This window comes from Rhinolophus sinicus, chromosome 5 (genome assembly GCF_057876585.1).
Source record: "Rhinolophus sinicus isolate RSI-liver-muscle chromosome 5, RSI-T2T, whole genome shotgun sequence".
NCBI lineage: Eukaryota > Metazoa > Chordata > Mammalia > Chiroptera > Rhinolophidae > Rhinolophus > Rhinolophus sinicus.
In genome coordinates this window covers 78,816,403-78,887,462 of record NC_142505.1, presented here as the reverse complement: position 1 = coordinate 78,887,462, position 71,060 = coordinate 78,816,403, and the positions used below count along the sequence as shown (strand labels likewise).

The 71,060-nt window shown below is 49.5% G+C and overlaps 1 protein-coding gene across 2 annotated transcripts; it reads right to left on the bottom strand.

Moving 5' to 3' along the window:
• Positions 1 to 11,483: 11,483 nt before the first annotated feature.
• On the bottom strand, positions 11,484 to 43,855 carry TGFBI (transforming growth factor beta induced). 2 transcript variants are annotated; one of them, XM_019740384.3, is made up of 17 exons: positions 43,607 to 43,855; positions 38,384 to 38,482; positions 28,825 to 28,889; positions 27,885 to 28,045; positions 27,387 to 27,551; positions 26,975 to 27,121; positions 24,388 to 24,529; positions 21,621 to 21,833; positions 20,663 to 20,800; positions 19,923 to 20,068; positions 18,980 to 19,116; positions 18,066 to 18,196; positions 15,632 to 15,756; positions 14,251 to 14,353; positions 13,606 to 13,685; positions 12,605 to 12,629; positions 11,484 to 12,130 (listed from the first exon to the last, which is right to left on the bottom strand). In XM_019740384.3, the coding sequence occupies exons 1-17, from the start codon at positions 43,738 to 43,740 to the stop codon at positions 12,090 to 12,092; spliced, it is 2,052 nt and encodes a 683-aa protein (XP_019595943.2). In that variant the 5' UTR covers positions 43,741 to 43,855; the 3' UTR covers positions 11,484 to 12,089. The 2 variants fall into 2 exon arrangements, with proteins under 2 accessions (XP_019595943.2, XP_074169647.1); XM_074313546.2 differs by lacking the exon at positions 12,605 to 12,629 and having other exon boundaries at positions 43,607 to 43,830.
• Between the last annotated feature and the right edge of the window lie 27,205 nt (positions 43,856 to 71,060).

The following is a 71,060-nucleotide window of genomic DNA, read 5'->3' as shown; positions in this document are numbered from 1 at the left end:
TAGTCATCCTACTGCTGGTGGGTTAGACTCCAGGCCCCAAGACCGTCTTTTTGTTTTTGCTCGCAATGGCCTAATAAACCCTTTCTTTCAAAAAGACTTGCAGTCCTGGAAGTTAAAATTTTTTGTTTACCACATACCTATGGTAATTAACATACCATTAACTAACACAATGAATGATGTTACCATTTCTCCCCCCAGTTCTTAGCAGAGTGCTGGGCATACAAAAGGCATTCAATACATATTTATTGAAAAAATGAATGACTGATAAGAATGAATGTTCAGAAGGACAATCCCACCCCCTCCTTTCAGGGAGGTGCTAATGTTCCCTATGGCCCAGGCCAGGGAAAGCCTCACCGCTTTCTAGAAATGGATGTTTAGGCTACAGAAACAGATGCATTAAACTGAGAAAAAAACCCCAACCCAACAAACTTTGTATTGCATCTCCCTGGCAGCTGTTGGTGAACCAATAAATAGACATCTGGAGAGAGAGAGCAGAGCCAGATCTCATTAAAATCACCAAGTCAATGGCTTTCCTTCAAGAAGGTTACTTTTTGCATATTTGCATAATGATACCAAGGTGGCCTCAGTCAGGAAACTGGAGAATTCATGCTGGGTTCCAGATGTGGCTGGCAGGGCCCTGTCTGCTTCCTGCTCAGCCGACCTGGCCTCCTTGGTCTGGAGCCCACAGCAGAGACTGAGAGCCAGACACCCCGTGTCCCTGCTGGCTCTGTCCCAGCGGATGTGGCCCATTCCTCTAAGTGCGGTTCTTAAACTGTCCTCCTGTGTGAGAGTCACCTGAGAGGCTTGTTAAAACTGCTGGCTCCATCCCCACCCCGGAGTTTCTAATCCAGTAGGTCTGGGGCGGAGGGGGTGGGGGAGGGGGGGACAAATTTTCATTTCTAACAAGTTCCCAGGTGATGCTGTTGGACCTGGCTGGGCCGACACTTTGGGAAACATTGGTCCTGGGCAGTTCTTCCAAATCTGCTGGGACACCTGCCCCTCAAGGTGTGGCCCCAAGATCAGAAGCATTAGTGTCACCTGGAAACTTGTGTGAAATACAGAATCTGAGGCGCCATCTCAGAAGCTTCATTTTAACAAGTTTGAAAAGCGTGTGTGTGTGTGTGTGTGTGTGTGTGTGTGTGTGTGTTGGGGGGGTAGATAAATATGAGAATCCCTGGGCTTCCCCCTGGCCCAATTAAAACAACTGCACAGGGTAGGGCCTAGAAATCTGCATATGTAACAAGGTACCTAGGGGTTTCCTAGGCCTGGCAGTGTTAGAGAACCTTTGCTCTGCAGGTTAACATCACCTGGGGAGGTTTTGAAACTACTGAGGTCTAATTCCCTTAAGACCAATTCAAATCAGAATCTCTGTCCCTGAGGTCTAGGCTTCGGGAATTTAAAAAGCCCCAGAGGATTCCAACATGCAGGAGAGAACCACTGCCCACCGTGTGTGCTGTTGCTGAGGGCACACCTTCCCCTTGGTACTAAGGCAGTAGTTAGAAGAGGCTAGAGTCAGAGATGGGTCAGAATCCTGGTTCTATCAATTGTTTAACATGTCTCCTTGCTTCAACTACATGACCTCTCTGAGCCTCAGATTCCCCCTCTGGAAACCAGAACAATGATAATAAATGAGAATGTGAGTGTAGAACACCTAGCATGAGACTTTCAATAAGGGGCTTTGATTATTGTGACTGGCACCAGAAAGTGCGATTGGAAGACCTCCAGGGCCCCTGGGACCCAATCTCTCTCACCAGTCAGGCCTATGGCCGTCCTTGGCTGCTATAGGACAACAGACGGGCAGACTTTTAAATGTGTTAAAATGCAGAGGTGCAAAGGCCCAGTGAGCCTCACAGGCTCACTTTGTGGGGATCATCCTCTGCCAATCAAATATAGTCCCAGTGTGTGCTGCAGAGGCCATGGGCAACAGCTAGCCCACCAGGGAGAATGGGCACGTACCCCTGTGGGGGATGGGTGCCTCCACTCCATGGAGTTCCACACCCCCAGCTCTCAGCAGGTCTCCTGTGGGTCTGGGACAGTTTTAGGGGTGGGAATCTCCCCTTTTCCTAGAGGGCCTTGACCTACACAGCGGGGACCCACAGGGCCTGGCCTTGAAGCCCAGCCCTGGAGACTCCATCTTGGCCCAGAACTCAGGCTTTCTATGGAGCGAGGGCAATTCAGAGGCCTCTGCAGAAGCTGAGTGAAGGAAATAAACTCATAGGATTATTCCCAAATATGATTTGTCTAATGTTGAACATAGAAAGATAACACAAGGACTTTGAAAATTGTTCACTGGTTTAAATGCCTGTACTAGCGTTCCATCTCTGTGTGAAACATTATCACAAACTTAGTGGTTTAGAACAATATCCATTAATCATTTCACAGTTCTGCGAGAACTCTGGGTGGACTCGACTGGGTTCTCTGCTCAGGGTCTCACAGGCTAAACTCACGGCGTCGGGGGGCTCCTACCTGGAGGATCTGGAGAAGAAAGCATTTCCAGGCTCACGTAGGCGTGTGGTTGAATCCACTTCCCTTTGGGTGTAGCGCTGAGGTCCCCATGTCCTTACTGGCTGTTAGGGCGGCTGTTCTCTGCTTCTAGAGGCACCCCCCATTTTCAAACCAGCCATTTTGCATCCAGTTCCTCTCTTTTATGCAGATCTCTCTGACTTCCTCTTCTACCCCCAGCTGGAAAAAAATCTGCTTTCAAAGGGCTGTGTGATTAGATTGGACCCACGGGGATAATCTCCCTTTTGCTATCAAGGGAATAAATTAGGGGGCGAAGGTCATGGAGGCCATGTGAAAATTCAGCCTACCACAGCACCAGCTTTGTTTTTATTTTGAATCTTATTAATAATTTATTTTAGCACAATCAATCAAGGAAGATTTCAATATGTTGTGTAGGCTCACATTTCCCTCAAAAACATCTGGGAGGATCTCCAGTCATTTGACAATGGTTGTCACCGGTTGTTAGAATTATAGGTAAGCTTTATTTTTTCTTTCTGCTTCCCTATATTCTCCAAAGTTTTCGCAAGGAGAAAGTGTTGATTTTGTAAAAAGCAAGACGTTATCTTCAAAGCAAAAGAATCTGACCCGATGAGATGTTAAAAGATACCAAATTAACACCAATTTCAGTGCTGTGGTTCAGGTGGAGCACAGTGTGTAGATCAAAGAAACAGAACATGTGGCCTCAAGACACAAGATGATGTGAATAAGAAGAAAACACATTTCCAAGGACGCAGAACAATGTAATGGGGAAGGAAATAATTGTTGAATTCCTGGTGGTGGGAGAAAAAGCTGGAGGTGCAATTATGCATTAAGACCCCAAATTCCCATTTTAGAGTAAATCAAATTCAAATTGGATTTAAAAGGTAACAAGAAAATGATAGACACATCAGGAAATAAAACTAAATTCACAAATATGATTTTTCTAAAGCTAAAACTGTTAGTAAGATGACAAAATCATTTTTAATTATTTACTGGTATACATTTCCTGATTTCCAAAAAAGGAGGAGGCTATTAATAAATACCTTCAAAGATTTACTTTATTTATGGGTTATTTCTCCTGGTTGAATTCTCCCAAGTATGTAAACTATAAACCACAAATAAAAGTGCTTCCACATTACCCAGGTGCCCAGGGGTTCCCACTGGTGTGGATTATGCCATGTTGAAAATGTTTTGTGTTCTGTGCAAAGGGGGGGGGCACACACCCAATGGCCCCTGGGAATCCCACCAGGGTACCTTTGCTGAGGTAGACGGCTTGAGCTCTGTGTGAAGGCCCTTCCACATCACGCCTGGTTGTGACTTTTCTCTCTGTCTCTCTTGCTGTCAGGCTGCCACTGTGCCACCAAGAAGCAGCCTCTATGCCCTGCTGCAAGCTCTCAGAAACTGCATTGCAGTTTGGTGGCCTACTCATTCTATATTTATTGACAACCTACTGTGTGTCCAAGCTAGGTGCTTTGGGGGCAGAGGACTTGCTTGCTGCACCCAGGAAGTAGGGTGGTGCTGCTGAATTCAGGTGTGTGAAATGTATTTCAAGTAGGGCTCAAGGGGAATGGTCAGTTATCATAACCATGTGTTGTAGATGTCTGTGCATTTTCCTGGGGACAGTGTCCCCAGGCTTTTATCAGGAGTCCCCGCTTTTCTTAAGAACCCCTATTCTAGCCTGGAAGTCAATAGGATCTGAAGGAAGTTGTTGCCTCTCAAAAGAGGGCTGGGTTTTGAGGCTGCTTCTGGGCACTGCAGAGTCTCTTCGTCCTTCATTCTCAGGCATGTTCTGAGGAGCTGCCCTGCACGACGGAGGACAGAGGGGTGCTTACACTCTACCCCGTTTTCACTCCCTTCCCTCCACCACGGTGTGACTAAGACTTCTCCACCAGGCTGCTACCCTCACCCTCCACTTCTGGGACCCCAACTGAGAGCTGTCATCAGGGAAAGGTCCCTGCATGCGGATGGCTTCTTTGAACTCAATTATTTAGGAGCTGTTGCCAAGAAGCCACAGGGACTCATTGGCCCCACTGACAGGGCAGAGTGCTTTTCCATCTGTTCACTCAAAAACTCATTTCCACCCAAATGAAGATATTTAATCGGACGGCTTTCCCCTCTGTCTCTGCTGTTCCCAAATCTCAGACCATCTTCTTTCTAGTAAAACTGGAGGAAGAGGATCCTGAAAATGGGGAAAAACTCTCTAAGCTCGTAACTTCCTCCCCAAAAGCACTAGGGGGTCGAGTCACCTGCCCAAGATGAAGTGACCCCTCTGTGGTGTGATTAAGCAGCCATTTGTCTGTTCTCTGGATCCAGATGTTCTCCGTGACCTGCTGACCCATGGGTGCCCTCTCTCAGTTAGGGCGTCTACTTAGCCAAAGTGGTCAGAAGCAGAACTGGGCAGGCAAGCTGCCCTGGGGATGGTGATACCCGCAGGGCCACCCCCTGCCTTCCTGTAAGAGACCTAAGGAGAGTGCTGGATGCAGGCTTCCCCCAATCCACATGCATGAGAGCCCCAAGGAGGACACCCCAAGTATCTGGTAAGCCTCTTCTTCCTTTTCACAGGGCAACAGGGGCTTGAGCCCCCCTTCTTGAATAAAGGAGCCATTTGTTCTCTGGAAACCAGGCTCTGGGGTAATACTTTTTAAATACTTACTGTGTGCCAGTCCCTGTGCAAAGGTGCTGGGACACAGGAGTGAGACTGAACCCCTACCACAGAGCAGCTCACCCCTGAGCAGGGGAAGCCAAAAAGGAAGTGGGAAACGACTGCACATAAGTTATTAGGGCTGTGATGATGGAGGCGCAGGGGATGGAGGGAGGGGCTGCTAATCCAGGCGTGAAGCGTGAGACTGAACGAGCAGATGGTTTCCAGCTTTCTGTTTACCTGCAGGGTTCTCAGTCCCGGAAAATGGCATCCATTCAAACACTCAAACCAGGAAATGCAGTCTTCTTACCCCTCTTTCCCTCACTCTCCGGAGGCAGCCCTCTTGCCTCCCCTGAGAATCTCTTGTCAAGTTTACTTGATGACATTCATGTGACCACATCCAATGGGCACACCAATAATTAAACACAGTTGACGCTTCCTCCTTCCTGAAAGTTTTTCCTATCTTGGATTCCAGGAGTCCACACATTTCTCAGGCCCTGTTGCAGCTTTCTCTTCCTCTGCCGGGTCTCTAAATGCTGGAGAAGCCCAGGGCTCTGTCCCAGGCACTCTTTACCTACACTCTCTCCCTAGCTGGTCTCACCCAGTCACTGTTTTTGAATAATATCTATATTTGATAACTGCCAAACACCCATCTCAGGCCCAACCTCTTCCCTGAGCAATAGGCTTAAATAGCTCACTGCCTTCTGGACCTCCCACCTGGATGCTAAATTGGCTCCCTCAACTTAAAACAGCCAAAGTAGAACTCTTAGTTTTCTTCTACTGAAAGCTTCTACCCCATTTATCTGCATTTTTTAAAAAATGGCACCACCTTTTAGCCAGCTGTTCAAGGTGAAAGTGCTATCATCATCCTGAACCCTCAGACCACTTCTCCAACCCATCTTCTAGTACTTTCTGTTCTACCTCCCAAAATATCCCAAATCCCTCCATGGCCTTCCACCTCTAGTGCCACCACCTGGTCCTCCATCACCTTTCGCCTGGATGACAGCCTCCTGACTGGTTTCCCAGCTTCCATTTCTATCTTCCACTGCAACCTATCCTCCACAATGAAGCCAAAGCAATCTTTTTAAAACATGTTGAGGAATTAAGAAAAACAATTACATTTTCAATAGCATCAAAAAGAAAAAAATAGGAACTAACGAAGAGTCTATGAAAGACTTGTACACTGAAAAGTACAAAACATTGCCGAGAGACACTAAAGAAGACACAAATGAATGGAAAGACACCCTGTGTTCATGGACTGGAAGACATAATATCATTAAGATGGCAACACTACACAAAGTGCTACACATTGTTCTCTGGAAACCAGGCTCTGGGGTAACACTTTTTAAATACTTACTGTGTGACAGGCCCTATCAAATCCTCAATGATGTAATCCCTATCAAAAGCTCAATGATGTTTTTTGCAGAAATAGAAAAATCCATTCTAAAATTCATATGGAGTTTTAAGGGACCCTGAATAGCCAAAACAATCTTGAAAAAGAAGAGCAAAGTTGAGCAACTCACTCTTCTTGATTTCAAAACTCACTTCAAAGCTACAGTAATCAAAACTGTGTGGTGCAGACATAAAGATTGACATACAGACCCATAGAACAGAGGACCCAGAAATAAACCCTCACATATATGGTCAAATGATTTTTATTGCCAAGATAATTCAGTGGGGAATGGACAATCTTTCCAACAAATAATGCTGGGAAAACTAGATATCCACATGTGAAAGAATGCGGTTGGGCCCTTCCTTACACCACACACACAAATCAACTCAAAATGGACCAAAGACCTAAATGTAAAAGCTAAAACTATAAAACTTTTAAAAGAAAACATAGGGGGATATCTTCCTGTCATTGGATTTGACAATGATTTCTTGCATCTGACAAGCACAGGGAACCAAAGAAAAATAGATAAATTTTAACTTCATCAAAGTTAAAAAATTTTTATGCATCGAAGGACCTATCAACAGAATAAAAAGGGAACCCACAGAATGGGAGAAAATATTTGCAAATCATATATCTTATGAAGGATTACTATCCAGGATATAATAAAGAACTCCTAAGACTCAACAACAAAAAGACAAATAACCCAATTCAGAAATGGGCAAAGGACTTGAACAGATATCTCTCCAAAGAAGACACATAAATGTCTGATAAGAACATGAAAATGTGCTCAACATCACTAGTCATTAGGGAATGAAGATGAAACCAAAACAATGAGACATCGCTTGACACCCATTAGGATAGCTATTATCAAAACCAGAAAATAGCAAGCGTTGATGAGAGTGTAGAGAAATTGGAAGCCTTGTGCACTGCTGTTGAGACTGTGAAATGGGGCAGCCACTGTGGAAAACAGTGTGGCAGTTCCTCAAAAAATTAAAAGTAGAATTACCATATGATCCAGCAATCCCACTTCTGGGTATGTACCCAAAAGAATTGAACGCAGCGACTTGAACAGATATTTGTACACCCATGTTCACAGAGGCATTATTCACAATAGCCTGAAGGTGGAAGCAACCCTCTGTCCATTGGTAGATGAATGGATAAACAAACTGTGGTGAATACACAGTGGAATATTATTCAGCCTTAAAAATAAAGGAACTTATGACATATGCTACAACATGGATGAAACTTGAAGGCATTCTATGTCAAATAAGCCAGTCACAAAAGGACAAATCCTGTATGATTCCATGTATATGATGTTCATACCTAGAATAGTCAAATTCATAGAGACAGAAAGTGGAACAGTGGTTACCAGGGGCTGGGGGAGAGGGAGAATGGAGTTGGTGTTTAAATGGATAAAGCTTCAATTTTGCAAGATGAAAAGAATTAAGTACACTGTGAATGTACTTAATGTCACTGTGCACTTAAAAATTTTTTAAATGATAACCTTCATACTATGCGTATTTTAGCACAATAAAAAAAAAATCTGATCATGGCACACCCGTCCCCACTTCACTCCCCCAACTAAACACCCCCCTCCCCCAGTGGCTTCTCATTGTCCTAAGGATAATATCTAAAATTCTTACCACAGCCTACAAAGCCTGGCATTGTCTGGCTCCCAGACATTTCACCAGAGGAGTTTTCTCTAGTCCCTCCACTGTAGTCACACAAATCTCCCTAAAACCATCACTTGCTTCAACGACTATGCACACTGTTCTTTCAGCCCAAATTCTCTTCCCCAGGCCCCTCATCCTTCAGGTTTCTGTGTCAGTTCCACCGACGGCCGGCAGAGCTGCATGCTGTCAGGGACAAAGCAGCCAGCTGGGTGTAGAGGGTTCTGTGAGGCCTGCCCCCAATTGGCCTGAGGCCAGAGCTGGAAGATTCCTCTGGGGCAAACATACTGCCTCCTTCCACCAGGTCGCAGAATCCTCTCCTCACCCAGGAGGCTCTGTCTTGGGTCTCTTAGACCTATGCAAGTGTGTGTGTGCGCGTGCGCTCTTATGTGTGCATGTGTGTGTAGGGGGTTGCCCCAGACTCCCAGCGCCCCACCACTTATTATCCGGGCTTTGGCCAAAGCACCCCATGGACTGGATGTTTCATTCCTCGCCAGGCAGGGATGGCCAGAGGCGGCCCCATGTAACTTCTCTGGACAGGGCATTGGGCCCATCCTTCATTCCATGGTCCTCTCTCCTGGCTTTGGAAAATTTCTGAGCACAATATTCCGGGCGGCTCCTCTCAGAGCGTGACATTGAATTATGGTTTCAAGCACAGAGGTATTTTCCTCTGCGTGAGCATCGTTTTCCCCCCTCTTCTTACTTGATATCCATGTGGCTGGGTGTCCAAGCCTGTTGTGGGTCCCCCTCCAGCCCCCAGCAGCCTGTAAACAAGTTGCGGTCCAGGCTGTGCAAGGAGGCCAGGAGGCTAGGGCTTCTCAGGACGGATGGGGTTTTCACGCCCTTCCTTGCTGGCCACCCTGGCACCCATGTCCCACTTGCCCAGGGCTGCCTGGGCTCCTCCATGGACCCTGTGTGGGGGGCCCAAAGGGGCAAAGTGGGTGAGAGTGTGGGGTCTGGAGTCACTTGGGCCTGGTTTGTGTTCTAGCCTCTTCCTAGTCTGTGCCCCGGCAAACTGTTCTACCTCTTTAAGCTTCCGTTTCCACAGCAGTAAAATAAAGTCCTGCTCACACTCACCCATGTCACAGGACTACTGTCAGGAACGGAGAAGATCAGGCGTTTAGGTTCCCAGCCCCGTGCAGTGGCTCCTCCTCTGGGCCCCCAGCTGAGCTGGCCTCTCAGTGGGCCAAGAGGCCAGGTCTAGGCAGCCCCTGCCTCCCGTGTGGGAAGGCACACCCCAGCTAGAAGGCCTCTGGGCCCCAATGCTGAGGGCCTGTGCAGTCCTCTCTAGGACTGGGAGCCCTAGCGACCGCAGAGACAGAGGGGCCAAGCACAGCCCCTTCCCTTCTCCTGGTTGGTGCGCAGCAGTCAGGACTCAGACAAGGCCTAGGGGACCTCCTCTGGCGTGGGCTGCCCTCGGGCCTTCTACAGAGTGGGGCCCAGGCAGGCACACACCTCCCTCCAGCAATCACCCACCAGGAAGAGCCAGCGGCTGACACTCAGCGCTGGGAGTCTGGCTCCAGATGGCAGCACCTAACACTTAGCCTGCATCTCCAGGAAAAATGGGGTGGTGGTTTAGGATCCCCCCCCCAAAAAAAAAAAATCCTGGACCCTCTTTGGCTGAAAAGGGAAGGCAGGGCAATGGCACGTACAATGACTCTCCAGGGAAAGCTGAAGGACCAGTGTGGAGCCCCCATTGTTGGGGAGGTTGGGTGAGGGCAGGGCAGCTGGGTCACAGGAACCGATGGAGGGAGTTGCATTTTTAAGGAATCCTGTGGTGGTTTTTATTTTAAAATAAAAGCGTTTTAAAAGTTACACTAGTCACCTCTTTGGATTCTGATGCTGTCTTGTCAAGTCAAGGGTGTGCATTTTGGGTGCTCACAGTGAAGCCGCGCTGCAGCACCCCCAGCCTGAGCAAGGCCGTCCCTGGCAGCCTGCGTGTACGACTCCCAGGACAGGAGAGCAGGGCAGAGCTGTGGCTGCGGGAAAGTGACGGACCAGGCGCACACAGCAGGCTCCATCTCACATCTCCCGAGACCCTTCCCTCCAGCCTGACAGCTTACCAGCTTCGCTCATCTATCTCCTCTCATCTCCCCCCACTCTGGGAGCTCCTGGCTGTCCCGGCCCCAGGCCTCCATGGTCTTAGATTCCTTCTTTATCTGCATAGAACCACAGTGCTATCCTTCAGACTCCACGAGGATACACAGGCGGTAGCACCATTAGCTGATGAAGGATTCCCTTCTATCTGTAGAATGAATGGATGGCTTTATTGGATGACAGGTAATGTCTCTCTTTCCGCAGACTGGAAGGGCTGTAAGGGAGGGGCCATATGCTTGGCCACTGCTGTGTTCCCAGCAGCGGGACGACCAGCAGTAGCGCTGCAGACAGCACCACCTTTAGGTCAGTGGATCCATTAAGTGAAATGAGCTCTGCTTGCTGGAGCGAGTCAGCCTTGGCCGAGGGAAGTGTGGGAGAGCAGGACTATTCTATTCTGCAGGTGAAGGGGGCTGCCTTTGGAAAAGACACAAAAAAGGCTCTCCGCTGCACTGACCCTGAGCTTAGCACGATGGGAATTAGGTTACCTCCTACTGTGCCAAGCACTTTATAAGGATCACCCTTTTCGTTCTTATGATGGACCTATGACGTAGATGTGACAGTTATTCCCATTACGAGGAAGAAACAGGCACTGAGAGGTTAAGTGAGGGACCCAAGGTCACACAGACAGGGAGCAATGATGCATGGCCATACTAGCCTCCCAGTGCCAAGGACATTTTAAGGTGGAGAACACAAAAGGAGCAGGGGAGGGGATTTGAATGTGAGTCAGCACAGAGGGTATGGCCTAGAAAACCTGGATTTGCTCGCTTGACAAATGGTGGTCTCCGGGAGTCAGGCAACCTGGGTTCCAGTCCTAGCAAGGCCAATTTGTGTGTTACCAGTGGTTTTCCCTTTCCTGAGCCTCAGTCTCCTCATTTGTATAATGGGACCCTGTGGGCAACCACTTCGCAGGGTCACAATGCAGGAAAGAAAGATGGATGCTTCAGGCCGACAAGAGAAGTGCTGGGGAAGTGAACACTGAGGATTCCAGGCACCAGGGATGGAAACTGAAATGAACGTTAAGTTCAACAAAGACTGAGCTTCAAACCCCATGTGCTGTGGGGGTATCCGAGGACCAGACCATCCTCAGGGGTCCCTGCTGAGCTGCTCCCAGGTGCATTCTGGGTATGAAGGAGCATGGCAGCCCCGAGGAACAAAAACCTGCCCCCAATGAACACCTAGGCCAGCACACAGACCCCATCCGTACAGGCATATGTTTCTTTGGTTTTATTATTACAAATACACCACGGCTCTGCTGCACCCGGGCAATCCTGGGCTCTGCATGCTCTACTTACCCTCTCTCCTCTACCTGGACCAGGCCATACACAAGTGTCCAAGCCTTATGTCGGCTCGAGAAACTTTTGACAGAGCAGTTCAACTCATAGCTTATAATGACACCATTTCTCCAGCTGTGAAAGAGCTTTACAAAAACTGTGCCAGGACGCCCCATGATGCTGGACTGCTTGATTCATGTTTTGGGAGCTCCACAAACTTCTGCTCCCTTTTCCAGAGCACTTGGCATAGGCAGGAAATTCCGTGTTTGGGAGATGTCCTTTCTGGAAGTGACTGTCAGGCAGTGACACCCAGATCTCTGCATGTAGTGGGTTTACAGCCACGTTTAGGGTGACCCAAAAATTCAAAGTACATCTCTCCCTCCTCCCCCAACCTGCCCAAGGCTCAGATCTCATTATGGTGCAGCCCATGTACAGTGAAGTGTGATATTTGGTTTCAAAAACGTTCAGTCTCTTTGGCAAATGGAGAGAAATTGGCGAGGAGCTGCAGAAGCGCATTCCTCTTGCGGTTCTTCACACTAGTGCTTCATCCTCTCTAGTAACCGCTGGTAGACAGGGGCTGGAAGAGAGAAGGCGGAAAGCTGAAACACAGGCAGACTTCTCCACATCTGTCTAGGACGCTGCCAGGTGCACGAGCTCGGGGGCCACGCCGACTCCTCCTGCCGCACCCTCCTGCACACAGCGGTGCTTTGTGGTTTGTGAAACGCCCTGTCATACTCAGTGAGGTTCTGCACTGAGATTTTCTACAGCTACAAGCTTGGAACCATGTCCTCGCCATGGGCTCCTGCCAAGCCCCTGTGCACTATTCCCAGGCTCCCAAAGCCAAACACTCACATCAACCCTAACAGGTGGTGCTCTCACTGTCTCTACCTTATAGAGAAGGACACTGGGGGTTCTGCATCTGACCCCAAAGGCCAGGCTTGCTTTATTACACCAGGATGTTTTTATCTATATACAGAAGATTGTAGATATGGCCTGTTTGGGGTAAGGTCCAAACAAGTCTATGGGGACTTCAAACCCAGATCAGACTTACCTAGTTTCACAGAGCTCTGGGTAGCCTGAAAAAAAACACAAGGTGTCAGGTTTTTCTAGTGAAAGTTACACCTGCACCTGCTCATGGCAGTGGCTTCTCCCATCGCCACCCCTACTCAGAACAAACGTTGGGGGATGTGAAACTGCAGCCCTAACTGATGTGCAAATCCCTACCAAGTAGAGTTTGAGGTGGACATGCCTGGGAGACCCCAAAGCCTGGGACTGCACAGGGGGTGGCTCTCAAAAGTAGGAGCTCAGGGCCAAGAACCTTGCTGAGGGTCATTAAGGGGACCTCTCTATCTAAACATAAAGTGAAGTATTCCAGCTTCAGGCCTCTGGGTGAAGGAGTACCTCCTGCGGCTTCCTCTCTTGAAATGCAAACCTTGTTAGGGGCCCCATATTCCCAAGGCGCTCCACCTGACCATAAGCAGTAAAGGAACCTGACCTGGGCATGGTGGGAAGCAGGAAAAGAGCATAGAAAGACTCAGATGTTCTGAGAAGAAGGTGGGGCTGAAGCAAGGAAGGGAGTTTCCACACACATAGCTGGTCCTTTAACCACAACCCAAGCCACCGCCCAGAAGCCCAGCATCACTCAGGAGGGGCCGTGATGGAAAACACAAGAGTGACTAAAGACCCAGGCTCAGAGCAGGCCAGGCCACCGTACGGCAAATTCAGGATGGGTTACCCTCCTTGGACAGATGGATTCTGGAACAGCATCTGCTCTCACCAGCAGTGGCTTCCCCACAAGCTGAGGCTCAGAGGCCTCATTTTGAAAAGTCTGGGCTTTTGCCCACAAAGGAAACAGGTGCTGCTGCCTGGGTTTTTTCCCCTGAACCCCACATAGTCCAGGGCTAAGGATGCCCCAATGGGAGTGGGGAGAAATTTCAAGAGAGCCCTGGGAGAGCAGCCAGGGAAGATAGGGGTCTGGAGAGCCCCTTCCTTAGGCCCAAGAAGAGGACCGAAGGCTGCTCAGGCCAGGGGTGAACCTAGCAGGTGTCTTACCCTGGAAAACGCAGATGCCTGCTTGAAGATTTCAAGTGCAGAGTCTGCAAGTTCGTCCCCTCGTTCCTGTGGTCTGTGGGCTGGAGATGAAAGAAAAGGCAGCTTTGATGAACTGCTAGCATGGCATTCAGAAGAGCCATGACTGGGGGGCACTGTTGGGCTCTCTGGCTCACAGTTTCTAATCATTTGTTTTCCTTTATAACTTTCATAAGTCATGGCAGAATTTAGCCCATGGAGAGAGAACGCAAAGAAAGGTGAATGCACAAGGGAGGAGAGAGGCTGGACTCAAGTTCAACTTTGCTGGAGGTAAAGAGAGCTCCTGCGAGGCACGACGCTGCGAGAGGGGAGCTTTGAGCCATGTTCACAGCCTCCACGTGTGACAAACAGCTGGGCTGTGTCTGAGTGGGGCTAAGACGGCCAGGCCATTCAGCTAAGGGAGACCTCGCCTCGTGTTCTTGGTATAGCGCCTCTGAAACCACAGCTCCTAATTCGCTTTCCATCAGCCACCACGACGCCGTCCATGGAGGCTCAGTTCGCATGTCGCACCTCATTCTTCTTTTTGCTTACAAGAGTTTTTCTAAGGAACACCAACTGCTGTGTGTAGAGAGGGGCCAGCTGCAGAGCTGGGATCCTTCTGGGCCTTACCTGGAGGCTGCAGGACACTGGAGATGGCATAAACCACGCCGTTAGTGGCCATGATGTCAGCTTCAGAAACAGGCTCCTTATTGACAGACACTGCATTGTTTTTCTGGGAGAAAAAAAGGGAACAATTGTTGAACGTAGGGCATAGCTACCGCATTCATTCAATAAATGTTTACTGAGCTCTTCTAGGTGCCAGACCCTGTGCTAAGTTGGGGATGCTCTGATGAAAGGAGCAGTCCCTGCCCTGCGGACTTGTGGTCTGCTGGATTCATTCTAATCCCCTGTGTAGACTCAGCACGTTGTAATTCACAAGATGCTCTTTGCTGTTACTCACTTCGTCCTCACAGCAGTGTACGGTGAGAGGGCAGATATTATTGCCCCACTTAATAGAAGAGGAAACTGAGACTCAAGGGAGGCCAAGTGCCTCCTTTAAACTAAGCATGTGGGACAGATAGAGGCAGAAGCCAGGTCTCCAGCTCTGGGGAAAGGGCTCTTTCCACTTGTCCTACTTATGATTTCTCACAGGAAGTGCACCCCGAGTAAATCTATCTCAGGTTCTCCTGAATGACCCACGTATCAGACCCAAGGGGGAAGGAGGAACTGAAGCCTGTGACAGACAGGACCCCACACCCTAATCTAAGAGCTGGGAGATTCTCAGCTAACGTGAGCCAGTCAATCAAGCCATCACATCCCTGCCTCCCGACATGCCTTCCCATGCTCCGGAGAGAAACTGATGAGCACAGGGACGGCTGAAGTTCAGGAGAGAAGAGGGAGCAGAAGCAGAGCCAGCCACGCACTGGAAGAGTGGTCGCTCCACAGGCGGTCAGTGGCCTCGCTGGCACAGCCAGGGCTGGCTGGGCCGGCTGCCTGTGCTCTCTCCTCCAGGTAGGGGCCCTCCGAGCCAGCTCCAATGTGGACTGTGTATCGTCCATGTGTGGAGCAAGGGAAGGCTCGCAGACCAAGCACCGGAAGAAAAGCCTCCTGGGATGGTCTGGTTCATGGTGCAGCTCAGTGAGCCCTGGATTTGCGTGTGTGTGTGTGTGTGTGTGTGCGTGTGCGTGTGTGTGTGTGTGTGTGCGCGGGGAGGGTATTGGGAATTGATGTCTCAAGACATATAAGTAACCGCCCACCATCTCCTTAAGGGAAGGAAGCACCTGACCCAGATGCCAATTAGATACTTTATTCCACTGCAGATCTGTAAATTCTTATGCATGTTTAACCACAATCTCATGTGATTTTCCCAAAGACCATTTTCTATTTTCTTCCTTTCTTTGGACAAAAGGGTACTCAGAGACTCAAGATGTAGCTTAAAGACTGTGTGTGTGGCTAATGCCATCCCAGGGGGCAGGACACAGCCGGCCTTTTCATTTTCAGACGCACTCACCGAGCTGACTTCCAGCTTGTCGCCTTGGAGAGACTTCAGTCTCACCAGGGCCCCGATGCCTCCGCTAACCAGGATTTCGTCACCAATGTGGTATTTCAGGAGGTTTGCAAGCTCCTTGGCATTGCCTGCATATTTGTGGGAAAGAAAGCAGAGTTCATCCCCAGGTTGGTAACTGGCCTCGTCAAGGAAGGCCCAGAGGAGGAGATGCAAGTGGTCATCCCTGAGATGGAGAACTCCTTGCCCGGCTAATAAATACCCACTGAGCACCCACTGTGGGCTCAGCTGTCTGCATAACAATCAGGGGAACGAGACACATGTCCATGGCCACGAATCTCCCCTGTGGTCAGTGGGCGGCTGGGTGAAGGAGTTAATCCATACTCCTCTGTGAGTGTGACTCATGTTTCCATGAACTAAATATTTGCTTGGAAAGCCAGGGACCTTTCCAGCATCGGCATCTGGGACATTTCATTATCAGTGTGGCTCCCGATGGCTATAACACAGTGGTGAAATATTTACACATTCTGCTCTCAAATGCATATTCTGAGACGGCTATTTCCTGAAGGGAGAACTTAAAAGAGTCAACAGCTGTGCTCTGGAGGAGCTATGGAGCCGATGCGGTCAGGGCCGAGGAGGGATTCCCGCCACAGCACCCCCTCATCACGTCTCAGCATTCCTTCCAGCCCACGTCAGCTGCTCCGCCAACTGCGGAAAGCATCCGATTGCTCATAAAGGTGCACAGGCATTTCCCAAATTAAGTGTGGGAGGCATTTCTCCAAGCTGCCAGCTGCCCTCTCCTCTCCATCAAGGCTGCCCCTCATAGTCACATCACCAGCCAAATGGCTGAATTTCCCCAGGGCTTATGGATGGCTATTTCCAGCATCATGAAACTGAGAGCGGAGGAAGTTTTAAAGCATTTTGGAGAGTGCACTTGGTTATTGACAAATCCACATTAATGCCCTGGGATGGAGCTACCAGGTACCACGTGGTTTCCAAATATCCACAAGCTGGAGCTGCCAAGAGTTCCCCTCCCGCATAAATCCTGCCTGGAGGTGCTGAGCCAAGCCCATCTGGGGCCCTGACATGCTGGGGCCTTCTTCTTCAGAGGTCTCTAACACCTGGAATGACCTCTAACACCTGGCTGGCCCTCCTGCCCCCAGGAGTGCTGGGGTCTAATCCTGCCCGGGGGCCTGGGGAAGGGCGAATTTGACCAGGTTTGCCCACTCCCCTCCTCTGATCCCACAGAGCTGAAAATGAAACAGAAGCCGAGCAGGCTCAGGCCACCTGGGGAATATTTCGTTCCTGCTGGACAGAGAGAGGGTGGAAAGTTTATGTTCAGAATGAACTTCTCCCCTCTTCTCAGGAACATACGTCAGCACCGTAGACATAGGCATTTATTTAGCAATACAGAAAATTAAACAGGACACAAGTTCAGCTCACAGCTGCCTGAACTTTCTATTCTGTTCCACAGCGGGAAGGGAAGTATAGTGTACGTGGGCCCCAAGGGTTGGCCCAGGTCCTTCTGTGATGGGTGGAAGTGTCTCTCATGGGCATTCATCAGAACTTAACATCCCAACCCATCCTACCTCCCCACCAGCGTAGTCGGTACTGATGGAGGACGTGTGCCCAGCACTGTGGGAAACACCTCATTTAATCCTCACAACACACTGAGCAAGGTACTGCTATCACCTTCATTTGTCTAATGGGAAAACTGAAGCTCAGAGAGGTTAAGCAACTTGCTAGAGATCACTCAGCTCGTAAATGCCAGAACCAGGATTTGAACCTGCTGACAGAGAATCCAGGAGCCCAAGTTCTTGGCTACTAGATTTCCTCTCCAACATCCTCAGCTATGTTTCTCAGGGCCATGACTAACTTCTTGGGAAAGCTTTTATCCTAAGGGACACTGGATGCAGCTAAATGGCTTCATCATCACTGTTCTCACAGGTCCTGAGTGGAAGCCATGTCTCAGTGAGGGGGCTGGTTGTCATCTACCTTGAACTCCTATCTGCTCTTCTCTGCCCTGTTTGGTACCTGGGAAGGCTGACCGTTGTGACATGTGCCTTCCAGGACCCCTCACCCACCCTCCTGTAACCAGCTGACAGGAGGCCTGGGAGGCAGGGGGCTGAGGTAGGTGGTGGCGATGGTTCTGACAGCACGTACACAGGGATGTGGTCCTGGCTGTCCTGTGCCCCTCGTCCAGCTCTCCCTCATCCTGTCCCTTTGCCCCCATGGCCTCAGCTGGTAAAGGCTTCCCATGGTTGTTAGTCCCTGGGTGCCATCACCCTTTGCTAGTTCTTTAATTCTGCTCGCACCTCTGCCAATAGTCTCGCCATTAAATTTCTTTCAGTCAAACCTTTTGTAACACGCCAACTGTTTCCTGCTGGAACCCTAACTGTTACTTTAGAAAAGTTGAAAATGTATTTAAGTTGGTCTTTACCCAAGAGTTTGTTCAGTTCTCCCGGTGGCATGGCTTGGAAGGCTTCATCTGTGGGAGCAAAGACTGTGTAGACCCCTTCCCGGTTGAGTGTCTCCGTCAGCCCTGCAGACTGGATGGCGGCGACCAGCATGCTGTGGGTACACACAGAAAATGTCACCTGCCTGTGGGGGCTGCCACTTTCCCACGTACACCTCACCACTGCAGGCAGGTAGAGCCCAGACCACTAGCATTACCCGCGCCCCCTCCCATGCACAAAACGGCATGATTCCAGTCTGTCTCTTTTCTCGATAAATGCTAAGCTCAGTTAAATGGCCAGAAGTCAGAGGCCAGAGGGTGGAGGAGGAAGGGACAGGCCAGTGGCATGGCTGACCCAGAGACTGGCTGAGTCACTCTGCGCGGGGGATGTAATTCCAGGGAGGGCAGAGGCTCTCATGCAGGTAGTTGAACTCAGTGAGGGGAAATACTCAACAACACAGCAACCCGTGGTGGGCTGTGAAAAAGTCAGGAATGGAGAGAGTGGGCAAGAAAAGGGACCCAGGGAGCCAAAAAGGAGTGGTAAGGAATCTTCAGGTGCAGTGAGTAGAGATACTGCACAGAGCCACGGTCACAGACACTCAAAACCAGGTGTCCTCAGCTCACTTGGGACTTTAAAATGAGAGCGTGGGGTCTTCTGGTCTTCGTATTAAAAGTGCAGTCCCTCCCTGTTCCCCGGGGGAGAGGATGGCACTCCCAGAAGTAACCCTCCCTCTCAGCTTAGGCTTCCCAGGACCCTCACCCTTTCCACATCCCAAGCCGGGAAGGTGAGCCCTGCATGCCACTGACCCCCCGAGAGAGGGGAACTGGACAAATAGCTGAGTCCTGAGTCCCAGCATGACCACTTGGCAGAAGCCCCGCCCTGGGATGGGGCAAGTTACCTGAAGCGATTGTCCCCCTTCAGGACGTCCATGACAGTCCCCATCGGGGGGGTCAGCACCCGGTCCATGGTGAACAGGGTCCCGTACCTGCCCCTCTTGTCATGGGCAGCAATACAGCTGTTCTCAATACATAGGCTCTGTGCAAAAGGGGGGCAGAGAGAGGCCAGGTTACCCTCCTGGTTTGGGCTGATGGCTTCATCCACAAACAGCAGTGAATACATACTGGGGTGGGTTTTCAAGACTAGGATAAAATGATGCGTTTTCTCCAGGAAAGAAAAAAAAAAAGGTGTTCCTGAAGGAAAGAAGGGCCATAGGGGACCCAGTAAAGTTACACAGAGGCCCCGTAATGAAAATATCATGTTACATGTGAGGTCCATTGACAAAGATCAAATAAACAGACCGGGCCTATTGACTGAGTGACTGAACAGATGGCAGCCATCTTTGGTCACATGGTGCTGGCTGGTCTCAAGCGAGGGCTATGCCACGCTGTGTTTCCCGCCTGCTTCTCCAGGGTTTGGGTTTGAAGAGAGAAGACACAGGGTAATAGAGGAGAGAACCCTTCGACCAAGGAGGGCTTTGCTTCAGTTTGGTGGTGGGGGGGGGGCTTCTCCTCACATAAGCGAAGAAGGATTCAGATCTCCGGCCCTCTGCCCGTTGTTCATTGCTCTGAGTCCAAGGTGGACGGCTGCCTACCCAGCCAGGTCAGACAGGTGAGTGGTTCATTCCCGAAGGCCTCCAGAAAAGGAGATTCTAATCCTTCTGCAGGATCCCCTTTGGATCCTGGCACATCAGATATACTTCCTAGAAAGTCCTTCCTTGTTAGAAACTAGCTCTCAGACAAACTCCTAATTATTGGGGACTTTTTTTTTTTTTTGACACTAATACAGCTTTCAGTTTTAGAGCTGAGACAAAGAAGGAGCATGTTTTAGGGCCCAGAACTTACATTACGATAAACAAAAACTCTCAGCTTTTTGCCGCCCAGAGTGTCCAGGGTCTGTCCATGGTACAGATACTTGGAGGCCAGCTGGTCTTTAACCATGTGATTCATAAGCAAATTCTTCATCCGGGCGTCAATGCGAGGGGTTCCATCTGCAAGAGAAGGTGCGGTCGGTCCAGAGGCGTGCTCTGGAAATGAAGAGAAGGAAACACAAACGCGGCGAGAAGCCCAGCCCTCCTTGGCTTTGGAAACAGAGATTGAGAAATCAAGTGAGGTTGCAATATTCCTTAACATCTGGCATCTTCTGCGAATTAAAAAAAATCACAAAACATCAAGATAATCGAGGGGGTTTGGAGTTTTGCCCTAAGAGGGAAGGGAAGGCACAGACACAACTTGGCCCCCTTCTCCACCTTCCTGTGACCACGGCTCAGCTGGATCCTCACTGATCGGCTATGACCCTGGCGACTGACCCTGCAGATAAAAAGGCAGGAGACTGCTGTGCTCTCCAGACAGCGCAGCCTCTTAAATTCTGAGGAACAGAGCCCCAAATGCTCTCTCTGCTCTGCCAAACGAAAGAGCAGTGCCTCTGAAGTTCCTGGTGAAATCACATCTGCTTTCGCTTGAGCTGGGTGGGAGCACTAACATCCCGCAGGGTGCTATAAATCAGGAGAGGTGCTGTGGAGGTGACAGCGGTGGGGCAGCTGCCCCCCCGGGACAAGCTCACAGGGATGCCTCCCCCATCTTACCTTTGAAGACGGAATTCAGGGGGGCCAGGAGAGTTAATTTCTCGTTTCCAGAGAGATGAGTGCTGAGGCCTGCTTGTTTGAAAAGGTCAATGGCGGTGGAAACATCGGACTCTGCAGCCAACTCAAATAGCGTCTTGGCTACAAGGAAGGAGAAAGTGGGTTCAAAAGTTAGTAGCGCTGTTTTCATTTATCCTTTGTCCTCCCTAGAGCATGACATCCACCAGCAGGAATGTCACCTTGTGAGCCAACAACCCCTCTAAACATGGCCAGGGCACTGTGGGTCCGTGTCATCAGGGGACGGTCGCCCAGAAAATTCTCACTGGTTAGGGAAGGGAGGTGAAGCTCAGCTGGGCAGAGGTCAGCCTCTGCCCCAGCCCCCGGTCAGGGCATCTAATGCTGGGGAGGAAGGCAGCACTGTGGGTCCTGGCTTCTGAGCAGCAGATAACACCAGTGGCCACACCCATGGAAAGTGCTTTCTTATGGTTTGGTTTTTACTAGGGAATTTCTTCACTCATGGGCAGTAGACTTCCCGAGAATTCCAGAATGGGGTTAGGATACAAGCCCAAAACTGTTCAGTCATTTCTCCGAGGGTCACTGACCCTGGGATGCTTGGGGACTAGAGAAAACAACAGCTCTCAGGTCAGCAAATGGTCCTCTGTGCCTAACCAGAGCAGGCAGGTCTTCTGAAAGGCTTCTGTGATTGAGTCGTTCCCTCCCCAGTCACCTTCAATGGCTCTCCACTGCCTCTAAGATGATGTCTGGACTCCCATGCCAGCATCTCAAGATTCTTCAGTCTGGCCGCAACCCACCGACTGCCCAGGCCTCTCCTGAGAGGCGGTAAGCTGGGTGCAGGAAGGGCAGTGGCCCCGAAGATCTCTGAATTCCTCCGGCCCTGCCACCATGGACAGCAGCGGGGGCAGTGGGCCTGGCAGACCAAGGCCCCCTGAGGCTGGCCTACCTGAGTCTGGGATGAGCAGCTCGTCGATGAAATGCATCACGCCGTTGGTGGCCAGGATGTCTTTATTGGAGATGATGGGCTTCCCGTTGATGGTGAGCATGTCCCCACTGCAGCCCACCTCCAGCGTAGTGCCCTGCAGGGTCTCCACAGACAGCCCCCCGACAATGGCCTCGGCACACATGGCCGACTTCAGGATGTGGTTGTTCAGCAGGTCTGGGGGCCGAACAGAACACAGGGCAGTCAGTGCCGCTCGGGCTGACCTCAGGGGCTGGCTGGCACCCTGACCAAGGCTGTGAGGACTCTGTTCTCGCCAGTATTGACCTTTAGACGAGGCTGGGGCACCACACAGCCCAGACCCTCTTCTCCTACTGTCTGCTGTTTCTCTAAAGCGAGCCAGGGCTCTGCAGTCAGACTGCCTGAGTTCGAATCCCAGCACAGCCACTTATCAGCTGTGGTACCTCGGGCAAGTCTCAACTTCCTCATCAGGCAAGTGGAAATAAGCACAGCATTCAGCTTCTAGGGCTGGTGTCAGGATGGCATGAAACTCGGAATGTGAACCACCGAGCACAATGCCTGACAACAGGGTAAATGCCCGACAACGTTAGCGGTTACCGTAACACCTGAACTTCAGGGGGAGTTCTCTTATTAGTCCCTGAACTTTAGGGATAGGGGAAAAACTCAAACGATTTTACCCTGGGACTTTTTATCCACTGACTTTTATAAAAATGTGAAATGTAGGTGGAAAAGATGGAAATGGGAGTGAATGAGGTTTTGAATTATTTGTGTACTTGGTTTTTGTTCGTTTTACCCAAAGGTCTCTGAGTCATCATGACCTGTCGCAGGGGTTGAGGATACAGAGCAGTAAGACATGGTTTTGCTGCCCCTTCCACCACACCCCGAAATCATAAATATAATCATTTATGTACTTGTCCTGCTTTGAGGACCAGACAGGCTGGAGGCCCCGAGGGAGCTGCGCGGAGCAGACAGGGGACCGCGCCCCAGCCCCAGCCAGGCAAAGCAGATTCCGACCACTGCTCACCAAGGTCACCAAGGCCTTTCTGCCTTACATTCTCACCGCAGAGGCGAGTTTCAATTTGTCCTGAGTGTGGGAACCAAAACCACAGTCTCACGGACAGCAGGAAGCTCTGAGGCCCTGCAGAGGCACCTGTTCCTGCAGGAGCGTCCAGCGCCTGGAACGCCTAGCGGGGAGGGGGGGTGGGGTGGGGGGGGAGAAAGAACAGCACGGCAGCAAAGGGAGTGAGGCCTTGGAGCTGTCACTTCTCTGGAATGGAAACTGAAGGCAAGGGTGAGGTAAGGGTGGCCGGCTGGGCCACCGGTAGGGTCAGCAGGGACAGGGCTGGAAGCCACTCTTCAGACAGGGCACGCCAGCCCGGGGCTGCTTCTCGCCTGTCTGCCAACCCTCATGTAACAACACGAGACTGTGGGGTGGACTCATGGCCTGCTGCCTTCCAGCTGCCAGCCAGGCCTCACACAGAGGCCTCTTGCTTTGAGCAAATGCGTTACTGAGTAGAAAAAGGCAGATGTTCAAAAGCGATAAATTAGGGTGGTTTTTTCCTTCCACTTTGTAATAAGGAGGTCTGATCTACATGATGAAAATGTGCTCTGTACAAAACATGTTTTGGGGGGAACAGAGTTCTAAATGAGAAGCTAAATATGCTGCAATGTGCCCAGGTCTCACCTTCTCCAGAAAGCCTTCCGGACCCCTCAGGCTGCAGGTGCCCCACTCCTGGCCTCACCCCGTGGTGCTGGGACTATCTCTGTCATCATGCTCACACATCTAGGCCCAAAGACCTGTTTTTAAATCTGTTGTCCCCACTAGGCTTAAACATCCTTGAAGGCAAAGGCTGTACCGTGTTCACTTCTGTGGCCTGGTTCCCGGCACAGGCCAGACACTTAGAGGGCCCACAACACCTGGACACAGCAGCGCCCCACCTGTGCTCTCAGAAATGTACCCTTCCCTGTCCCTGCATTGCTGCAAGGAAAAGCCTTTACATTTGTAGGTGTTGGAAATGCATCAGGCATCTTATATAGTACATTTCAAAGGTGAGTTTACATAGATTCAAAAGAAATGAAGTCATTCCTGGATTACTTTTGGGAGGAATCAGTGTAGTTGGGGTACCCAGCGGACCTGGGGCCTACTCCCCCTTGCAGGGGACTCAGGGGTTACAGGGCAGCAACTCAGTGGTCCTGGAGCTGAAGGGGGCGGGGTGGGGGGAGTATAGAGCCCAGCCTCCCCTCCTAATCTCTTCCTTCTCTTGCAGCAATAACCAATGCACCCCCTAACTTAGCAGCTCACTGAGGACGTGAGGAAGGACCAGCAATGAAGGGTCAAGAGTTGACTATTAGCAGTTTTTAACTGTTATTCTGAATTATCCACGAAGCCCCTGGCCAGACATAGGAAGTGTGATGATTCCATTTCAAGGACGCCAGGACCTACCATCCCCTCCCCACACTGCCAAGCTGCTGCCCACCTGGCAGCCTTGTTCTGGCTTTGGTCATTTGGACCTTTAACTCTCGTTGAGTCTGGCCAGGGCCTGCTTTGGACTTGCAGCTCTGCCTCCCGCCTCAGCCAAAGCGCATCCCCAAAGGCTTCTAAATTCCATACACGCCCCTCTGACTAGGATGGCAGGCCTGTGTCTATCCTGAGACAAGATGGCAGGTGGCGTGTCTACCTTGGATGGGAGCAGGGCTTGGGCTCAGTGTGGCTGCTCCAATGAGGTGGCGGCAGGAGCAGAGGGGTGCTCACCTCTCAGGGCCACTGGGTCACCCAGGATCCGGTTCAAGGTCTCAGCAGGGATCTTTTCAAAGGCCTCATTGGTGGGGGCCAAGAGTGTGAACTGGCCATCCCCTTCAAGCAGGGTGTTGAGCCCTGATGCAGCTACGGCAGCCTGTGGGGGAAGGGACGGACAGCATGAGTGTTCCCTGAAGGCTCTGGGATTCTCCAGAGGCAAGAGGCAACGGCCTCGCCAATCCTCCCTCAGAGGGCGCCAGGCTTTTGTAGAAGCCCAAGGTGAAAAGACAAGCCTTGGGGCCGGCCCGCTGGCTCAGGTGGTTAGAGTTCCATGTTCCTAACTCCGAAGGCTGCTGGTTCGATTCCCACATGGGCCAGTGGGCTCTCAACCACAAGGTTGCCAGTTCAGTTCCTCGAGTCTCGCAAGGGATGGTGGGCATCATCCCCTGCAACTAAGATTGAACACAGCACCCTGAGCTGAGCTGCCTCCCGGATGGCTCAGTTGGTTGGAGTGCGTCCTCTCAACCACAAGGTTGCCAGTTCGACTCTCGCAAGGGATGGTGGGCTGTGCCCCCTGCAACTAGAAAAGTGGCAACTGGACCTGGAGCTGAGCTGCGGCCTCCACAACTAAGACTGAAAGGACACAACTTGAAGCTGAACGGTACCCTGCATGACTAAGATTGAAAGGACAATACCTTGACTTGGAAAAAAAGTCCTGGAAGTACACACTGTTCCCCAATAAAGTCCTGTTCCCCTTCCCCAATACAATCTTTAAAAAGAAAGACAAGCCTCACCAAAGCTCACCTCTCACCATGGCCTCCGCGAGTTTGCCCAGCCTGAGTAAGTTCCAACCACTCTGGCCACCTCTCAGTTACTTCCTACGCCTCCTTCCTTCACACCTCCAGGCCTGGGCCTGTCATCCCCTCTGCCCGTCTCCTTTCTTCACTTTTCTGACTCCTAGTCCTTCTTTGGGCCCTGACTAAAATGTCATTTCTCTAAGTAGTCAACGTGGCATTGTCCCCACCCCACCCCCACCACTGCCCCTGCAATGAAAATGAGTCTGTCTGTTACACATACTTGTACAACTTGCTGTCCTTCTCATGTCGTAATTAGTTATAGGTCATAATTCCTTGTGTGAGCCCTGTGAGTATAAGGACCATATAATCCATTCTCTACAGAGCAGCCAGAACACTCTGAAAGCATCGATGGCTTCCTTCCCGCTGCTCTCAGGATGAAGACACACTCCTTGGCCAGGTCGCATGGCCCTGCAGGATCTGGCTCCTCGTTGTCGTCACTCTGGCCTCACTGGCCTCCTGCTTGCTGCTCCTGCCTCCGAGCCTTTCCTCTTATTTACGCCTGCTCTCCCCTCTGCCTGCCATGCTCCTCATCCTTCAGGCCTCAGCTCAATGTCACCTCTTCCAGAGAGACCTTCCCTGACCCCCTGGTCCCTACTGGCTTCCTCTGAGCACCACTCACTGACTTCACAACGCTTAGCACACTCTGTGGCTACCATTTTGTTTCTTGTCTGTCTCCCCAGAAAGAATATACGTGCCACTGGGAACAGAAATCTGTGTGTCTTGCTCACCCCTCTAATCGCGGCACGTACAACAATGCCTGGGAAGTAGCAGGTGCTTAATAATTATGTGTTCATGGAAGGAAAGAGGGTGTCAAGGAGGCCCAAAGGGGAAGAAGCCAGCAAGGAATATTTGCCAACCTAGACAGTAAGAGGTGGTCACTGAGTGGGGATCAACTGTCCATCGAAAGATGTGCCCCCAACCCCGTGGGAACAGCATTCCCTTGCAAACTCCTGACATGTGAGGGACCCATACGAAAGCAGGGGAAGAGCTTCGAGAGCAGGGTTTCCAGGGCCCTCCAGAGCTACTTCCCGAGGTCACCTCAGTGCCAGCCTGGCCTGGGGGAGTGTTGTCCCTGTGTGTTGGAGATCTCCAGGGGAGGAACCACCCACTCCCACTTGGTATCCTTTGTGGTCAGGAAGTTCTGCTTGAATCAGGGCAAAAAACCTGACTGGGTAGCCTGTGTTTACTTCCTCTGAGCAGCCGGTGCCAAGAGGAACACCCACTCGCCGCTCCAGTTGTAAGATAGCGTCTGCTGGGCGGTGGGGGAGGAAGAGCATTCTGTGGGCCCAGAGCGGTCAGAAGCCAGGCCAGAAGTCAAACCCCAGCTCCCGTGTCCACATGGCTGGACTTTCGGCTGTCCTGGGTTCCCAGGAAACGTGGGGATGGGTGGAGCAGGGGTCCCATAGTGGGGACATGTGGTCAAGAAGATCATGCAACCTGACAGGCCATTTATTCTAGTCCCACATGTGGGAATCACCACCTGGAAGGAAGGCCCTCCCATTTCTGGAACCTGCACTGCAGGCTCAAAGGACCCCGCAGCCATAAAACATGGAACTTTCCAGAGGAGTCAGAAAAGGAAAGGTTTGCAAAGGAGGAGGCAGGCGGAGGGAATTTGCCAGCAGGGGATGATGCTGTTTCCTGCACTCCAGCTGAGGGTCTGCTCAGTGGCTTCTCCATGTTCATGGGCATTTAGAGGAAGGTCATCCCTGTTCCCTAAATGCTCTCCCACAAGGGCAGCCCCTCACCCGAAGGGTCTCGAAGATGTCCTCGATCTCGATGATTTGCTGGATGCTGTTGGTGGTCGTGGAGATGACCTTGTCGATTAGGTGTACCACCCCATTGGTCGCATGGTGGTCAGCTTTGAGCAGCCGGGCACAGTTGACGGTCACGATCTGCCCAGAGAAGAAGTGAGGACGAGTGATTAACACATCAGAGGCGTGGTCTGGAAGCCCCAGGCAGGGAGGACACAGCACAGAACGTGGGTTCCATCAGCTGTAGGACTAGAGGGTCTGAGGAGAAGCAGGGGCAAGGGGGTGGGGGCTGACCTACAGCTGACGTCACCTGCAGGACCAAACCCCAGGGACCAGCCCCACCTGGGGACCAGGAGGGGGCGCAGTGTGGGCACAGGGTGAGGCTCTGTACCAGGGGTTCCCTTACCCCATTGGGATAGTGGTGAATCTGGATGTCCGAGTTCTGGTACATGGAGGTGAGGGCCATGCCGTGTTTCAGCTCGTCTGTGAGGACCCGTCTGTTCACCATGTGGTAGCGAAGGGCGTTGAGCAGCTCGATGTTGACGTTGCTCACCAGGGAGTCCAGCACTTCCTGTGAAGAAGGTCAGCGTGGCAGTGAGGGGCCTGCAGACCCCATGTTCAAGAGGTGGGTGCTGGCTACCCCGGCAAACATGCTCCCGAAGCCCCAGTGACCCCAGGTCTCCATTCTGCCAAGGAGCTCTCCTCAGGGCGCACCATGGTCTGTCTGTCCAACTGGACAGACAGGGCACTGGAAGCTCCCTGGCTTTATCTGAGGGTGAAGGAAACCGTTTCCCGAAACAGTGGGAAGTCACTAGGGTCTTCACCCTTCTTGTAACCTGCCCACCCTCTGAGGAGGAAGGCAATTCCCAGTAAGAGTCCCCTGGGCAAAAGGAGGTCATCTCACAGCTGACAAGGAAGCCCAGGCCTCGTTGCTGGGGGCGAAGATGGTGAAGCTGCCAGGCCCTTCCATCTCAGGCCTCAGTTTCTCTGTTCGGTCTGTGTACAGCTGAGTGGTGGTTGATCCAACGACTCCCAGCGTCTCGTAGAGGTTTGAGAGTGGCAGGGCTGCAGGGGCAGAGGACAGAGGAGGCATGGGCCTGGGGGCCCAACCCCCCAGTCTGCAGAGAGGATGGCACATCTGCGCACGTGTGTGGGAAGGCCCCAAGACCGCCTCCCGCTGGGGAGCCTAACGCCTGCCACACGCTTCTTGAAATAACTTGGTCAAGAAAGCCTCCCTACTTGAACTCAACTGGTTGATAAATTTCAATCATTTTAACGTCAGCAGAGCAAAACTTCATTTAAGCCAGGAACTTAAGCGAAGGAACCCAGCCCATGCCAACTGCATACCCCTGGTGACCTTGGCACCAACCAAATTGCCCCCTTTCTTCTAAGTCTCAGTCTCATATTGTCAACTAATAAAACAGCAAACATTTCACAGTTAAAAAAGAAGCCTCCTCTGCACCCTGCACGGTCCTGGTGGTACGTGGAGCTGAAGGGAAAGTGCTAATGAAATCCACAGGTGCCACGCAGCCTTGGCTTCATGGGGCCATTCGTGGCACCTGGGCCTGGTGAGAAGAGCACAGGTGGGTCAGAACTGGAGTCTGTGGCAGCACCTGCCGAGGAGGTCAGCTTGAATAGGAAGGAGCAGTACAGGAAACTCCGTTTCTAGCTTCCGTCCTCCAGCCCTTGCATGGGGCCTAGAGGCCAGAGAGCACATGGGGAGAAACGCCACACAGCCTCGTCCCTCGGACCCTCCTTCAGACTCTGCTGCCTTCAACGCGCCTGCTCCTCTCTCCCACCCCTGCCCTCCATCCGCACCAACACACAAGGCCTGGCGTACTCACCTGCCGGACAGCCCTTCTCTCCTGGGACCTTTTCATACCCAGGACAGCACTCGTAGCTGATGACTCTGCAATGAAACACGCACATCTGTAGTATCAGGCAGGGCTTCCCTGCGCATCACATGTCACCATTCCTCTCTGCAGGAAGAATGGCCTCCATTGACAAGGAAGGGAAAGGGTGCGTAAAGTATGCTGCTCACGGAGGAGACCATCACTAAGTCATACGTGTGCCTTCCGGGCAAGGAGCCTGTCATCCTTCCTCCACTTTGTAGAGGGTCCCCAGCGGCTGCCCCCGTCTACAGCAACCCACCTGGGCACCAGTCAGTTGACTGCCGCAGCACGTTCAACAGTGGGATTCGAAAACATACCAAGAATTTCTCTGCAACGTAATTTGCGGGGACCCAATGGGTGGCATTCCTGAGAGGCAGCAGGGAGAAGCAGCAAGAGCCCTGGACCTGTTCCAGCTCTGAGGCTGCCCCTGGCTACCTGGGACCTCGGCAGCAGGTCTGCCTCCTCTCTGGGCCTGGTTCCTCATCTGTAACATGTATGTACGGATCGTGCAATGGTCGTTGGATTAAATCTCTCCTGGCCTTCCAGCTCTCCAGTTTAATAACCAAGAAGGGTCGTGTGTACATGATCAAGTTTTTCTCAGTCTTTACAATCAAACTTTAAAAGTTTAAAAATTAAAATAAAAACAAAGCTCCTTTTATCGAGATGCTTTTTTAAAAATTTCTTTAAATTAAGAACAAAATTTTAATCAATGAAAACATTCACATGGTTTCAAATTGAATGTATACAAAGGACGATATACTAAAGTGACCCCCATCTACCCTGATTCCTCTACCACCCCATCCTCCTTCTAGGAGACAACCAGTATTGCCAGTTTGCAAGATTCTTTGTATTTGGAAGAACAAGACTGGCCGTCTACAGTTTTAAACCATGAAATCATTTGGCAGAGACACTTAAAACTTTCTTGTTCTAACTCAGACCAGTCCATCACGGAACATATTTACCTCCTTCTGGAGGTCTGGAACACTTAGCTTCAGCTAACCCACATTCTGGGGAAGCCCCAAGACTGAGAATTTCAAATATCACTGCAAAGGAAGTTCCGTGTGCTAAACGCCTACACCGAAGACTTGCTTCATCAAAGCCCCCGTGTCTGCCTAAGGCCACCCCTGCCCTGGCAGTGTGCACAACCCCTCCGTGGCAGCCCTGGAACCAGACGCAAAGAGTCATGTCCTGCCCCTTCCTTTCTCATACAGGAAGGAGAGAACCCAGACTTTAAGCGCAGTGGGTTTTATCACAGAAGTGCTCACCATGGGCCTCTCACAGGCTGTTCAATGACATCACCAGAAGAGAGGCAGGCAGATTGGGAAGAAATAGGGCTTTGGAATGGGGAAGGGTGCTCTCAAGGAGTTCAGACATTCTGCGCTTACTAATTCCATTGGCGTCATCGCAGGGAAGCCCTGGTGAGTCATGAGAAGATGAAGTCTAATCCATCTCTTATCAAAGGTGGTGTTTTAGAGACGGACTGGCTAGGCTTCTCAGGCTGTCAGGGACCTCCATGTGTCACTTGACCAGAAAGGCTCCTCCCCCACCCCCGTAGGAAATGGTTGAGGAGTGACAAGCCATGCGCATTCGTCTTTGCCCTGCTCTCCCCCCCTTCCCGCCTTCCTCATGCCCCTTTTCTCCAGCCCATCTCCCATCCTTCCGTTCTAATATTTCATTCCTACTTCTAAGGTTTAATGGCCTGGTAGTCTCAAGACACAACTTGACTGATCCACAATTTTATCTTCAGCAACTAAAGTAAGAGCTGATTGATACACAGCCTTTTGAAGGCAGCATGGTGTAATATTAGGTTGGTGCAAAAGTAATTGTGGTTTTTGCAATGATTTTTTAACCTTTTAAACGGCAATTACTTTTGCACCAACCTAGTAGAATAGAATTAGGAGACTTGGCATGTCATCCATCAGTAACTAGCAGGGCTCACAGGCCAATCCCCTAATTCTCTTTCTGGGTCTCAGTTTCCTGATCTATAAAATGAGATGAAGTTAAGCTAGAGGATCTCTAAGGTTCCTTCCAATCTCACACTCACAATTCTAGTCAATGGGATTATGTCTAAATTATTTCTTTCAAAGAAGGGGAGTGCCAGCTTCTCCCAGCTAAACCTTAGGGAGAGCTCCGAGCCTTGAGCCCACAGAAGCAGGGAACACCCGAGATCCCAGGCTTTCTCTGATAAACACCAGGTTCTGTGGCTAAGATAGGGGATACGGGATTAGATCAAGTCCCCCAAAGCTTAGTTTCTTTCCAAAAGTGCCTGGGTGACAGTCCATGGAGTTGGAGCACAATTGGAGGATGGGTCTTCTCCTAAAAGCCTTCCTCATTTCTGGGGACCCCTGTGTACATGGTTGCTACAGACTCCATTCCTTGGAGCCCCCAGCCACACTGGCCCCCACCAGTCATGTGACTCACCAGAAGAAGACTTTTTTCCCAGGGTGTTTACATCTGAGTTCCACCCCAAAAATCCACAAGAGAGTTCAACAGCTCAGGTGGCCTCACCAGGACAAAAGAAATCAATTCCCCAAGTGTGGCCTGGTTCTTGTGGCCATGTGTGTATGAGGGTGACGAAGGGGTGAGAATGGCACAGGAGAAGCAGAGGGCTGAGGGGCTGGGGAGAAGGGACAGAGCTAAGCAGAAACTCTCAGCGTGGAGAAGGCTATTTAGGATGGAATCTGAAAGCTGTGAGGGCTCTGGGCACAAAGGGGTTTCTTGAGATCACAGCTGGGTGTGTGTAGGGGGAGATCTAGGGTTCTTCTCGAATTTCATCGAGTCCAGTCCCATTGCCATTGCTCGTGACAATGCACATATTTGGGGGAAAGCAGGCTGACAAATTTGACAGTGAGAGGACACAGGTGTTCTCTCCAATGTGATCAGAACTAACCGTCGTCAGCATTCACTGTGCCTCTCCAGGTGAGCTTTCTGCACCCATGTCACCAGCGGCTGGACATGGGTGGCACACTACCCCCAGCAGGGGCTCAGTCCCCCATCTGAAGGCTTTTTCCTGGTTCTCTGCCAGCAAGCTTTCTCCTAATCCTCTCACCTTGCTGCCCCCTCCCTCGCCTGCACTCCTGCCGCCCACAGCGGGCACACTGGCACTCTCTAGGTGTGCAGGTGTAAGTCATGCCTCTCAACCTGAGCCTGGCAGCCCTATGGGTTGAGATGCTTCGATAGCCGGCAGTTTCCCTGCTTCCAGCTGTCCCAACAATACTAGCTCTCCTCAGAGCCAGTCTGCATGGCCCCAGGGAAACAGAGGCCAGCTGGAAACTGCAGACTGAGAAGGTAGTGCATTGAGACAACCTTAACTAAACCTCTCTGGACGAGCAGTCCCTGTTCCCAGCCCAGTGTGCCACCCTCCTTGGTCTCTGGCCCAGGGGAGAACACACATGCTGTGGGGAGATGGGGTTGGGGGCAATCACAGCATCGGGGCGGCGAGGGGTGGGGGCTGACGCTATCTCTCTAGGATGAACGCGGCAAAGGACGGAGACCATGGCTGAGCCTTCATCTGTGTCTCCACAGTGCCTGGGCTTCCCTGCAGGCAGAGGACCAATCTGCTGGTCTCTGAATCAAATCTCATCAGCACAAGCTGTTCTAAAGGCTACTGGCTCTCCTTGGTCTGACAGTCCACCTCAGGTCAAAAAAAAGCATCTCTCTAGGGCAATGAGACACCATTTTGTTGTTGCTCCAGCTTCCCTGGTCAGAAGAACAATTTGAGGAAGAAAGTGAGGGAAGATTTAGAAGGGCATTTAATTGGGGGGGAAGGTAAAAAGACAGTGTCAATGCAAGTTCTAAGAATAGGGGTGTTCAGGAAGCTCTCCTCCAGTCCCCTCCGCATTTTTTACTCATGATTGGATAAAGCAGAAGTATTGGTTTCTCTCCCCAAATCATTTTCCAAGAAGTTAAAACAGTAAGTTAAAACAATTACTCTCTCCCAAGTGTGCTTTGTGGTTTTGGCCAGCTGTGGTGACTGTAAATGCGCTAGAGATTAACTAGATCCTGGATGTAGGTGGGGTGAGGAACGGGGCCTGAGCGCTGGTTTCCTGTGACAGAAGGTAAACCATTCAGTGTGTCATGATTTCCAAGTGGAATCGCAGCGCAAACACAGACCAATAACGTCTAGACATTCAACATGCCCCACACACTGCCTGCCTGGAGTGGGTCGTTTTCTGCACTCCTGGCCCTGGAAACTCAGCTGAGCTTTCCTGAGCCTCCCAGCAGAAAATCATAATCTTGAGCACCCTGGTGAAGAAGGGTTTGTCTTCACCTACTGTCCACCCCCAAAAGCCCCCCACAACCCCACTCACCCAGGCCCAGCTTGCGTAGCGATGAGCCTGACTCTTCAGACAATGTAGTTAGATTTTTCCATGGCAATCTGTGTGCAGTGTGTGAGGGCATTTGGGGGGCTCCTGGATGCTGTGTCTCCTCAGTTCCCATGCCCTTCATTTCACTAGGGGTGTTGGGGAGTCAGAACGACGTCAGACTGGGGTTGGTGACTCTGGTCACCTGCTGACCCTGAGAAGGCTTCCTCCCTGGGGTCCAAAGCCACAGGTTTGGGGGCTGTAAAGAGAGATCCGGGGCCGATCATCCAGGACCTACTGGATCACTGACATTAGCTGCGAGGCTTGATTCTCCCTGGGGGCAGCGTGGGAGAGTAGCAGACCCACTTACCAGCGGGTGACTCTGAGCAGGTTGCTGAGGCTTTCGGACCCCTAGCTTCCCCCTCTGTAAATGGGGCAAGAATCAGACTAATCTGATGGAGTGATTATGAAAACCGAATGAGCTTACACAGGAAAGTCACTTAACAGATGCTTCATATTTACTAAGTGCTCAGTTGTTGCGCTTATTCTTAAAAATCTCCAGGTATAAACTTTAAAATTGAAGTTAGGTTAATAACTTCATTGAAAGCCATGTCCTACATGAGGTCACTGGTCAAATCACATCGTAATAAATAAATCCCCCATAACACATCTGTATAACTCAATAGATAGGACCTGTATTAGTTTCTCATTGTCTCTGTAACAAATTATCACAAATCTGGTAGCGTACAACAACACATATTTATTATCTTGCAACTTTGGATTTAGAGTTAGAAATTGGCCTTATGAAGCTAAAATCAAAGGCCACGTTCCATCTAGAGGCTCTGGGGAAGAACCCATTCCTTCTCTTTTGCAACTTCTAGAAGCTGCCTGCATTTCTCGGCTTGTGGCCGCACCACTCCAACTTCAGTGTTTATTGTCACATCTCCTTTCTGACTCTGGCCCTCCTGCCTCAATCGTATAAGGACCCTTATGATTGTACTGAATTTACCCAATAATCCAGGATAATCTCTCCCCTCAAGATCCTTAATTTAATCATATCTGCAAAGTCTCTTTTTCCTTGTAAGGGAACATGTTTGCAAGTTCAGGGATTAGGATGTGGACATTAGGGGGTCATTATTCTGCCCACCACAGGGCCTTACCCCACATGCTACATGGATTCATGTAAATACTCAACCCAACAAAAGTCCATGTCAGCTAAGCTACCTCCCAGGAGTTTGTTTGCAGAGTGAGACAGAACTGTCAAGAAGCTCTGTCCAAGAGAGACCTTCGGTGAACCCCTGGCGTTGGGTGTATATCAAATCCCAGCTATTTTGAAGCAGATTATCCATGGGTCCCAGCTGGCTGGACAGGGAATATGAAACAGGTCTGGGGACAGCCTGGCTTCCTTAGATGGCTTCTCACCATCCTCTTCTTTTCCCTCTTGGCACCAAGGTTGTGGGATACAGGACAGGGAAGACAAGGAGGGTTGTTTGCTGCGATGTCCCTGGCCGCCCTGCCAGAAGGAGACCTAATAGAAATAGCCCCACTGGCTGATGGAAAAGCTCAACCAGGCACCAGCTGCTTCGGTGAAAGTCAAACTCCTAAGCTTCACTGCAGTGCTGAAGAAGTATTACTATTTCAGCCCTTGGGCAAAGCAACGCTTGTTACTAGAGAAAGGGGAGTGTCCTACCAGCTCATCTTGGCCCTGGAGAAGGGCTCTTGTGTGTGTGAAATATGTTGCTTGTGAAACAACTTCAAGGCTTTTGGAATGGAGAGCTGCCACCTCAACCTCCCAGCTCCTGCTGGCCTCCCGGTGCCATGTTTATAATGTCTGAGCTCCTGCAATGACTGTTACAGCCCCATGATGTCAGCTCCGACTTGGCTGTTAAGCAGGCCTCCCTGTCCCCGGGGTTTGCACAAAGGAAGCCTGTTGAGAGGCAGCAAGGCTTCCTGACCACAATTTCCTGCACCATCGCTCAAGCTGCTGCCTGTAAAAATTTTATGGTTACTGATCAGACGGGGCCTGAAATCAGAGTGGGATGCCGTCTCCCTACCTCATAACTCTCTTTGTTTGATTAGCTATTGTATTGCTCTGGTGCTCTTTAGGATCTGAAATAAAAGCTAACTCGAGTTTCCAAGTAATAAAATTCACTGAAGTCACTAAATAGAGGCCCACTGGTAACCACTTCCTGTAATAAAATCCATATGTCGGGGCTTGACAAATAGCACCAAACACCCTGTCCTTCTCTTTTTGGAAATGCAGGAAAGTTCTTGTCTGAGGACCATGAAGTATTCCGTAACAGGAGTGCTAAGTGTGGCCAGTCCCCTCCCTCCCCCATGGAGGTGGCTCCAGGCTCCTGGGTCTCTCTGTGGGACCAGATACTGCAAAGTTTTCACCCCAGGCCCTGTGCTTGGTGTCCCTGTCCACTTTCAAGGGCAAATTCTCCCTGGTCTTCGGCCCCTTGGTGACCTGTTCTGCCCCCTCCCCCATGACACTTTGTTCCCTTTAATCCCAACATTCACTTCTACTCCAGCCTCTTCCCCGGAGTCTTGCTGAGAAAGTTCCCACTGCCCAGTTGACCCCCAGCTGAGATGGTCCTCTTTGCTCTCCTACCACCACCAGGCTCCCCATTTCCCAGTCTGGTCCTCCCCCAAATAAATGCACCTAGGGACTCTTTTCACCAGGATGATGTTAAGTCCAGCCAGCACATCTCCCTCCCCTTCCCTTCCTGACCACCATGGCACTTAATTCCTGGGGGTCAATGGCAGCTCGGACAGGGTCTCGGCTCTGGGTACACAGTGAGCTGCAGGGCTGCTCCGTCTCAGCTCTTTTGGGGACAGTGGCGATGAGTCCAACTGCTTCCCCTTCCCCTCCCTGAGTTCTCTGGGCCTCTGCCAAGCTAGCTCCACCTTCCTGACGCTGCACGTGGTGTTCCAGGAAGGGACCCTCTTGTCCTAGATCATGCAGTTTTATATCAACGCATGTTTTTTTGTCTTCATTTCCTCTTTTTGGAAGCTGCCCAAAGCAGCGGCCACATGGAGGAGTTGAACCTGCCCAACGACCCCTCCGGCTTCGGGAGGCCAGGTGGATGGCTGGGCCCTGGTACTGGGCTCTGCTGGACTCCGCTCCACAGCTCGCCTGGCACACCCACACCCACACCCACCCATCTGCTCCTTTCCCCAGTGCCTGGGACGCCCTACACTCACTGGTGTGAGGAGGGCGGCATCGCCATCGCCACGCTATCAGCGCCCGTCTGCTCGGAGGCGATGTCACCTCGCTGCTGTGCTGCCAGCACCTTGGCCTGGCTCACAGAGGGAGGAGGAGGCAGGTACGGAGCCAGGAAGCCAAGGCGAGTCACCGTCCACAGCACTGCCAGCCCGGGAAGTGCCCGGGACCATGGTTAATCAGCTGTTAGGTAGTCAGGCAAATGCCACAACATAGGGCCACCTGAAATACCACGGCCAATGCTACCCTCTGGCCAGTTTGACATCACAAGCCCGGTCCCATTTTTAGGGGAACTGGGACTAACAAAGAGGTTGAGCTTTTTGAAACCCAGGGCTCGGAAAAGTGCAAGAGCTGTTTGCTTGTGAGCAGCGCTCTGGTCACCTTCCAAGAAGCAATTATGTGGGGCCTGGCTTGGTGTTTAAGTAATTAACTGTTTATTTGAGTAGACAATATACACACATGGGAAAAATCAGAGGACTCAAAGAATTCTTTTTTTTGTTTTTTTTAACTTGAGCGCCATGGAAGGATGTGTGGTTTAGAATTTGCACAATCTCTTTTTGTCCACAGCAGCAAGAATTATCGCTGGGTGTTTGTTCACTGAACCCAAGAGGTGTGTCCTCTTAGCTCATGCAACCCATAGCTTTGAAGCTGGGTTTGGTCAAGTGCAGAGCCAGCTGTCATGGACCTGTCCTTGACAGGCTCCCAGGGAGCTGCTAGTCTCGCCCCAGCTCTGCCTTGATCTCTAATTTCCCTTGATTCACACGAAGATTGATAATTGCTTAACACAATTAGGGTCACAAGGTAGAATACTGATTTCCATGTACATTTTAAAGAAAGAGCATTTTCCCTTCCTTCGGCTGGTTATGAAGTTGGAGGAGATGTCTGCTCAAAAGCAATGTCATAAGCAATGCATTTAAAAATCCCTAACATGGGAATATGTTCAAGACAGTACTCAGCGTCTCTTAATCCTCCTATTATGCAGACAAGAGGAAGGTCAGGCCCTCACAAGTGGCTCAGGAGGTTTCACATAGCACATCTTCCCGTCTGTAGGGGAGAACCAGCTGTGAGATCTGGTGATGGCTGGCACCCAAACAGATTAGGTTTCCACAGAATTCTGTTAGAACATGCATGTCACCCTGTTTCCATCAGGCAGCAGACGGTCAGGGTGAAAGGTGCCTCTCTGCATGCTGCCAGGGGCACCAACAAGCCCCACTGGAACCACACTGGTCCACACCCCACTGGCACTCTTGCTTCTGTTTGCGTGGCCTAGATTTGCAAGTTCTAGGGGGAACAACACGAGCAGGTAACATCTACTGAGCACTTACTATGTGCAAGGAACCTTAGTCAGCCTCTTGGGTGCATTAGTTCATTCAATCCTCAAAACAACCCCATAAAGTCATCCTATTGTTAATCCCATTTTACAGACGAGGTAACTGAGGGTAGTAAGGTGAAGCAACTTGCCCAGGTAAGTGGTAGAGCCAGGGTTTGAATTAGGAAGTCTGAGCCTATCTTCTTAATATGCTACGCTGCCTTGTAAATGTGGACATTTCTAGGCACTCTCAGTCTTTTGGGGGTGTTCCCCTTAAGATTGCAGAACAGGAGTGGTATATAAGCCGCCAGTGGGCTTTCCTAGAGTCACAGTCTGGTGGCTTCTCCATAACAATAACATTTGTATCATTTAATGAGAATTTAGCACGCATGCATGGACACATGTTTCTTGCTTGTAATCTCAAATCAGCCCTGAAAAATGTATCCAAGTCTTGTCAGGAGCCTTAAAAATGCAAAACATAACTGGCCAGCTTACTAAAACTGCCACTCCCAAAGCACACGGTTCCCTGACATGTTTGCACACGCATCGTGACGGCTCCCTGGCAGCCTGACCTTACAGAGGGCTGGCCAGGCCTGGGGGTACCCGCAGCTGCCGTACATGGATCCCACACTCCTTGCTGGCTGGTGGTCTCAGGAGGTTATAGGTACTCACGTTGATTTGCCACAGATTTTCCTCTGGTACCACTGCTTGCAGTTGGTGAAGTACTTCTTGTTGGTGCCAATGAGCTTCTGTACAGCACATACGTTGGGGCTGAAAACAAAAGCAGCCATGTTAACAAGATGGTCAGCACGTCCACCCCATCTCCCTGTCCTCCCCACCCTGTTGGTCCTCCTCGGTCATTGGAACTTCCAGATCATTCTAGATATGGAGAAGATACAGTCCTTTTGGTCTTGGTACCAGGAGGTGGCTTGGAGGTAGACACTGGACTTCCCGACCTAGATTTCCAACAGCCCCTGGAAGTTACCCACCAAATTAAAAACTGTCCAAGTATAACACACACATAGACACAATTTCTTCACGTAAGTAACCTACTTTGACATGGATGTTTAGTAAGTAGAAGTGAAAGCACCTTAACGTTGTAGATTGCATGTTACAGATTGAGAAAACAAAGTGAGAGTGGTGTGTTTGCTAAGCAACGTAGCTTTGCAAGAAGCCCCCAGCCTTTGTCTGCAGCTCCACCTCACACTGAGCCAAAACGTCCACAGGCTCTACCCTGGCATCCCAGGGCACAGCAGTGGCCCTGCTGTCATGAAGGGAGGCTGAGGTCCGGGCCCCACACCTCCCAGGCAGCTCCACACACAGACAAGCTCTGCGTCTCTAGGCCATCTGCCTGGCTCCCAAACACAACCTCTCAGAATGCCACTCCGGAAACTAGGACACAGCCAGCTGCTGTCAGGACCTCAGTAGGAGACACTCTGAAACTCTGAGTCATTCACAGCTCAAGTCCCACTTTTCCCAGGAAGCTTTCTTCCAGTGCCCGATGTGACACTCATCTGTCCACCTCTGAGCTGGGGTACAGCCCTCGTTTGACCCGTGCACCAGCCAGAATCCTGTAACTGACCAACGTGTGCACGTCACCGCTTTTCCACTACCCTCTGAAAAACCTTGAGGGCCGGTGCGCTGCCTCGTTCTTCCTTGTGTCTTATAGGGACCCAGTACTGGGTACGGGGGAGGAACAGCGTGGAATGAATGCAGATGAACAGAATGAAAATACTGCTCCCAAGACCGCCCAGTTCAGAAGGAGCCTCAGGAGCTGTGGAAAAGCTGGATGCAAATGCCCCGGGGTTATGCTGAGAAACATTCTTCCTCAGAGACGTGGGGTGCTGTTTTTGTGAATTTTATTCTAGTGCACCAAGTCCTGACCCAAACTGTGCCCAGTCCATGTGGTAGCAGGACCGTCATAAGGAGTCCCTGGGGAAAGGAGGCAGCTGTGGCTGTGTGGTGACAACTGGGGGGGAGAGGGGGTATCTTTCCGAGAAGGAGGCAGGCAGTTCATCTGGCTGACCACAAGTCAGAGGAAAGCAAAGCGAAGAGACGGGGGATTTTCACACCACCTCTGTGCTCGGAGCTATCATTCTTTCATAGCAATCCCTCTGTTACTTTACAATGCAATCAACAGCCATCATTTGATGTGCACGGTATGTTTCAGGAAGACACTGATGCTGCAGTGACAGCTACACCTGCCATCCCCATCACATCAGCTGCAAGAACTTGGTCAATTCTCAAATACTCAGAGCCAGGTTATGGGGTGACAGAGCATACTGACCCTTTCTTTCTTGGCCCTGTCTCTTCTACCATGTGGCTGCCACCTCTTGTCCAGTTGGTGGTTCAGTAGGCAAAAGTAAGTGGGCCAAAGAGGCATAGTAACTAGTGACTCGATGTAAGAACCCGACGGCCAGAGAAGGCAGGAGAGAAAACCACAGGCCGGCACTTAGATGAGCCCAAGTCCCCTTCGTCCTAGCTGGGTAGGGCCAAATGCCCGCAGCTCTCGGGGGATCCTAATGGAAGCCTCCTTCTCTGCTTGCTATCTGGGATTTACAGGTTATAGCAGTTCCCACACAACCCCTGGAGAGCTCCCGCTGGCCACACTCCAGCCCTAGGTGTGCAACCTTACAAGTTCTTCTATCTGACCAGGCAGGAAACAATTACTGCCGAATGCCCTGCAACTTTCCGAAGGCGCTTGGCGCATCTTCAGGGAGTCTCTTGTGGAAGTGGCTCCAACATTCCTCTGCAGAGTGAGTTTCCACTGCTGCTGCCTTTTGAGTCAGGAGCAGAGGCTGGGCTCGCTGTGACGCTGCCTCTCACAGTGGGGTGAGAGGGGGTGCGCTGCGCATATAGGAAATTCATGCCGAAGTTTAATCAAAATGAGCAAGCCATTTCTGGGCCTCCTGCCTTACGCACAGCAGCTCTGAAGTTCAACTTGCGTTTGCAAATCAAATGCTTCAGGAAATTCAGTCCAGTTTTGGTTGTTGATATTCGGAAATGTGACCGCATTTTTACTTCTCTTTCAGTATTTTTTTTCCTTCCCTATAGCAACACAGATACAGCTGGGAGTGAAGAGACCGTGTCATAGTCATGACTCTCCCAACAGCTTTTTGTGTTTGGATTAAGTCACTCCATCTCACTAAGGGGCAGTTTCTCCATCTGTAAAATGGGAACATGCACAATAGATGCAAAAGAGGTGATGGATGATAAAGGGCTGCACACCAGCATTGCCCCCTCATCAGTTCTTCCTTCACATCTTGGAGCACATTGTAGTTCCTCAAAAGAGCGAAGGGATTTTCCTTCCCTTTTCACCAGTTCTCACTTTGAATGAAGGGCCGCAGCTTGAACAAGGTTATCCATTTTGCACAGAGTGCCCCACCCATGTGCAAGGCCAGGCAGCCCCGTGCTATTTTCAGGGGCAGTTAGATCAGAGTAACCACAATTGTGCCTGCAACCATTTTGTCACAGTCCATCTGCCTGTGATCGAGACTTTCCTGGGCGGGGGTGTGCAAGTGTGACTTCTTAAAGTATTCTGCCCGTTAAAAGATCACCAGAGGGTAAGGGGGAAGGGGGGCTCTAGAAGAGGGTAAATGGGGTCTAATATATGGTGATGGAAAGAGAACTGACTCTGGGTGGTGAACACCCAATGTGAGATAGAGATAATGTATTACACAATTGTACACCTGAAATCTATGTAACTTTACTAACAATTGTCACCTCAATAAACTTTAATTAAAAAAAAAAGATCACTATAGGTCTTTCCAACTGCACCGTAAGAAGCTCATCTAAAGGATTAGCCTGCAGGAGTATTGGTGTGTGTGTGTGTGTGTGTGTGTGTGTGTGTGTGTGTGTGTGTGTGTAGAGTGGAGAGGAAATTGATCTAATATCTGAAATTCATAATAAAGACCACTTACATTAAAAAAACAAAAATCAAAACCCTGTTTTCTGGTTAGTGTCTCTTCTGTGCTCTGAAGGGAAGGAGGTTTGCTACAGAGATGGTTCTTGGTGGAACCCCGTCAACACTTTTGAGGACGCTCCACTGTGGTGTGCACAGACACCATTCAGGGTGACAGTGCTACAGGGCATACTATCGGGGTCTTCTGACATAGTGGCTAAGATACTGAGGGAACAGAAACCTCCCAGGCAGATACATAAAATGCTTAATTTGCAAGAAAGGCAGAGGGACAAACGTGAGCTGGGCAGAGACCATGAAAATGCCAGTTGCTCACATTTTAACTATTATGCCTCATATCCCGCTGTCTTTCTGACCTGCCCTTTCACCCTTTTGTACCAGCTTAAGTCAAAGGTGATTCTCCCACTTCTCTAAAAACCCCAGGACATCCCCGGAGCTCTCCTCTTTCCAGGAGGGTATTGAGTCTGTGGCATGGCCTGGCTTGATTTCACTCTGCAGAGTGGCCAGACATTCCCCGTAGCCCTGAGCACCTGAAAGGCCAAGTAAGTGCCAAAGGCCATAGGTAGAGGGAAGCAGGATAACTACCCAACCTCCGAGCACTCCTGGGGTGGGAGCCAGACTAGGCTTTGCAAAGTCCAATGAAGTCAACTCTAATGACCCCTAACACTGAGTTTTGATCTGAGTACAGATCTGCCCAGTCACGTGGAGGTCTGGGCACTGCCTGGGTTCGAATGCCAGACCCCATGGCATTTGAGCTGATACCCAACGATTCTATCCACACATAGTTTTACCTAGTGTGGAAAAGGAATTAGCACAACCAGGTAGGCTGAAAGCTGCGGCAAAGCCTGGCTATGTGTAAGCAGGATGGCCTGAGTGGGGATGTAGAAATACTGCCACCTCTGCCTGGGTTTGCCAAGGTCTTTACCAGGTCCAACCCCGTGCCTGTGCATGCCTCCTTTAAAAACACACACACACACACACACACACACACACACACACACACACACACACACAAAAAAAAAAAACAAAAAAACCCGCTTTTTTATATTAGTTTCAGGTTCACAAAACAACATAATGGTTAGACATTTATACCTCACCAAATGATAACCCCCCCAAGTCTACTACCTCTGACATCATATGTAGCTGTTATAATACCATTGACTCTATTCCCTATGCTGTACTCCACATCCTGTGACTATACATGTGTGTATGTATATATGTATACATACATACATACGTACACATATTTAATTATCGTTGACTTTCAGTACTAATCTGTGTTTGCCTCCTAAAGCCAACACATCTTCAGTGTCTCAAACGGGTATCTGCAATGATAACGTCCCAACTTCATAAACCCAGCTATAGTTTTGAGAGATTCTAATCCTGGCCCCAGCGTACACTGCAGGACCATGGGAAAGTGGTGTGTCCTTCCTGGACTCAGTTTCCCTATCTGTACAGTGCGTGTGAGGACATAGAATTCTCCTGTTCTTCATCTGGCAGGGGAGGAGATGCCACACTGCCTTTCCTGCCCTGGCTGTGCCTGGAGAGAACTCTCTCTCGTCAGGTGGTGGGCGCAGGGCCTGGCCAGGTGAACAGGAGTCTGGGGACCTTGATACTGCCAGCTTGTGTGGCCCCAGTGTCACATCTAAAGGCCCTGGACAAGGACCTGACTGGAATATGTGCACTGCTGCCAACTCCCTCTCACTCCTATGTGCTGTGAGAAGCGGAAGGCCCTGGGTTGGGTGGTCTCATGCTCTTGGCGGGAGCCTGGCGGCGCTGGTCAGCTCTGCCACCCCCTTCCTCTACAAAGCATCTGCTGCTGCCTTTCCCTCTATCACTCCCCACCTCCCTCCCTCTACCTCATGCTGGGCTTGTCCCTCCAAGCAAGCGCCCCATCGCTGCCTGCTTTTCATTTGAGCTTTGTCCCTGGCGCCCCCAGCCTGTCCCTGCGCCCCCCCAGCGGGCAGCTGGCTTACCCATGCTGCCGGCCCCGGAGCCGGCTGTGCTGCAGCACCAGCTGGTAGGGCGATTTGGCGGGGCCCGCCAGGGTGGCGGCAGGGCCCAGGGCCAGCGCCAGGGCGAGGGGCAGCAGCCGCAGGAGGAACGCCATGGAGCGAGAGGACGCGCTGAGCGACTGTGGCCGGGCGGAAGGCAGGGGCAGTGAGAGCACCTCCTCAGCGGGCCGGGCTAATAAGCGGCAGAGGGGCGGGGAGGCCAGGCGGGCAGGCGGAGGGCGGGAGCCCCGGCGCTTCGCCCCCTCCCCCGCCCCCCCCTGCCCGCCAACCCCGGGCTGCGCGGCTCCCCTCACTATCCTCGCGCCGCCCTGTCCTCCTGCCGCCGGTCCTCCTGCCGCCGGTCCTCTTTCCTCCCCTCCCCGAGCCGCTCCTTGGCACCAAGGCCACAGGTTCTCCGAAAGGAGAGGCTGGGAGCCAGGGGCAGCTGTGCCAAGGCTCTCCCTCCTGGAGCCCGCAGGGCTGAGCCCAAAGATACCTCACTGGTCTTGAAGCTACAGAACATAGCCCCAAGTGGGGCGAGGGGCAATGCTGATGCCCACAATACGCTCCCCAGCAGATTCCCTCTGCATTCCAGGAGCACCCCTCTCTCCCCTAGGCTTGCTAATTGAAAGATAGATAAGGAGTAAACCTTAGGCTTAACCAAAGTCAAAAAATGTGGGACAGGTTTTGTTAGACTCTAAGCTGCTCCTGGAAACCGTACAGAAGGGCGGCGTCCATTACCTTGGCACTGGCTCTTTCTCTCTTCATTAAGTATCTGTGCAGCACTGCGGCCAGATGGGTGCTGCAAAGAGATGGCATAGACAAGATTTTTGCCCTGGAGGAGCTCAGATCAAGCAAACAAATAGTCACATGGGAGGGAGGCATTCGCCCAAACACCTATTAATTACCTACCAGTTAGTTACCTAGCACAAAGATGGATGAGCAGATGGGATCCAGACTCCTTCTGAAAAAACTCAGTCTGGAGATTTGCGGGCCACCCAATAATATGCTATGGAGAGGGGCAGCTGGGGGCCTGGGAGCCAGGGGAGGCATCAGGCCCTGACAGGGGTGACACCTGCCAGGCAGCATGAACTGTGCATTCAGGGAACTCAAGTTGGCCGGCTGGCTGAAGCATGGGGAGGTAGAAGCACGGAGCAGGGAAGGCATGTCGCAGGGCCTAGACCCAAGCTCAGAGTCCTGCAGGTGATGGAGAGCAGGCAAGCGACACCATCAGTGTCAGGAGCAGGCTATGAGAGAATCAGATAAAATAAGACAAGACAGGAGGCAGGAAGATCAGGTGATCAGGAGGGGACCATGGCAGTGGAGGTGGGCATGAAGAGAGGCAGCAAACCAGAGGGGTGGCCTAGGGTAACGGGACTCAGCAGAACTTGGAGGCTGTACATAGGGTGTGGGGAAGGAGGAAGAGTCCAGGATGACTAAGGTGTTCCTGGCACGGGCATCTCGGTAGATGGTAGCACTGAGACAGGATAGTTAGCATGTCCTTAGGTAGACAGGGAGGTCCCTGGGGGAATAAACAAGGACAGCCATATCCTGAAACTCCAGGTTTTGAAATCACTCCTTTACTCCAGGACATAATGTAACAAGCTCCAGGACATAATGTAACAAGGCCTTGAGGTTAATCATAAAATTCCTTTTGGCCTGACTAACGGAGCTGATCTGATAGATAAGGTGGGTCACTTTGCTAATTCCTTCAGGGTGGGCAAGCAGAACAAACCTGGTAGACGAATTTCATGAGAAGGCGCCTGTTCCCTTCTTCAAACACGTTCCCTTCTTCAAACAGCTCCCCTTCCCCAAACAGGCAAGGGAAGGTATAAAAGAGCTTTTACCTCAGTCACTGGGCACCCCCATTTGGGATCCCCTCCCTCTCGGGAGCTCTGACCCTTTGCTTTCAATAAACTGTCCTCTTTTTAAAACTCTTTGCCTCTCCTGGGTCCGTGTTTCCATTCTTTGGTCTCACGAGACACGATCCCGGCACTCACTCACTCAGAAGTCCCCTACATCATTCAGGGACTCACAGAGACATATTCCCCCTTCAGTACCATTTTTAGAATGAGGGATATGGAGGCAGGTGCCGGTTTGCCAGGCGAGGGTAAATGGTTTTGAAGACACTGAGCTGGAGGTGCTTGCGATTCACCGTGAGCAGCTGGAAATAAGGGTCTGGAGCTCACCCGCCTGGGGTGGAGATCCAGATGTGGAGTCGTCCTCGGCCTATAAAAAGCCGAAGCCATGGGAGTGGACGAATTCTCCAGGGAAGGCAATCCGTGGGTGATGACAGCTGTCCAGGAGGAAGTTACCTTCCAAGGTCTAGAGTTCACGGCAGGTGTGAGGACTGGAGATGCAGAGTTGAGTCCCCACACTGGCATGTGGTGGGCAAACTCCCTCAGGAGCGTGTATTGGAAAAGAGGAAGAGCGAGGGGAAGAGGAGGAGATGGCAGGCCAGAGCCCTGGGGAGTGCCATCTAGAGAGGGTGAGGGGAAGGCAGAGATGGAACCCTGACAGACAGAGGTCCAGCCAAGGGGATCCAGAAAGGCCAAAGGAGAGGAGAGTTTCGAGAGCCACCATCACTGCCAGGTGGGGCAGACAGTTCAACCTGGACTCTATCACTTAGTGGTCCCTACACGATGGGTGGTACTTGGGAAACCAGAGCCCACAAGGCTACAGAAAGTTTTCTGGAACATTCTGATTCCAGGTTGTGTCTTCTGCATTGAATACTAGGGGATGTTCTGGGGTGACTGACCTTGGAGACAGCCGGTCCTTCCCTGATGTCCTCCCTGTCTCTCTCTCTCTCCATCTCTCCAGAAAGAAGAGGTAGGACATTCACTCCCCTGGCTTCCTGTGGGGGCCAGTCCCAGTGCTGGAGACCTCTGCCACTTTGGGGAGAATGTCCCCGTTGCCTGTCTTTCCATCCAGGAGAGCTCATTCTGCTTGCTAGTGAGGACTGTCAAGCCCATACTTCAGTCTGGAGTTACAGGCTTTTCCCGAAAGCAATTCTCTGGGCGAGGAGAATGCCTCTCCTGCTGCATCAGGTCCTACGTTGGGGATCCGGGGATTTAGCTCCCCTTTATGTATGAATCCTTTTCCTTGCTGTGGTGTTATTATCATTTTCTTTTTTTCTGGAGCTTTGAGGAGCAAATCCAGAGAACAGCTATTTTGATGATTTCCACATCATAAAATCCTATCTGTGCACTTTCTGTTCAGGCAGAAAGATCACACAAAGAGAAAGGCAGTGAGGCCATATAAACGTCCACTAAGATCAGGAGCTGAGAGGCTGCACTGGCCTGGGCTGAGGTCTGAGTACACAGCAGCTTCCATGGGTTGGCATCCGAGGCTGAGCTCCTGTAAAATAGCCTCTTTATAAAATCGGGACGGTCTGATCGGAGGGCAGGGTAAGAAATGAGAAGTTTCAGGAAAGGATAGGCACCAAGAGGGAAGGAAGTAGCCTTTGGCAACTTTGCTTGATGGTTTTGGTTTGTGGGTCCCCCAGCCAGGATCCAGGTAGATTGCCAGCCTTGCCTGAGCAACGGCGTTGGGATAGCAAAGCTGCTGAGTGAATGCTCTGAGGCAGGTGCCTAAGTTCAAATCCCAGTCCTGCTACTTACAAGATGTGCAGCCTTGAGCAAGTTGTTCAACAACTCTGAGCCTCAACTGTTTGACCCCTTGGCCTAGGGCATTGATGGTTTAAAAATTTGCAAGTTAGGGCTTAAAGTTCCCCTGGGGCTAGAGCACCGGCTGCATCACAGTTTTAGGGAGATGCCTCTTGTTTGTAAGAGCCGGGAAGCCCTTCCTGGCCCAGCTCTCCCTCTAGCAAGATTTACAGGCTTTGGGCCAAGTCAGGTAATCTCGCTGTAAAACTTCCCTCATCTGTAAAACTAACATTCGATGACTTGAGTTTTTCCATGAGCTCAGAAATGCAATTACAGTAATACTTCATTTACTGTTTAGATGTAAAAAAAAAAAAAAAAATTCCACTTCTATGCCCCACCATTGCCCCCTCTCCAAAAACACAAACGCAGAACACTGTGGATATAAACACATTCTCCCACCAGAGACTGCTGCTGTGTGGGGGTGGGAGGTTGGGGGGGGGTGAGTTGTTACACAGAACAAGTGACCGCTACGTGGCAGGAGGAAGGAGCAGGGTCCTCCATGCCCAAGTGACCCGGAGCCAACCAGGCCTAGCACAGCTCATGACTAGACTGCCCATTTGGGAAGGATTTTCTTTTTCTTCCCATGTTAGACCAACTGAAGAGAAAGAGAGGCTTGTTTGGAACAACAATTACCAGACTTTGTCAGGCACTTTATAAAAATGACTACTTTCACATTCTGTGGCTCATACAAGATCACCAAACACAGTTTAGATTTTGAAAATAACCCTATTGAGCCTGACAACAGGCCTTAAACATCAAGATGAATTAGTAGTTCCAACAAATTCCCCACAGAGAAAACTTGGAAAGAAATTGGTCTGGGTCTGTTGGCGGGAGAGCTGGCATTTACAGCCTGACTGCCTGCCTGCCTCCCTTTTGTCATCCTCCCCAATGTCCTAGCAATATAGATAGGTGACATGGTCAAAATCATTTCCAGAGGGCACCCGGCCTTCCTTACCTGCCACGATGTAATGAATTAGAGAGGCCTTAAAAGCCATTTCCCTAAGACTTGCTAGGAAGAAAGAAGGGTCAACTGGGGCCTGAGACAGCCAATTTCAAAGAGTATATGAATCAAATTTGGGGGAAATTTTCCATGCTTTATACAACACACAGCACTTAGAACAGTACTTTACACATAGCAATTATCCATCCACCTAACAAAAAAATGCGAGAAACACCCTCATTTACTGAAATTAAGAGGTGACTGTAGTAGTGCCATTTAGGTTTTGGATTTGGTTTTCCATGGAATTTCTATAATCTTGCCACTCAAAATGTGGTCTGCAAAACAGCAGCATCGGCACCCCTACCCCACCCAAACCCTGCACCCAATCAGACTCCACATTTTAACAAGATCACAAGCCATCTGCGTGCAAGACAAAACCTGAGAAGCACAGGCCTGCAGGGTTATGGTAAATATTGATACGCAGATAAGCTCAGATGAGTTTCAACTAGGATTCAATTTATATAAAGCTTTTCAAGAAATATAGCCATCGACAAAAAAGAAGTAAGCCTGAAAGTGTGTACCAATGAGGTGACCACATTGGGAACCTCTGTTTGCCACCCAGTCACTGGGTATTCAGCGCCTTCCACACACCGAACAGGGAAAAGCAATTGTGTTTAGCCTGGGTCACCTTCAATATTTCTGCCCTTTCAAAGCCTGCCAAGAGGGCCGGGGTAATCCACAGGTTTGTAACAGCAAGTATTTAAAACAAACCTGCAGCTTCAGTTCTGTCCCCAATAGATGGGTGGGGACCAAACTGTCACAGCCCTAAAAAGGCATTAAGTCCCCAGTGTTTACTTACCTAAATGACTTGCTGTTTTCACAACTTCTCCAAACACTGCCTTTCCTCACCAGCGCTTGCCAAATGCTACTACTTGTTGGGTAGAACCCAAATTCATTTTCCAGGGAAACTGATTTTTCACAAGTGCGTTCCATTGATTTGGCTCAGACAGAATATCTTAAAAGGGAAGAATCCAGAGGCACTGTCGAGGTTGCTTCAGTTGCCTGACCTCGAATATGTTTGTGGAGTGGTGCCCACAGTAGGGAACTTACCAGGTTGCTGGCTTGAGAAGCAAAGCGTACCCACGCCTTTCCTCTGCTCCCCTCAAGGTGTCCTGCATGGAGGGCAAAGGCCTCTGAGAAATAGACACACCCAGCCTCAATGCATCCCCAGGTCCACTAATCCCCAGGGCTCGCTCCTTTGTCCATCTGGTCTTCCCTTCTTTATTCTCGTCAATGGCACTGCCCAGAGCTGGAAAGCAGTGCAGCCAGTTTTGTCTCTCTTCCCTCCATGCCCATGCCTCCCTCCTCCACGTGCAATCAGTCACCAAGACCCTACAAGTATTCTTTCCGATTTGCTCCTGTGTTTCTATCACCCATTTACCACCGCCTCGGATACCCCACATCCCCACTGCCTCACTTCTCTGACCACAGCCCGTCTCCTTGACATCAGCTCCCAGCCCTACCCTCAACCCCCAGCCATCCATCTTTCCCAACACGGCCTGTCTTATCTTCCACAAACACCACTTGTACTGAAACTGCTCTCCTAGAGCATTCCCGGTGGCTGCTACTGTTTATCAGGGGAAATCCAGACTTCTCAGCCTGTTTTAATAAACATCTCTCCCCCCACCCCCTAGTTAAAACAGGAACACATACACATACATTATACAAAGCTTGGAAAACACTGAAAAGGTTAGAGAAGAGGATAAAAACGACCCATCCATAATCCCTATAGCAAAAGATACTTTCAGTGTATTGTCCTCCTTCTATTATACCCGGCCTCTACGTTTCCCACAGAATTCCACCTCCCCATCATCCAGCCTGCCTTCCCACGGCCCCAGTGTCAGCCTTGGCTCCTGCAGGGTGTGTGCCTTCTCCACCCCCCCACCCCCCACCCCCCAGCACACAACACGCACAGCCCCACCTCGGCTTCCCTGTGCAAAGGACTGGGTTCCTCTTTGTCTCCACTTAGTGTTTGAGACTCTCCATTCAAGACCAGTTTTGCTGCTGAGAAGCTGTGTGTCCTCAAGCAAATTCCTGAACCTTTCTGGGCTGTTATTTTTTTCAGCTGGTCTCTCTCCCATGGCCTTCTGCTTTAGGTTCTCCTTTTTGATGTTTAAGACTTTGAACCTTTGGTCCTTGGGTCTGTCATCACAGTTTGTACCTGTGCTTCTTTTATAACCTCTTAATAACTCAGCGCGGAGCCCAGATAACATTTAGGGATTCATTAATTGACTGGCTGGGTGGATTTTGAAAGATCTGGCCTAAGTCCCTTCTGGTGCAATTCACACTTATCCCCATGGACTGGTCTGGGGTAGACAGAGCCTGGCATTGCTTTCGCCGGCTGTTCCACCACACACTTCAGCCTGATGAGCGAGCGTGGCCTGCAGGGTCAGGCAGAGACTCTGAATGGACTTAAAGAGCACTGTTCCTGGACCCTGCCCCAGCTCCCCTGGTTGGGCATCCGGTGCCCGCAGGCAGAGGCAGTTTCTCTGGAGCCGGTGCTCCCAATATCACATCCCGATTCTCTGAATGCCCTCGCCCCATGCTGGTGAAAGGAAAGCCTCCACGTCCTCAGCTACAGTGTGGTGCCGGCTCAGAGAGCAGAAAAGGGAAGGGAGGCCGAAGCTAGGGTTCTGAGCTCCAGCAGCCATTCGAAGGGCCATGTTAAACATGCCTAAGAAAGTGCTCCTGTGCTGACACCACCCCGCCTCACTCCAAATCACCCTGGACATTCAAATCCATGGGCTAGAAGGCAATTCACACAGGCTGGAGAGCTTGTGAGCTGAGAGCCACACAATGTTCCCTGCTGGTTTTAACATCTGGAACGTACTCATTCTTCAGACCAGCACTTTCACCCTGGAATGAAAGGACAAAATTAACCCCCAAGTGAGAGCGTCATGATACAGCCCAACTTCCCGGGACCCATCACTCCACTCCCCCTCACCCCCACCCCCCCAGCAACCAGGCTCTGGGCCCACCCAAGGGCACACCTGTCAGCATCAGCTAAGTGCAACCCCCCTCCCCAGGCCTTCCCAGCACCTTCTTCCTCCATCTTATCTCCCATGGGGGGGACTCCTGCCAATTCACTAGGACATGGAGGGGTAAATGCTGTGAGGAGAGAAGGCACGGACAGGGGCTTGGATTGCTGCTTTCAAAAACCGCAAAAGCAGGGATTAGCTTCTGAGGTTCCCCCAGATGAGGCCGTGTCTAGCAAAGGCTGTGAGCTTGAGAGTGACACCAGGAGGCCGTCAGAAGAGGAAAGCAGATATGTGCATGCATGTGCCCACGTGGAACACAAGTACCGAAGAACGATACCGAGACAGGAGAGTTAGCATGTCCCTAGGTAGACAGGGAGGTCCCTGGGGGAATAAACAAAGACAGCCATATCCTGAAACTTCACTCCAGGACATAATGTAACAAGGCCTTGAGGTTAGTGGGTTACTTTGCTAATTCCTTTAGGATGGGCAAGCAGAACAAACCTGGTAGACGAATTTCATTAGAAGGCGCCAGTTCCCTTCTTCAAACAAGTTCCCTTCTCCAAACAGCTGCCCTTCCCCAAGCAGGCAAGGGAAGACATAAAAGTAAAAGCTTTTGCCTCAGTCATGGGGCACCCCCCATTCGGGACCCCCTCCCGCTCAACCTCTTCTCCTGCCTCTAATAAACTATCTTCTTTAAAACTTTTTGCCTCTCCCTGGTCCGTGTTTTCATTCTTCGGCTTCACGAGACACGATCCCAGCCTGCACTCAGAAACTGCTGGCAGATCCAACATCACCACATCAATACGACTTACCCAACAGCGGGCACTAGTCTAAGTACTTTCCACACCTTAAGTCATTTCATCCTTACATTAATCCTATGGGTTGGGTATTGTTATTTTTTCTGTTTAACAGATAAAGAAGGCAAGGCCCAGCAAGGTGAAGGTACTTGCCAGAGTAGTGCCGAAGCTAGAAAGCAGGAGTCAGCAGTTGCACAGAGGCAGCCTAGCCCCCAGCACCTGCCCTAGGTACATCACTGCCCTACACCCCTCTCCAGGTAGTGTAGCAGCACATTTTTGGAAAGCCCTGGAACTTTATCTGCTTTGCACAGATGTTCATTGAACAACCCTCGTCTCTCTCCCCCCCCCCCCCCCCCCCCCCCCGCAAGTCCCCAGCAGCCACTCTGGTGAATGCAGCAGCCCCATGAGGAACATGCCGGTACCGGCTCACTCCCCTTACCCCACACAGGCAGGGGAACTGAGCTGCTGGAACCACTCAGTTTCCCCATGAAGTGTTACTTTGAGTGGATCAGCTAGAATTACTTAGTAAACCTCAAAAACCTTGCCGGGGCCACCCCCAGCCTACAAAGTGCTCTGTATGGAACCGTGTGCTGAATCTGTTACCTTAGGCAGAAAGAACAGGCTGCAGGGAGAGAGAGCGTGAGGAAAGAGAGGGGGAGGTGAAGGGAGACAAAGGACAGAGGAGATGAGGTCATCCTTAGAAAAAGGTGCAGCTACCAGACTGGTCAGAACTGCACTCTGGTGGCCCAGAGCAGATCAGGGACCCCATCTGGCCCCTCAGGTGAACTTTATCTCATTATAATGGATTACAGTAGTATTAGCATGGCAGCCAAGAGAAATCTCCACCCCATGTGTCGCCATGACAGTTCTGACATGGGCCAGCAAGAACAAGGGAATTCCACCTCCCGACAGGAAAGAGTCCTCAGCAAGGACCCGCCTGGGAACACCACCCTTAAAACTTGAATATTTTGCGCCCTCTTTGTTCTTCGGCGCAGTTGCTCTTCTTATGGGCCTGCCCTCTCTCATGCCATCTCGAAAGTGTATTATTTCCTTTCTTTTAATAAATCCTTTGCTTACTTGGCTTTGTTTGCGTTGCTTATTTGTACGTCCTTGAATTCCAAGGCACAAGGAGGGGTTAGCAGCCACCTGCTACTGCTGCTGGTGCAGCCCTCCAAATCATCTCCTTGCAGTGCCCTCCTCTGATCGAGTCTCTGGAATTTGAGTTAAACAAACAAAAATGCCACTCAGCTAGTATGGGCAAGAGGGGACTTGCCTTCTTGAATTTGTGGGGAGCACGTCCCTGTCTTTTCCCCAGCATCTGCATAGACACCTGAGGGAGTGTGCAGCAAGGACATGGGGGCTCCCTGTGGCCTGGGACTCCCCAAAGGGAACATTCCCCAGCCGTGGCCCAACTTAACATCACGTAGCCTCTCGGCTCCAGGTGCTAATTTATGGTCTCAGTTCACGTGAGGTTTGTAAACATACTGAGACAGGAGCCGGCAACGTCCCACCATTTCACCTCAATTGTCTAGACCCGTCTTCTCAGCCTTCTGTACTTTAACAATGACTTCAGTGTAACTCTTTGGTTGGCAAGACAGATCATTTCCTTTCCTAATGTATTTCACATTGGAGATGGACCAATATACATACTAAGCAGTCACTGTTTCTCTTAAAGCACCATAAAAGTACAGTGGTCCCCCCTATCCACGGGGGATACGTTCCAAGACCCTCAGTGCATCTTGGAACCTGATCTGGGGCCTGAAACCCCAGATTGCACTGAATTCTACATATACTATGTCTTTCCTATACATACATACTTATGGTAAAGTTTAATTTATAAATTAGGCACAGTAAGAGATAAACAACAATAACAACTGATAATAAAATAGAACAATTGTAACAATAAATTGTAATAAAAGTTCTCTGAATGTGACCTTTCTCTCTGTCTCAAAATACCGTATTGTACTGTTCTCACTCTTCTTCTTATGATAATGTGAGATGATAAAATGCCTCACCAAGTTGAAAACTTTCACCTTTTCACATAAAGGAAGCACTTTACGGCTTCTCTTTGGTATATCCCAATTGCCAGCATCACACTCTTGTGTTTGGGGTGATTATTCAGTAAATAAGGGTCATTTGCACACAAGCTCTGCAATATATGGCAGCTGATCTGATCACCGACAAGGCTAAGAGACTGACGGGCAGGTATCGCGTGCAGCGTGGGGACTCAGGACCAAACAGTGATTCACATCCCAGGCAGGACGAAGCAGGATGGCACAAGATTTCATCACACTACTCAGAGTGGTATACAATTTAAACTTCAGAATTATTTATTTCTGGAATTTCCCATTTAATATTTTCAAACCGCAGTTGACCATGGGTAGCAGAAACTGATGAAAGAAACCGTGGATGGGGGGTGGGGTGGGATACCATATGTAAAACAAGAAGTGAAAGGTAATTTTTGGGGGGCTTGGCACAGCCCCACAAGTGACAACATTTTGGCAAGGCACATTAAATGAAAAACAAAACACCAACTTTTCTTTTATTTCTTGTTTAATAACTGATCAAACATTAATTATCTGTGCCTGAAAATTTTTCAAACTAATGGCATGGTCGTTGTAGTTAACATTTAATACAACAAAATCCCAGCACAACAGAAGAATGAAAACAACGCCTGGGGTCCGTAGAAAAGATTTGCTTACATTAATGAGCACATATCTGAAGTCAGTCGAAAGTAGAGTTTGAGTTAGTCCTATTGCTCTACATCATTTAAAAAAAAAAAAAACTACTGATAATGTATGGACAATGAATTTGGTCCGGAGAGTGGTTCTGGACAGATTGTACAGACACTCACTGAACTCAGGCGACAAGCCCGGCAGTGGGCTGAAGGCTAGGGTCTTAGAGATGAGTCAGTCATTTTCCGGCCCCGAGACACAGTCTGGTGGGGAAGCCAGGCACATATACATGAAACAAGTGCCTAACACATGGCCCTATGAGAAAGGAACTCCTGAGGGAAGTAACCAACCACACGGTGGGGGTGGGATGGGGGCGGAGTGGAGGGGGGAGCACAGCAGGGGTCAGGATTCTTCCCAGAAGCAGTGATTCATCATCTGGTGGAGAAGGAAGCCAAGTCAGCAAGGTGGAGTGCAACTCATCAAACTAGAAACCGGAGACAGGGTTAGTACCAGAGACAGACTCCTGGGCTGGGTTTCTGGTTCTTGTTAGGGCTTTACAAGTCCTGAGACGCAAAGGCCGGAAAGAATTGCTCTTCTGTGCATCCATTCTGAACGGCCAAGGAAAATGCCATTCTGATTGTTTTATTTAAAGATCAGTCCCACCCCCCACCCCCCACACACACTGTATAGAAATCTACTGTCGTGTTTTCCCGAAAATAAGACTTAGCCAGACAGTTAGCTCTAATGTGTCTTTTGGAGCAAAAATTAATTTAAGACCCCGTCTATTATATTATATAAGACCTGGTATTATATTATATTATACCCAGTATTATATTATATTATATTATATTATATTATATTATATTATATTATATTATATTATATTATATTATAGTAAACTTGGTCTTATAGTAAAATAAGACCGGGTCTTACATTAATTTTTGCTCCAAAAGATGCATTAGAGCTGATTGTCCAGCTAGGTCTTATTTTTAGGGAAACATGGTACATATTCTAAGGCTTAATTTTTGGTCCTTCTCAAAAATAGACCCAAGTCTGCTATGTGGACACTTTCCAAACTCCAAACCCAGGAAGCCCTGAAGCGGGCCCCTGGGCCCTGCTCACTCTATCCTATCAACAACTCATGGCACATTGTGCTGGTGCCACACAGACCCCTTCCAGACGTTCTCGTCACATACAGTTTAAAGGAGGAAAGGAGGGGCAACAAGTGTATGTCTCTGTGTGTGTGTCTGTGTGTCCAAATCCTTATGGCGCCTTTGAGGCAGATGCGCCCGAGTTCTGCCCAGTTGGAAGGGGCATGAAGCTCAGGGCACAGCTTAGAAAGACTCGGCTTGGTGATGCAAGTCCAACACAATATGCAACTTCAAACACATGTTTGTTTAGATACAAAGTTCATCCAAGACCCCATAAATAAGACCTTGGCCTGTTTTTGTAGAGTATTGTGACAGTTGTGGCCTTTTTATAGCTTTGGCTCCTTTCATTTAAACTGGGGACTCGAGTTCACCACTCCAAACCAGTAAATCAATAGATAAGGCAGCAGAAGGGAAGAGTGCTGGGTCACGAGGCCTGGGTTTTCATGCCACTCCTTTTTTTATAACTGTTTCCAGATGTGGGGGTTGGCACAGTGTCAGCTCGGTGACAATAACTAATGAAAGTCCTCTCTCCGCAGCTACCAGCAGGCAGCTCCCGGTCCCAGCACAACAGCCAGCCTGTGTTTTCACTTCAGAGCACTCACTTGGCTGGAAGCACGGCCCTTGTGGAGTGTTTACCTGACTCAGGCCACGGAGTTGATGACAGTCAAACACAAGAACCTCGGTGCAAGGCGTCTCCTGAAAAAGATTACGGAACACGACGTGCTTATAACAGTAGTTCCAAACAGTGGAGAAAGATGAGGCTGGATTTGGGGTCAAACATCTCTTCACCGAGGTAATCGTGCACGTATGGTCATTCGTCGGGGATCCTGTCCTTACCCTTGATGAAATGCTTCTACTATTGTTTCCGAGAGGGGAAGTGAGAAATGGTTTTGATCTGACTTCAGGGTGCTTACGATCTGAGATGGAGCAAAACCAGAGGAGTGACTGGGGCCTGATGAGATTTGTCAGGGAAGACATCCTGGAAAACATGCACATTGAAGGCCTTATAAAGGACAGTTGGGCCTTTTTTTCAGTAGCAAAAAGGGGTGCTCTTAGGAAACGGCAGGACCTGGTATGCTTCAAATGGCCAGTTGCCACATGCAGAGCACTTCGTTCCGGAGACTGGACCTTGGGCTGGCTCGAGGCCTGGAGGCCAGGCCAGTGGAGCCCAGGCTTCTCACATTCTGTTTCAGTTCTCTTCTGACTTTTGGGAAAGGCTCCTTCTTCTGCTCATTTTTATGTGCTGACCAACCTGCTCATCATGACCACAGGGAAAGTCAACTCTGAATTTTTAAAACTGGAAACCTATCAATTAGTTTGACATAAATGTGGCCTTCTCCGGCAGACAGGGAGTCAGTCTTCTCGTGCGGTGGTGTCACGGACCCCCTTGGAGCCAACCGTAAAAATGCATGTCATTGCTTTCTAGGCACAAGCAGCAGTTAATTGTGGATTTCCAGGAAAATCCTGCAACTGGGAATGCTCTGAAAGATTCCAGAAAAATATGTGCTTTCACACTTCAAACGATATATCAGATCTCCACTGGTTTTGGTTTGTCAGTGGCCAGAACTTGTTTCCCTGAGTCATTTGCAGGAGTTCATTTTGCAGACCGAAGGGTGTGAGGGAGAGAAGGAGAGCTTGGGGCAGCAAGGGCCACTCCGGGGAAGCAAGAAAGGCAGAGTCTGTCGCTGACGTCGGGGCCTGACCTGCCGGGGCCTGACCTGCCGGGGATAGAGGGAGCGTGGAAATGGACAATCATGCTCCCCATCCCTGCTGCTGACTGTGTGCCCTTCCCTGGTCTCAGCTGGGAAAGGCAGGCTGAGACAAGCCATGCATTTCCTCCATCCCACAAGCCCATAGCCACAACCCCAGGGCCACCGGCTGTGTACATACATCACTTACAGGTGAAACGCTCCTATATAACCCTGATTTTAGAACAATGCATGAAAAGACATTTCAGAGCATGGCTTCATGGGGGCTCTAGGGGCCAACAGATGGGGTTTGTTAGCCCCTTTTTTGGCTAGACGGGTTCCATGCAGTGCTGCTCAGACCCAGCAATGTATGAAATGAGCTCCAGAGAAGTTTCTCGAGGCTTCCTCTTCTAGTAAGTTCAACACGCAGTGAGCACTTATTAAAGGGTCAGCTGTGGGTGTTGCATAATTGAGCAAATATGAGGGTAAATACCAAAGATGTAGAAGATTATGTTTCCCAGAAGCACACCATCGTCTGGAGGGCCAGCGCAAGGGAGGGAATGAAGATAAGAGTGGAAAACCTTCATCGCTAAGGCCAAGTTCACCAAGGTCTTCTCTGCTCTCAGGGCCCAGCGCACTCTCCCCTCCAGGCCTGTGCACGCACTGTCCCTGCTGGCTGACTTCCACTTGTCCACTTGATTTTAGTTTAGACAACATTTTCTGCAGGAAGCCTCCCCTTCCTCAATGCCCGTCCTCTGGGCTTGCACTGGCCCCCCTTTTTCTACTACTGCGGCATCAGTCAGGTTTTAATTATCTGCTGATATCTAGACTGTAAGTCTGGAGAGGGCAATGCCTGCCCCATCCACTCCCCGATTCCCAGCATCCATTCACTGATGCATTAACCTACTGATGGAGCACGTAGCATGAGTCAGTCAGATGATCAAAGAAGAGAAAGATCATGGTGAGGCTCTCTTACTAGGGGAGGCATGTTGGAGGAGGTGCACTGTAGGTCTGCTTTGAGGAAGTTTGAAAAGGGAAGACAGCAGGAGGCAGGGAACCTAGCTGAATCATGCTACCCCTCCCTCCTACCCCCACCCCCACCCCAGGAGATGTCTGGGCTTCCATGGGAATAAAATCTGGGAACGATTAATACGTGGGAAGGGTGCTCACATTCAAGGAGCTCCTACCACATGCCAAGACAGCGTTCCAGATGCCACCCATGGAAACAGTATCTGCCATTCAGCCAGAGCTGGCTGCAGGCCCGGCCACTCCTTGGGCTCTCTCATTTGATCTTTCAACAACCCTGACGGGTAGTGATGGTTGTCCCTGTTTTTACAGATGACAGACTGAACCTCAGGAAGGGTGGGAATGGGCCAAGACCGCATAGTCACTGAGCCAAAATTTAAAGTTATACTTAAAGATTTTTATCATACGTTTATATGACTGCCAAAGAAGCCAGAGTGCCCCACTGGGAATGTATACATTACATTCTGCTTTTGTCAGGATACTGGAAGTGTAGATTTGGTTCATACAATATATAGGAAATGTCTGCTATATATCAACTCTGCCCCTTCCCAGCCACGTGACCTTGGGCAAGTGATTAACCGCTTACACGTCAATGTTCTCTATACATCAGGAATGATAATAGTACCTACCTACAGGGCTGCTGGGGGGATTAAATGAGTTAATCCATGGAAAGGTTTAGAATGGGGACTAGCCCGCACTGATATAAGTGTTTGCTATCACGATGATGAGGATGATAATTACTATTATCACGTGATCTAACTGTGAAGCCAGTCCTCGTGGGGAACATTAGCCAAAGCAAACGTACTTTTGGTCAGAAAAGTACAATTTCATGTTTTAATTCAAACAAACGTATCACTCCCTGCCCTCCTGACGACCAGCCCTCCTATGAACTCTAACTCTAGCAGAGATAGGTTTCCTCTGTGCCTTAGGAAACCAAGTGTAACACCTTCACTACATCTGGCTTTGCTCTCAGGAGCCTGCATTTTCTAGTTGTCCTTTGTTAGGTATCCTGAGGACTTTTGTGTCCTGGCACAAAGCCCCCTCATGAGCCAGATGAGAGGGAAATCTTGCTGTTGCAAAGCACGAGAGAGGAGACTGGGAAAGAGGTGGGAAGAGGAACCAGCACTGAGGAGGCGTGTCTGCAGGCAGATCTGCTGTAGGAAAGCATACATGAGAAAGCTGAGAAAATGGATTCTGGGAAAACTATGCATGTCCGCACCCCCTGGAAGGTCTTCCTGGAGCCCCAGGAAATGAGTGCTTCAGTTTCAAGTCCTCGTTTGTCCTTGAAGGTCAGCGACCACTCGTGAAAGAGGCTGTTCTCTCTCAACAGGGGTCCAACACCCAGAGCGTTCAAGATGAAAGAAGTCAAAGGTTTCCTGGATGTTTCCCTTCCAAAGAGGTTAAATGGCAGGCAGGTGCTCTGCTGACGTGGTATGGCCAAAGCCTACAGATGCTTGCTACTCAAAGAGTGGTCCCTGGACCAGAATTCTGGCATCACCTCTAGAACAGTCCCCACCCCCTTAATCAGAATCTGCCACAAACCAGCAGTTCTGAACCTTAGTAGCATCTTAGAATCACTGATCACTGGGAGCTTCTCACAAATCCTGATGCCTGGGGCCATACGGCCAACCAATGAAACCAGCACCCTGGTCCTGTGGTCCAAGCAGCAGTTTTCAGCTCCCAGGTGACTCCCCTGTGGGGCCGATGCTGAGAGCCACGGGCGCAGACACATCTGCAGCAGCAGGCCAAGCCCTCCTCTTGCACAGTGCACGCTCATCTCCTCTTCCCTGGGCTACGAGGGCGGCCCAGCCCTGTCCCACCCTAGGCCGGACGCTCCCCAACCTGGCCCTACTTCTGTCCCCAGCCTTTTCTCCAAACGCTCCCCTAACCAAACTGGAGGACTTACTCTTCTCCAAATATACCTTGAAGGTTCCCACACGTTCACCTTTGCGCTGTCTTCTGCTCCATTTCTGGTCCAAATCCTGCCCATCTGTTGAGACGTGTCTCAGATACACTTTCTCCACCTGTTCCCGTCGGCCTGGGGGTTTTATCTGACTTGCTCATGGCCCTTCAGTTTCTACTTTGGATGCACATCGGATGTCTTCTTTCTCCATTCCACCCCACCCCGTAGGCTAAAGGCTGCGAGGGCAGAGTGGGGTCCCACTTGCCTTTGTTTATCCTGGCTCTTGGCTTGGCACACAAGAGCTACTCACACACAAAGGCAGAGGGCAGGCCCAGGACAACTCCAGGAGCCTAGAAAATCCAGACAGGGCTGGAGAGCCCCCTCAGTGTTGCAGACCACCTCCACCACTGCTGGGGATTATTTGGCATGCCGATTTGTTTCATTAAATTAAAGCTATTTTAAATTACTACTCTACGAGGAGTGGGCGAAACCCACATTAGGCAATTTGCTTTGGTTTCGGCAACGTAAAATTTGCCTCGAAATAAAAAGTTTTCTATCATGTGTAGCAATGTTAATACAGAACTTCAAATGTGGGCCCCCTCCCTTGGAAATAATAGCCTTACTCTTTGCTGGCATGAGATAGGTTTATTACCACTGCCAGCAGCTCCCTGACCACCACACTTCAAAGGAGACATTCTCCAATCGCTCCTCCCAGCTCACTCTGGCAGCCTGAGCACGACCTCAGTTCAAACCCATGAACAATGTTCTTCTAATGCAGAGACTTGCATTAGCATTTGGGCTTGGACTCCTCTGTTTTCCCTTCATGCTACGCAAATCATTTACTAATTCACTCTTGTAACATTCAGACATCTTTCATGTCTAGAAACAGGACCCAGGAATCTGAGCTCCTAGCTGCTGTTCTTTTAGTTCTGGTCGCCTTCTTCACTTCCACCCCTGCCCTTGCCAGGCACCCACTTTTACTTTAGTTGAGATATAACTGACATACAACATTTATTAGTTTTAGGTGTACCACATAATGATTTGATAGAGAGAGTGTAATGATTACTATAATAAATTTGGTTAACATCCATCACCATATGTCGTTACAAGTCTTTTTTTCTTGTGAACAGAACTTTTAACATCTACTCTCTTAGCAACTTTCTTTTTTTTTTTTTAAATCTTCTATATTCTTTTTTTTTAAATTAAAGTTTATTGGTGTGACAATTGTTAGTAGAGTTACATAGATTTCAGGTATACAATTCTGTATTACATCATCTATAAATCCCATTGTGTGTTCACGCAACTTTCAAATATGCAGTATTACTAACTATAGTCACCATGCTGTACATTATATCCCCAGGACTCACTCATTTTATAACAGGAAGTTTGTACCCTTTGACCTGCTTCAGCCATTTCAGCTACCACCCTCTAACTCCCATGGCAACCACCAATCTCTTCTTTCCTACAAGCTGGGGCTTTTGGTTTTTTTCAAAGTCCACATAAAAGTGAGATGATCCATCTCCCTTTTTGTCTTTGTCTTTCTCTGTCTGACTTATTTCACTAAGCATAATGCCCTCAAAGTCCATCCATGCTGTTGCAAATGGCAGCATCCCCTTCTTTTTTCGGAATAATATTTCACTGGGGGCATGTATATACACATGCCATTCCCTTTTGCCATTCATCCATTGGTTGTTTCCATGTCTTGGCTATTGTAAATAATGCTGCAATGAACATGGTGGTGCAGATATCTTTTTGAGTTAGTGATTTGGTACTCACTCTTCCTATGGCTCCGCCAGTCTGTATTTTAGACAGGGTTTGGGTAACTATCAGTGTGGGTCACGTGCAAAGTCCATTTTTTACTCTGAGATCAGAATTTGTACTGACAAGATTATAGGTGAATGGCAGGATTTGTGAAAGAGCAATTTTTTGCATTCCTATCTTCTTAGCACCAAACCATAGCTCTCAAGAGAAATTTTACAAAGTACTGCTTCCTTCATACATGTGACGTAAGAGGACGGAGGTTTAACAGAGATGGATGAGTCAGTCTCTCTCTGTGTCTCACCTAAACAAGTGATATTCAGGCGGCACCCCAACAGGGCCTCAGGTTAGAGCAGGGCAAATTTATATTAAGTGTTTAAAAGAATCTCTTGACTGGTAGGCTCAGAATGGCTTGCAGAAGCTGCGGGGCGGTATCCCCAGTAGATCTTTAGGAATATACAGCCATCTAGCACATTGGCTGAGGCCACGCTCTGCAGAGGGAGGAGGGGTGGGGAAAGGGTCCTGTGAGGGCTGCGCCTACCCTGGGACTTTGTGACGCATGGGGCCCGCCTCTGGCCAGAGCCAGGTGAAGCTGCGGGCCTCCAACTTTCATGTAAGTGCCTGTATCGCAACAAACGTCCCCAGCAAACTGTGCAACTTCCACTCTATGGCGAGGCCTCCCTCTCACACAGAAACGTCAGCCCAGAGGAGGAAAGCATTGAGCTTTCAGGGCCAAACACCAAGAAACTTTTGTTTGCACATGGCTGTACATTCATCTCTTCATAGACAATGCAATTGTCAAAGATCTAAGTTCTGAACTGCCCCTCGTTTCCAAAAATTATTTAGGAAGATGCCACCTCAAAGGCATTCAGAGATTTATACTTTCAGTTCAAAATTTCCGATGAGAACTGCAATTTCGCCATTTATAGGGAAAAGCATGAATTAGACACTTATAGTAAGAAGAGGAAATGGCTTACCAACTATCAGCGTTAATTTTCGAGATTCCGTTTAATTACACAATACTCTACTTCCTCTTCCTCAATTAACATGAACAAGCAGTTGTCTGACATATGAAATATACAAAACCACAGCAAATGCCAATAAATCCGAAAATTGTGTATGTGTGCTCTTTATGTACAAAGAAAAGCCGATGGCATAACAGCAAAAGACTAAATAAGGGAACCATTCCTCCTCCTCCCGAAGTTCCTTGGAGAGTCTAGAAAACCATTTTTCAAAAGCACAGGCTGATAACGATAAATAGCTTTTAAATCTTTGGCTACAATCACCTAGAGGAAATCACTCCCCTATTAATCTAGGGAGAATAATCATCAAGTGAAAGATCCTTTCTTGTTCCTCGGTCATGGTTTGTTTCAAATGAATCCAATCAGACCACATTCAATTTTTTCACATGTGTGAATACTCAGACATTACCTGTTAGCTGTCATTGCTTTCCAACTTAGAAAAATTTCTAAAAATTATCAAATAAAAACTATTTCAAAGCTTAGAACAAATCCTCTCCTTGTATCCCCAACTACTTTATATCTGTTATCACAAGGTGAGATTAAGTAATACTTTTGGCTGTTTTCCCAAACACCCAGACGCATTTTATGTAAAGTGTGAGTCACGGCGGCATTGCTTTCAGGGTTCGAGACAGTCTCCTTGGAGTGAAGAATAATGTCAGTCTTAGGTACTGGTGATGATAGATTGGGAACTAGACATTTATCCAACTGAAGAAAAACAAAATAGGAAAATGTTACCTGTCAACTTTAAATAAAAAGAGCTAACTGTCTGCTATGAGCTGTATCCGCTAAAAAGTATGGGGTAGTGGCAGAGCCTGCAAAGAACAGACATGAGAGGTATAAGCTCCCGCATGAATGAAATAATTTAAAATCTACAGTAAAACGTGGATTTCTAAGAGTTTCCTGGGGGGAAAAAAAAAGACTGTCTTTCCTCCATCCAATGTTGTTTTCCGTGTGGTCAAGTTTTAGGATGGCAGTTTCAATAGACACTGAAATCAGTTATTTCATAAACTGTTGATTTTAATCCAAATGCTATTTGACATACGTGTGATGAAACAAAAATGATTAATGCACTTTTATCTAGATCCTTTGCCCTCTCTCACCCCCATCTGAGGTGAGTTTCACTTCTGCCAGAGCCCTTATTGGAATTTTTGTGTTTTTGAATCACAGTATCAGACCAAGGGAAAAAGAACACAGAAGCAGGAGGAAGGGCAGAAAACTGGATCTGACTCGGGGCTCTCCCATACAAATACAGTGTAAGCTATAGATGGAATTTTAAATTTTCCAGTAGCTATATTAAAGAAACAGGTGAACTTAATCTTAGATACATCCTACTGAATCAATATATTGGGTTCAGTAAAACATTATCACTTCAACGTGTAATCCATATGGAAAATTATTAGTCAGACAGTTTATATTTCTTTCTTTCTTTTTTAAATACCAAGTCTTCACAATCCAGTGTGTGTTTTACACTTAAAGCACATCTCAATTCAGACTAGCCCCATTTTAAGTGCTTCATAGCAACAGGCAGCTAGTGGCCACCACAGTGGACAGTACAAATCTAGATAATACGTTACTGGGATGGGAGAGCAGAAATAAAGAACAGCCATCTGGGCTGTGGGGTTAGGAGTTACGGCAAGGGTAAGAATTTTTAAGAGAGATGTTCTGGAACCACTGTGACCAGTCAGGTAAATCTGTACGATTTCTGTGGAGCAGGTACTTAGATCCCTTTCAAAATTTTCAAAGAGTAAAAAGAAAATATTTGAGTTATTGTGAAATTAACTTGGGTAGATGGATGGTGTTTCTTGAAACTGGACCACTTGGTCCTGACTTTATCAGGGTTACGTATGTAACATGGATGGAGGAGAGGGAGATGAAAAGGTAGGGCAGAAAGATGCTGTGGTTGTGGGCAGAGGCCAGAGCTATATTATTGTCTAGACCTGCACGAGGAAGGGCTGTCCCTTGTCTGGGGTGGGCCACGACCACCCCAGGAGGGCGTCAAGTCAGTACATCAATCAGCTATAAGAGAGGATACCGACTGGAATGGCCTGTTGGGGTCATGGAGAGTGGTCTTGAAAGCCATGGAGGAGCTAGGCATGGCCACGTGACACAGATCCTGACATATCCAATCAGTAGTAAGGGGTGGTGACCCTGGGCTCAGCAGCACAGAATAGGATAAAGGACGCCTGTGGCCAAGCTGCTGCTCCCAGGGGCTGCAGACTAAAGGTGCACCACAGTCAGAATACAGACAGGAGAGAGACGACACTCAGGCTTTTATATGCAGCTCCTGCCCTCGAGTACGGGTAGCCCAGAGCTCTGAACGCATCTTATGTCAGATGGGAGTAAAAGGCACCCCAGATTAGTGAGTCAGCGCCATTTTGGCGGTCCAGTCTTGTGAGATCTTATGAAAGAAATACCACGCTGCCCCGTGAGGGGGATCTACTCACCAGACCATCTTCCTGGAAGTGGAGTCTGTTCACAGGTCCCAGAATAATCCCATCAATGTGGGTCCTGAAGTTCCTTAAGCAGCTGGTCCACTCGCATTGGGGAAAGAGAGTCCGAGAATGCCCTAAATGAAGAAATGAGAACCAGAGTTCATACAAATGGAACCAATGGCTCCAGCTGGTCCCAGGCATCAGAGAGGACTTAGAAAATTTCACAGAAGTGACTTCGAAGCATGGAGTCCCCTGCAGCATGGGACCCAGAACAGAGACCCCACTTTGCAGGTCTAAGGGCATTTGGGAGGAAGCTCTCCTAGAGCAAGGGCGAATAAAGTCAATGCAAAGGGAGAAACAGAGTGGAAGAAACCACGTGGCAGAGACACTCCTACTGACACTGAGCCCTTGAGGCCAGTTCAACCCCTGCCATGGTCACTTTTGGCAGCCAAGAAATTCTCTTTCTGACATTAGCTAGTTTGCATGGTGTCTCTGTCACTGGCAACTAAAAGAACCCTGGACAATGCTGAATTGTTCAGTGCTTTCAAGACCAAAGTTGTGGTTTCCATCCCCATAGGAGCTGTTCCCTCTCTCCCAGTCCCAGGACCAAGGATATCCATCCCTCTCCTCTGGTGACCAAACACACACCAGAGGTGTTGAGCAAGCAAGTTTGTAGCAAAGGTGCAGCAGAAGTCATATCCCTCCCTAGAAAACAATATGAGCATGTAAAGGGTCACTCCCACAGGGGGACGAGACCCTGGTTTTATCATGAAGTCTTCTCAAATGCCTCTCAAAATGTCTTCATGTCACCCTCCTCCATCCAGCTGTAAGTACCTTAGTGGCTTCACAATGCATTTAGAGCACTGGGATCTGGCCCCAGCCTATGCACTGCTTCAATCTCATGCCATCCATTCCCTGCTCCCACTTTGTGCTCTTCAGACATTCTGAATTTCTTCCTGCTTCTTTCACATGCCAAGTTTAGTTCTGCCTCAGGGCCTTTGCACTGGCTATCTATCCCATCTGGAGGGCTCTTCTCTGTCTCACTTTTTTCCCCTCAGATCTCACTTTAAAGGAGACAGGTTTTCCTTGACCCCAATCACTTTCTATCATCCTATTTTCATTCCTTTAACAACTGTTACTAGTTGATTTGTTTTGTTGGTTGTTTATTATCTGTCTCCCATTATATTTAAACTCCTTGTGGGTAGGAATCTTATTTGTCTTGTTCACTGCCATATTCCCAGTATCTAAAAGAATACCTGGCACTCAGTAGATGCTCAATACATATTTATCGATTACATAAACTGAAGGCACACAGGCGATTTCGGTTGACAGATACAGGCTGTCTTCTGGGGAATGTCATCCTCTCGGCTCTTCAGGTAAGTCTAGAGCCGACTCATTTATTTGGCTTCACAAATCACTGGGGAGCAGGCATTCCGCATAGGCTCTGTCTGAGGTGATAACTGGACATAGCTCTTAACCTCTAGGAGCGCAGGCTGATGGGAGAGACAGACATCGAGACAAAGACAATGTGTGAAGTGCTGGGATCCAGCTGGGGGAACAAAGAGGAGAGCACGATTTTTCTGTTGGGCCCAGACATTCAGGCAGTGAAGTCAGGGAAGCCACAGAGGAAGATCCTTGGGGATGAATACATTTCACCCCTCGCAGATATGAATTAGAAAAGCAATCCTCCCCATCTTTCTCTCTCCTAAAGTATGGGTATGTGCAAGAGGCCCAAGTATGAGCAGTTTGTCTTGAAGGAAAGGAAAGCTGGAACCTCAGGTACTTGGAAACTTTGCGATTATTCTGTTTGCATGTCAACAGTCAATTAGATTATTTATGCTCCTCAAGTGGATTTTGCATTAACCTGAATATCTGGTTTTGCCGGTATTTTATAATCTGCTAAATTAGCTAACGGCCTCTCCTATCCTGGTTTGGGATGAGGAGATATCAAATGAGACATATGAGTGCTTGGAAGGACAGCCAGCCAGCAGTGTCCCCACAGGAGTCCCTGAGTTCAGGGCTTCCATCCCATTGCCCGAAGGGGGTTCACACCTAAGACCAGCCTCATCAGACAGCAGCTGCCACCCTGCTCTTCACCACAGGTGGGCGCTGACTCAGCTCCGCCTGCCATACTCACAGACTATAGGACTCGGAATACAAGAAGGAAATCCACTGGAGCACACGAGGCCCCAGGCCAGGTCCCGAGGCCTTTGGATCCCCTGATGTAGCAGAAGTTACTCACTGTGCCTAAGACTCGTTGTATAAACTTGGCCTAACAAAAGAATCATGTCTCATTGTCAGAATGAAGCAACATCCAGCTCCTTCTGGTTAAACTATGAGTCAGTCATAAGAGGCTGAAAGGACTTCTCACTTTTAAAAGGAAGCCTGAAATTCATTTTCTGCTACATTAAACACACATATGCACACAATCAAGATGATTCAAACAGACGAGACCTTTGTAAACTGCAAACCCATACAATGTATAAGCTGGCTGGTCTAAGGAAATCTAGTAGACACCGAGATGGGCTGGAGAGGCTGGAATTGGGCGCGCCTGGTGGGACACAGGGCGCTCCCTGGCACCGAGGCTGGACATTGGGAGGTGAAGGTCCTGGGAGGTTACGTTTCAGGTTCTATGGCCCCTAGAGGTGATGGATCAGCCCAAAGTCAGCTGATCCTTCCTTTCTACAGTATTCCCACCGAATTGCAGCTGCCAAAATAGATGATGAATGTTGGAGCATAAGGCATACTGGAAACTCTCTAAACCCATCTCCTCATGTGTAAACAAGGCAAGAGAGTTCCAGAAGGGAGCCCTGCCTTGTCCGAGGTCACACAGCAAGTCCACTGAAGTCAGGAACGAGATGCCAGGCTTCCCCACCCCCAGCACACTGCCCTCCTAGTACACGCATCATAACACACTGGCTGGTATTGTGAGTTATTTTCCATGTGTGTCTGTCCCTGCTCCCTAATGAGACTCTAATCTCTGTTGATTACTTACCTTGCTTTATTCTTTGTGATCCCCAGTAATCCCTTAATTAGAAGGTTTCTTAACACTTGAGTTTTAACATGATGCTTGGTTAATAGCCGCCAACAGTGCTGCTCCCAACTTCTCATGAAAATACCTAACGTAACATTGACAAAAGTTGAAAAGTTGAAAAGTTGAATTAGAATCAAAATTTAACCAAATGTCAGGAAAGAAACTGGGTGGAAAATGCCATGTCAGGAACACTCCCTCTTTGTGCCAGGGACCCAGCCCCTAAAACCGGAACACAAGGGCTGAGCTGTCCAAAGTGCTCTCTGCCTGTACAAGCACCCCGTTCCTTGAGGCCTAGAAAGTGTGGATGGGGAGTAACAGGGCTCTTGAGGACCCCAGGGGGTGTCTTCACAGACATGGCACTATGGCCACAGTCCACAGACAGCAGAGCCTGGAGGCGGGCACGCCGGGGCTCCACGCACTCCATTTCTTTGATGTGTCAGAGAGCTATATGGTGGTATAGGAGAAAAGGGATTTCCATTAACAGATGTTCAGTAAATAAAAACCTGTTGGTCACTAGAAACAAGGCCAGAAAACTGCTCTACAATCTATGACTCAACTATTGGACAGAGCTTTTGACAGACACCCCTGATGACAGAGGCAGCAATGAACATTTAAGCCCCCCACAACCTCTCTACTGATGATTACTGGATCTACACAGATGTTCCACAGTTTGAGGATGAGGAGAGGGGGAGAAAACAACAAGAAAATAATCACGGAACATCTGGAAAAAAGCACTTAGGGTTTGCAGTTAAAAAGTTTTCATGCAACACCAGAAAAACAACAAAACAAAACACCTGCGTTAGGTCCAAAAGAAACAGAGCTGACACCATAGAAGTGAATTGACTAGTAATGAGGAGGACAAACGACGGGGACGAAAAGGACGGGTTGTGTCCTCTTTCTCTATCCTACCAAACCCAAGAGCTACATACTTGTACAATTGGAACAAATGCACTGATGAAAGATATAGTTAAAGAAAAGTTTATTCTGTCTGCAAATTGAAAGGGCTCATAGTATTGTAAGTAAAATAAATTGAAAGGGGGCTGTGTAGAAAAGAGTTAACAAAGCAGGCCTGAAATTGCTATTCTTAGAAAGGTTTAGATGTTGGCGTCTGGGAACTTGGCTGGTAAATATTTCCCTACCCTGATATAAAACTTTGCCTAAGTGGTAAGAGTGGCTCACTGTGCCTAAACTGTTTCTATAAACACTGTGGTTTACGCTGACCACCCGTTTTCCTGCTGGGAGTCTGAAATTTTGGTACCTGCTAAGTAGAACGTCTATATGATCAGACTCCAATGAAAAAACTTGAGCTGAGTCTTTTAATGGACTTCTCTGGGCAGACACATCGCACATACGTTGTCCCATTTTCCTTCTTGGGGAAACAGTGAGCTGTGTGTGGCCCTTAAGGAGGAAGAAAGTATAGAGAAGCCTGTGCTCCAGATTTGCCTGTGCCTTTTTCCCTTCTAAGGCAGTTGAATGTCCTTACCACATTGCCGAAATAAATCTTAGCCATGAGTACACTTAGTGTGGAGTTTTGTGAGTCATTTTAGTGAATTTCCAAACATAGCAATGGCCTTGGGGACCCCTGACTTCACTTAAAACACGTTCTAGCAAAATATTTGAATTGTAAGAATAATTGACTTTTATAAGAATCAAGGAAGAAAACCACAACTCCTGACTAAGGATATAAAACTTGGTTGCCTTCAGACGTTTTCTTTGTTACCCTACAAGGAGCAGCCTGTAGCAGGTTTTGAAGGGAGAAATATGGGACCCAATAATTGTGTAGCCTTCAGAGTAGAGGCAATAAACAGTCTTTGATATGCAAGGATTCAAAATAGATATACCCTAGTGACTGAGATCATAAACTTTAACAATGTGAGAATAGGGATTTCTAGATACACTGTTCTTCTTTTACAGAAATCCCAAATTCAAAAGCCGGTTGGATTGCTTGATTGGAGAATTATGCAACTTTAGGCTTAACCCCTTGCTATTTCCCTCAGTTGTTTTTCTGATGTTTCAGTATGTGATCAAGAAATGAATTTTTTGTGCCATATCTTTCACCACATAATTTGGGGGAATCTTCGGCTGTGGTTGACGGCCACTTAAGCTATTAGGCAGTGTAGTTCTATTCGTAATGATTGCTAAACATAAAGCGTAGCAATAGGTCTTAATTTATAAGAGTTATCGTACTGAGGACAGGGGTGTCAAGTAGATTTCTGAGCCACAGAGGAGCTCCGTGGGAAAGAATAAGGGCATCAGTGAGTGACGCCTGACCTGGGGAAAAAACAAACGGAATATGGCAGCACATGT

Coding starts and splice junctions, on each gene's coding strand:
- TGFBI (XM_019740384.3), bottom strand. CDS start 43,740: ATGGCGTTCCTCCTGCGGCTGCTGCCCCTCGCCCTGGCGCTGGCCCTG. Junction 24,530..26,974: donor ACATCTTCGAGACCCTTCGG/GTGAGGGGCTGC, acceptor CTTCCCCCACAG/GCTGCCGTAGCTGCATCAGG. Junction 12,131..12,604: donor CCAGAGCTCTGTGAAACTAG/GTAAGTCTGATC, acceptor TCTCTCTTCCAG/CCCCTGTCTACCAGCGGTTA.